The 72,089-nt window shown below is 37.2% G+C and overlaps 2 protein-coding genes and 1 pseudogene across 3 annotated transcripts; all 3 read right to left on the bottom strand.

Annotated features, from left to right (window-relative positions):
- Positions 1 to 37,444: 37,444 nt before the first annotated feature.
- Positions 37,445 to 40,457, bottom strand: LOC114399325 (annotated as a pseudogene).
- Positions 40,458 to 41,767: 1,310 nt separating this feature from the next.
- LOC114398159 (proteasome subunit alpha type-3-like) lies at positions 41,768 to 48,216 on the bottom strand. Of its 2 annotated transcripts, XM_028360318.1 has the most exons (10): positions 48,007 to 48,214; positions 47,825 to 47,864; positions 47,637 to 47,720; positions 46,812 to 46,885; positions 46,071 to 46,157; positions 45,885 to 45,969; positions 45,708 to 45,754; positions 45,036 to 45,101; positions 42,810 to 42,900; positions 41,768 to 42,036 (listed from the first exon to the last, which is right to left on the bottom strand). In XM_028360318.1, the coding sequence occupies exons 1-10, from the start codon at positions 48,108 to 48,110 to the stop codon at positions 41,965 to 41,967; spliced, it is 750 nt and encodes a 249-aa protein (XP_028216119.1). In that variant the 5' UTR covers positions 48,111 to 48,214; the 3' UTR covers positions 41,768 to 41,964. The 2 variants fall into 2 exon arrangements, with proteins under 2 accessions (XP_028216119.1, XP_028216120.1); XM_028360319.1 differs by lacking the exons at positions 41,768 to 42,036; positions 42,810 to 42,900 and adding an exon at positions 43,297 to 43,345 and having other exon boundaries at positions 48,007 to 48,216.
- An 18,246-nt stretch (positions 48,217 to 66,462) lies between these two features.
- Positions 66,463 to 71,080, bottom strand: LOC114400810 (mitochondrial import receptor subunit TOM20-like). The gene is made up of 6 exons (XM_028363447.1): positions 70,796 to 71,080; positions 70,360 to 70,438; positions 69,779 to 69,948; positions 69,635 to 69,682; positions 67,593 to 67,691; positions 66,463 to 66,877 (listed from the first exon to the last, which is right to left on the bottom strand). Exons 1-6 carry the CDS (start codon positions 70,892 to 70,894, stop codon positions 66,743 to 66,745), a joined length of 630 nt encoding a protein of 209 aa, XP_028219248.1. The 5' UTR covers positions 70,895 to 71,080; the 3' UTR covers positions 66,463 to 66,742.
- Between the last annotated feature and the right edge of the window lie 1,009 nt (positions 71,081 to 72,089).

Genomic DNA, 72,089 nt, shown 5'->3' with positions numbered 1-72,089 from the left:
GCTTCTTTGAGAAAACTTCCTTGAGAAGCTAGAGCTTAGCTACACACACCCATCTAAAAACTAAGCTCACCTCCTTGAGAAACTTCCTTGAGAAGCTAGAGCTTAGCTACACACACCCATCTAAAAACTAAGCTCACCTCTTTGACAAAATACAAAAAAAAAAGTCCCTACTACAAAGACTACTCAAAATGCCCTGAAATACAAGGCTAAAACCCTATACTAATAGAATGGCCAAAATACAAGGCCCAAAAGAAGGAAAAACCTATTCTAATATTTACAAAGAAGAGTGGATCCAACCTTGGCCCATGGGCTCAAAAATCTACCCTAAGGTTCATGAGAACCCTAGGGCCTTCTTTAGTAGCTCTAGCCCAAGCCTCTTGGAGTCTTCTATCCAATACCCTTGGGGGTAGGATTGCATCATCCCCTCCACCTTGGAAAGGATTTGACCTCAATTCCCGAGGTTCTTCATACTATGGGCTCCTTCCCTCGACACCTGTAAAAAGAATAAAAACATATGTATTAGTGGTGTTGGGTATGTTAGAGTAGGGTAAGGTCTGAAAACTCCTTTCATGGACATCTTCCCATGAAGGAACATGGTTCCTCACCAACTCAATGAGTGGTGCTACAAGTATAGAAAAATATGGGACAAACCTTTTATAAAAGTTTGTTAAGTCATGGCAGCCCCAGATTTCCCTTATACATGGTGGAGTGGGCCAATCAGGAATGACCTTTATTCTCTTAGGGTCCGTGGGAACCCCTTGATCACTACTTAAAAAATTAAGGAATGTAATGCAATAAAGCGTACCTTTTTTGTATTTTTATGTTGATTATTCCTACAAAAAAATACAACAAACCCAAGGTGTCCCATATGAGCACCTAAGTTTGTATTAAAACCAAAAATAAGAACAAACCTACCTAATGAGTCCCTATGTACATGAATCATGAAGACGTCGGGTGCATGACTGATTTTACAAAAGAGGGTTGCAACACTCAACAAATTCATCATATCACTTATTGTAGGAATTTAGTGCCTAATAATACCTATTTTGGGCACCAACAAAGCACAAGGATTTAAGATCTTACAAACCAAACCCTCATCCAACAACTCCTTTACTTGAGGAATAACCTCAAGCCCAAGAGGTGTGGCAGTGCTAACAAGTGTCTTTTTACAAAGGAGAAGATGTGGAGGTTGCTAAGAGGGGAAGTTTCTTTAATATTTGTCTTTATTTCAAAATGACTTTCCTTCTTAGCTAACCTCTTGGAGGAGACACTTACCTCCTTACACTCCTCCTTAACCATTAAAGGTTGTCCTTCTTCTTAGGGGTAGATTTCTTCACTAGATTATTCCCCTTTTACTTCTTCACTTTCACTAGAGGAAGGTGAAGTAGTAGCCTCATCTTGGCTACTATAAATGTCTTGGCCCCTCATAATCATGGTTTTCTTGGTGGGGCATTGAGAAGTAATGTGCCCTCTTCCAAGACATTTAAAGCACTTTATGGAGCTAGTTTTCTCTTGCATACTAGCCTTAAGAGGTTGATTTTCTATTGTCTTCCCCTTATCATCTTTGGGCTTAGAAGGTGTCACCCCTAAGATGCCTTGACCTTGGTCTTTCTTTAGATAAGAGTAAGAGCCATAAGATTTTGAAGTAGACTTCCTTTTAAGTTGTTGCTCTACCCTTATTTCCCAATCTAAATTAGCCTCTACATTGTCCTTCCCATGGAAGTATGGGAGGTTAATGTTAGCCTCTTGAGGCTTTCTTTCCTTTTCTCTCCTATGGGAGTGAGGTCTAAGATGTGACCTATGCTTTCCTTCATAATAGTCATGAAGTTCTTCACTTAGGCTTTTGCAAGAGTTATGACTACTATAGGAGGCATGTTTTTCTCATTTCATTTCTTTCATTATTTTTCTTCTTTCTTCCTCTCTTATTTTCTTTCTTTCATCTTGACTTATTTCTTCCACTCTTTTTTTCCCTTTTTCTTTTCTCTCTTGTTTTTCTTTCCATAACTTGAAGGAACTCAACTCATCTAAGATTCTAGATAAAGGGTCTTTATGACTAGTACCCTTGCCATTAACACTAGATGAATGATGACTCATGTTGGTTCCTAAGTTGTGGTTCTTTCTTGTTGGAGGTTTGAAAACAAAAGGTAAAAGAAACTATGGTTGAAACTAGCCAAAATAAACACTAAAAGAGGTGTGAAAGATAAGGTAAAAAACTAATTGGTAAAAGGAAAGCTATCTAGGCAGTTTAACAATGGAAGGTAAAGGAAATAAGCTATGAAAGTAAGCAAGAAATGTAAACTAGGCGAATCCTAAGAGTGTTTGGATGAGCACATTCAAGGTTCCCAACAAAACACTCACTATCCTAAGGAAAAATTGCCTAAAATTATTACACACAAATGGAAGTTTGGTAACCTATTGGAGGTTCCTAACACACTTCCAATGAAAGGCCTTTTTGTTACAAAACTTGAAAGCAATGAAGGTAAGTAAATTGCAAATTACAAAATTACAAAACGGTCCTCAATTTTGGTGGTTGTTCGCTCTTTGGTGATTCACTCAATTTGGAGTGCTTCTTAGTCCAATAGCTCTTAAGGTGGTTGGCCCCTTTCTTCTTGACTCAAATTCTTCAAGGGATGGCACCAATCCTCCTTTCCAATTCCCTATATGGAAACTCACAAACAAGGAAACAAAGAGACAAGCAATAACCAAAGACCAAAAAAAAATGAAATGAAAGCTAAACCAATGGAGTTTTAACAAGACAATTTTTCAAGGATTACTCAACAATTAAAGCAATGAAAAGGACATAGAAGCAAGCTAGGACTCAAAGAGAAACTTAGAATGGCTCTAGAGTAGAGTAAAAAAAACTATAAAAAAAAGACTCTACAAACCTCTAGCTTTAGCACTTGTCTTCACACTAATTTTCAATTGAAATTTCCAATTATAGAATAAATTTTGAGCCAAAACAACAAGCACACTTCGCTTTCACCTTTTTTTTTTGGATACTGATTTTCCTTCCAACTTGTGTGATTTTTCGTATTTTTTCCTTTTATCCAAATAACTTGTTTCTTTTTTTCAAACTTTTTTCCAGATGTCTAGAAAATTCAGTAAAACTTTTAGCTCGAAATTCGAAGTAACCAATTCTCAGTAATTTTTACAAGTTTGTATGTCCAAGCTGCCAACACCAGAGATTTTTTTTTTTAACCATGGTATATAGATTGCCTTGGGCTTACTTTCAACCTTCCTATGTATGTTGAACTAACTAGGATTGTTTACAACAGTTTTACGAGTTCAATATTCACTTAGGATCAACATTTCAGCCTGCAATTCAATCACCAAAACTCAAATTCACAATAGACACACTCATAAGAAAACCTAAAAGTTCAAGAAAAGGTTCACAATCAAGGACCCTCTAAGAATTTTCCATGAACATGATAAGGACTAATTAACATGAAAGATTTGACTCAAATCAAATAATAGGCTAAAATAATTTCATACACTCATGAACAAATGAGTTAGACAAAGAAACAAGAAAATAAAATTCAGCACAACATAAGAAATCTTATGTGACAAGTTTCATGACTAGACATGACTTCTATGACAAAACTACAATAGGTGAACAAGTCACTCTATATTTTTGAGGTTTTCTTCTAAACTCAAAGGAACCTAAACTCAAAGGAACCTAAACTCAACACAATTCATGGTTCAAGAACAAGAACAAGAAATTTGAACCATAGAAAATCAAATCTACCTTCTATAGCAAGTTTAATCGGTGGAAACTCTAAAGAATCATGTTAACAACATTTAGCACAAGACATGTGAGGATATACATGGAGAAAAAATGAAGAAACAACAATGGAAGAGAAGGTAAAGCAAAAAAAATAATGGAGGTTTAAGGAACACCTACTTGAAGCTCTTGTGCTCTGATTACCACTTGATGGAAGATTGCTTGTGGAGCTTCTATGGAGGCTGGATCTTTGAGCTTCAATGAGGTCCTTTAATGGTGATTTTCCACCATGGAGATGCAGCGGAAGACAAAGGAGAAGAGGTAAGAGGCGACTCCATCCACTAGGGAATAAGCCATGGAAGAAGGAGCTTCACCACCAAGATGAGCCTTGGATAAGAAGCTTGGAGAGGATGCTTCAATGGAGGAAAAGAAAGAGGGAGAGAAAGAGAGAGGGGGGAGCACAAAATTGAAGGAAGAAAAAGGGAGAGAAGTTGAACTTTGAGTTGTGTCTCACAAGACTCTTATTCATCAAAGTTACAACAAGTGTTACACATGCTTCTATATATAGACTAGGTAGCTTCCTTGAGAAGCTTTCTTAAGAAAACTTCCTTGAGAAGCTTCTTTGAGAAAACTTCCTTGATAAGCTAGAGCTTAGCTACACACACCCCTCTCATAACTAAGCTCACCTCCTTGAGAAGCTTCCTTGAGAAGCTAGAGCTTAGCTACACACACCCATCTAAAAACTAAGCTCACCTCCTTGACAAAATACATGAAATTACAAAAAAAAAAGTCCCTACTACAAAGACTACTCAAAATGCCCTGAAATACAAGGCTAAAACCCTATACTAATAGAATGGCCAAAATACAAGGCCCAAAAGAAGGAAAAACCTATTCTAATATTTACAAAGAAGAGTGGATCCAACCTTGGCCCATGGGCTCAAAAATCTACCCTAAGGTTCATGAGAACCCTAGGGCCTTCTTTAGTAGCTCTAGCACAAGCCTCTTGGAGTCTTCTATCCAATACCCTTGGGAGGTAGGATTGCATCACTAATTGCTACAAGGGGAAAGAGTTGTTGATAGAAGATGATAAGGATGCCCCTCCAATCAAGCTGGTGAAAGCTTGACCAAGAAGATTGTTCAAACATGAGCTTGAGGCTTTTAAACAAAAACAAGAGCTTTCCATCGGGATTGGTATGTGTCATACCCTAATTTTGTCCGAGGACTATCATTCATGGATATTTTGATTCTCGCTAGCCGAATTGAGCTGTTCGACACTAGTTACCATGCAAAATGAAATATCATTCGATGTTTTGGTCAAGGATGCGGAAAAAACCCAAGCGGAGGGGCAAAAAGGTCATTTCAAGCATGTTTTGGGCCCTGGCTCGCCTGGGCCCCCTAATAGCTTAGGGGTGAAGTAACCAGCTCACCTGAGTGAGCAAGGTTACTTCAGAGTGAAGCAACAGCTCGCCTGGGCGAGCTGCAAGACCACCAACTGCCCTTATTTCCTATAAATAGGCATGAGGGAGGCTGAGGAAGGGGTTGGACCTTCAATACTAAGAGTATTTTGAGAGAAATCAGATAGAAGAAGAAGAAGAAGAAAGAAGAGAAAAACAAGGTCGAGGCGCTACCGAATTGCGACCGTAATCGACTTCTACATCGTTCTTCGTTCGGTGTTCTTCGTTCGTCATCCAATTAGTATTTGTTTTAAGGATTTGGATACAATTTGTGCACCCTTAGGGGTCCTCTTTATTGCTTTGTGCATCTTCATCTCATTCTTCTACCATATGTAATCATTTTTCTTCTTGTAAAGTAAGTTTCAACCGATCATTAATGCCGTAAATCATCTTTTTAAAGAGATCGAAAGTTAATGAATAAAACCAAGATGAAATCAACATATAACTGAATTTCTCTTCATTAAATTTACTTAAGATCGTTTCAAGGTCCAACGCCTTAACGATTATCTCCTCTTTTCAAAATTTAAAACATCGTTTCAAGGTCCAACGCCTTAACGATTCTCTCTGCTTTTCAAAGTTTAAAACATCATTTCAAGGTCCAACGCCTTAAACGACTTTTGTTCCAATTAAAATCAATCTTTCAAAAAACATAAAATCAAAGTAACACACAGACTTAAAGAACCACGTAGGTCTGAATTCCTCATCGCACCTGAGGATACGTAGGAGCAAGGGTAACACCCTTTTCGACCCCAAAAATAAAAAATAAAAAAAGGAAAATACACAATTTTAAAGTCATTTTTTGCACACTCGATTAAAGGTTGTCATCCCTTGTGATAGGCGTGTGGTGTGCTAATACCTTCCCCATGCGTAAACAACTCCTGAGCCCTTCTTTTCAAAATTCGTAGACCTCCTTTTGGTTTTTCTAACGTTTTCCTCCAATAAACGTTGGTGGCGACTCCACACGTTTTCTTCATGAGGAGATGTGCTTTTCATTTTCACCTCGCTTTCTCGCCGAAGGGTAGGTTGCGACAGTATGCTATGAAGAATTCTTCAGACTTAGAGCTCACTCCTCAAGTCTGGAACTTGATGAAAAGAAACCAACATATAAAGTACATCATGAAGTTGGATGCTACTATTAGACCTTAAATCACGCTTGTTTCACTAGGGAAACTTCTTTCAACATGGTCTGACCATGGACAAGGGAGTTCAATGTTGTGTCTGATCCCAACTTTTCCTTTGTTGTGTGTCTACCTCATTCTAGATTTATCTTCACTCATCATGTTCAACCCATCATTGAATAGGTGGATTATGATATTGAGGCTCCATCTGATCCAACCATACTTGTTGTTACAGTCTATGATTCTTCACCCTTCAAGGAGTATGTTAGACTCATTAAGGTTGAGCTTCTTAGAACGAGGGAAGCACTTGCACAAGCTCTTGAGGATCATGCCCATGCTGAGAACAAAATTATGGAGTGACACCTCATTGGAGACATCTGTTAAAAAAAAGTTCACATGATGAGAACCTCCAAAAAAATCCACCCCTCTAAGTAGTCTTATCGCTCTCTCTTCTGATTCTAATGAATCTAGTGATGAGTTCTTGAGGAAGCTTAATGAAGAAGTCATCAACCAAAAGGGGGAGAAGAAGTAAAAGATGAAGAAGATTGCATCAGCTGAGCGGGGACCCAAAGTCTGAGAAAAACATCATCTGGGGGGGCTTTTACAGCTTAAATTTCTTATACTTTCCCCTTTATATTCTTTTTATTCATGTACTCAGAACACATCTTCTTGATGTGAAAACTCTTTACGAATAAAATGAGATGTTTTTCTCAAGATTAAACAGACTTTATCTCAAAGTATTATGTTGATACGTGTTTCTTTTATTATATTTTCTTTTGCATTTGATAAGACCATGACTGCTCTTAACTGATATATCTCATAAGTTTGGCTTCAACTTTTAAATCGGTATTTGTTTGTCATCATCAAAAAGGGGGAGAACGATGTTAGTACATGATTCTTTAGATAAAAAAAAAGCTCATGATAAAAGTATATTTGATACATTAAATTTTCAAAAGAGCTTGCATCATTGAATAAGCATTACTTAAGGCCTCACAAGAGAGTAAATGTACATAAGATGTATGGTAGGAGCATTAAAGTTGAAAATGTTATGTTTAGGATATTGTTTCATGAGCCATATGTTACATTGAAAATGATATGTGACAACTTCTTTAGGTTTCTCTTTGACCTAGGAGGATTAGTGAAAAAGTACTTCAATAATAAGAGATTTTCCTTTTTAAGGGATTAAGGAGGTAGGATTTTCTTAATGCAATTTTCAATAAATTCTAATGTGTGTTATTGTTTATGTAGATAATCAAGTGATAAATTCAAGGACAAATTTCTTTCAAGAAGGAAGGAATGATAAAGGTCTAAAAAAGGAGGCTTGAGGCTACGTTGGAGTCAAATAGTAGATTAGGGAATTGTGTAATTTTGGTGTTAGGCCTTTGTTAGACTTTTTTATTTATATTTACGTAACTTTGTGTTTAGCTTGTTAGGCCTATGTGTCAAATGGGCCTTAGTGGAATTTAGGTCTATAGCATAAGGCAATTGCTTTGGGTTGCTTTTTATGCATTTTGGGTTCAATATACCTTCATTTGTTGTGTTGTTCCTGAATCAAAGAATCCTCACCTCTAACAACACCAAAATCCTTGTTCTCCAACAACATCAAAGCCTTGATGGAAATGCTTTGTCACTACTATCACCTCCACAAGTTATTATCTAGTAGTGATGCATGACTAGACTTGGTTATTAATTATTGTGGATTCATGGTTTACTATTTTGCTTTATTATTGTTAAAATATTTAATTGGTATGTTATTTAAATGTATTTTGTTATTATTTTTATATGAATCCATGAGTTGAGTCCATGAAACTCCCACGAGTCTACATAGACTCCAAAGTTTGATAATCTTGCCCCCAACTCATGGGAGAACCTCCAAATTCGAAGAGCCTTCTAGTTGCTTTGGACATAGGACCCACTACTCCACTTGAGCTACTTAAACCAAGATGGGAGTTAGTATTTGTCCCATGCAAATTGTTCTTGTTCCCTACCAAGGGGTTGAGATTTTTATTCTAGAAATACCCTCCCCATGAAATCATGATTTTGTTGGAAATCAATTTTTGCCCCCCTTATTATAACGAATCATGATTCCATTGTATATGTATGCAATGAAATCATGTTTTCGTTGTATATTTTTTCCTATCCCAAACTTAACAATGAAATCATGATTTCGTTGTTATTTTTTTGGCACTCCCTTAACACAAACATAATGAAAATTTTGTTGTGTTACTTTTCAATATCACAACGGAGTCTCGATTTCATTGTGATAAAAAAAATTTATCAACAACGGAATATTGATTCCTATTTGTTTTTTTTAATGAAAAAAAAGAAGAAAAACATCTTGTTATATTGCCTTTGCTTTGAACGGTGCATTCTTCTTTTGAATCTGGTACAACAGGTATCATTCCCCCAAAAACAATGTTCTTTTTCAGACCTTTTGGCCAATCTATGCACCCCTCAAAGAACGAACATTTTCTTTAAATGTGTTTTTTATTGATTGAACACTGCGATTGTAACACCCCATTTTTTCCTAAAATAAATTAAAAAGGATTTTATTTAAAAATAAATAGAGTTTTAGAAAAATAATGAAGTTTTTATAATTAAATAAATAAGAAGAAATAATTTTATTAATTAAAATAATAGTTTTAAGGCAAATAAAAGAAATATATGTCCTTAGAAAAAAAAATGATAAAATAGAGTTTCTTTTAATCAAATGATCAAATAAAGAAAAATAGAGTAAATAATAGGTACTGAGTACCCTAGTTACAAATAGAGACATACTAGGTTAGTTTTTAGATTAACGATACATATTTATGTTTTCGCTTCCTTTCAATTTCGTTTTTCCTTCTTCCTCTCCCAAAACCCTCTCTTTTTCCCGCATACACCCAAATCTATCTCATCAAAATGATGATCTCGAACTTGTTAACCATTGGATCGTCATGAAATTTGAACAATAAGTTTGGAACTTATAGTTTCACATATCCACCGTTGGGATTTTCGAAAAAAATTTTGTGGTGAGAATAATGTCCATTGCATGTATCCTAGTAAAATTACGATCTCAGACTCGTTAACCGTTGAATCATTGTGAAATTTGGACACCAGGTTCGAATGCATTTCTCACATCCCCACCATTGGAATTTGAAAAATAATGTTTGTGGTGAGAGCAATTCCCCTCGCACAGGGATATTGAAATGGAGTTTTAATCCCTTCTCCTTCTCTCTAACGCTTGGAAACCCTAGCAGAGCAACTAGAGGAAAAGCTTGGGGAATCTTGGGAAACCGCTAGAGATGCCCCTATCACTGTCGGACTACACACGTGAGCCTGCTTAGAGGTAAGGGATGAGTTTATCGCAATTCGGGTTAGAATGAACATGTGTAGGAATCCTTAGAGGATCAAATTGGGGTTTGTTTTGGGATATTTATTGTATTGTAATTCTTCCTGTATGACTATGTGAAATTGTTTGAGGGTTTTTACTTCTCATGTTGTGAGAAACATTTTTGTATAATTTGTTTGTGTTTTGGATAAGATTTACTAGATTAATGTGATAAATTATTATATTGGGATCATGAAATTGTGATCAAAATTGTGTATAAGTGATAAATTGAATATGTGATGAATTGTGAGATAACATGTTGCTTTGAGATTATAACATTGTTATTGAGATTGAGTATAAGTGCAAAGTTGAACATGTGTTAATTTGCGAAATACACGTAAACATGTGATGGTGGATTGTGACATTGTGAGATGTTAAATTGTGGAATATGGTTGTGAATAAATGTATGGTTAATACTTGATGTGACAATTACTTGTGTTGTGAGTTGTGAATTATAAAATAACCTGATTGGTGTTTACCTTAAGAAAAGTGTAGGGTTCCAAGTTAGGAACCTGGAGTGTTAAATTGTAGCGCAATGTGTTAAATGTGTTTGAAAACAAGTGTGAGGTTGTGAATATTGTATAATTCATGAACAGTGTCTGTATGCAAAAGTTGTTTTAGGGGTTGGACGTGAATCAAGAAGGTGAGGCCCTAACGGATTCTTCAAAAACTAGGCCTTGGGAGTAAATACACTCGGTTTGAGTGCTCCTTTCATCCTATGTTGATCCCATATGGTTGGAGCATTCTCACAAAAAAGAGTGACCCTAACTAGTCACCTTATGATTTTACTTAGTGAGAATAACCTGACATACCAATTGTGTGGTATGTCTTGTTATGTACTCCTAAGCGCCCTGGTGCTGTTTTTCACTAACATGATACCACATTGCATATAGGCTTGAGTCTTAGTATAATTGTTGAATAACGCATGTGAATTGTTTATTATGGAATTGATGAGTTTTGTTACGTGTTGACTCGAGTGTATGATTCATGTGTAACGTGATTAGTGATTGAAAAATGAATTTTAAATGATAAATGTTGGATCAAGTGGCCTCATAATAATTAAGAAGGGGGGGTTGAATTAATTATTCCTAAACCTTTACTAATTAAAAATTTACTCTTCTAAAGCTTTTACTATGTTGTTAAGTAAATGAAGGACAGAAAAGAAACTTAACCAAAAGTAAAAGCGGGAATTAAAGTGCATAGCGGAAATTAAAAGAGTAGGGAAGAAGGAGACAAACACACAAGAGTTTTTATACTGGTTTGGCAACAACCCGTGCCTACATCCAGTCCCCAAGCGACCTGCGGTCCTTGAGATTTCTTTTCAACCTTGTAAAAATCCTTTTACAAGCAAAGATCCACAAGGGATGTACCCTCCCTTGTTCTCTTTGAACAACCTAGTAGATGTACCCTCCCTTGTTCTCTTTGAACAACCTAGTGGATGTACCCTCCACTAGAACTGATCCACAAGAGATGCACCCTCTCTTGTTCTCAGTCAACAACCCAAGTAGATGTACCCTCTACTTGTACCACAAAGGATGTACCCTTCAAATGGTTAAGACAAAGTTCTCAGGCGGTTAAACCTTTGAAACTTTGTGAATGGGGATACAAAAGAATTCTTAGGCAGTTAGTCCTTTGAAATCTTTTGTATATGGGAAAGGGAAGAATCAAAAGAATTCTCAGACTGTGTCGTTTTGAATTCTTTGACAAGGGAGACACAAAAGAATTTAGGCGGTTAGTCCTTCATTCTTTTGGAGAAGGGAGAAGAGAGACACAAAAAGAATTCAGGCGGTTAGTCCTTGGCGAATTCTTTTTGGCAAAGGGAGAAGGGAATGAAAAAGATGAATAGCACAAGTTTTGTTTTCAAGGTTTGGAAAACCATAAAACTTTAGAAAGCTTTTGGCAAAGGAAGAAGAAGAAGGAGTTCAAAGAGATTCAGAAATCAATTGGCAAAAGTTTTTTGTCTAAAGAATGAAATGTCTAAAATGAAAATCAAAGTCTTGCTTTTATAGACTCTTCAAGTCTAGTCAAGAGACCATTAGAAGAGTTATAACCTTTAGAAAAACTTAAAAACCATTTGGAAAAGTTATAACTTTTAGAAAAACTTGAAAACTATTGGAAGAGTTACATCTTTTGATTTTGTTCCGAAACTATCACTGGTAATCGATTACCAAATCAGTATAATCGATTACACAAAGCTTTTTTGTGAAAGGATGTGACCCTTCACAATTAAATTTGAATTTCAACGTTCAAACACACTGGTAATCGATTACCAAATACTTGTAATCGATTACATCATTTTGAAATTAATTGGAACGTTGTAAATTCAGTTTGAAAGTTTTTTGAAAACCATTTTTCTACTGGTAATCGATTACAATAATCTGGTAATCGATTACCAGAGAGTAAAAACTCTTTGGTAAAAGGTTTTTGAGAAAAATTCATGTGCTACTCAGTTTTTGAAAAAAACTTTTTAATACTTATCTTGATTGAGTCTTCTCTTGATTCTTGAATCTTGAGTCTTGAATCTTAAAACTTGATTCTTGATTCTTGAATTCAACTTTCCTCTTGATCCTTGAAGTGTACTTGATTCAATCTTGAACTCATTCTTTGATTCTTGAGATCATCATCTTTGTTATCATGAAGTGTTCTTGACTTTTGAGCTTTTTGTCATCATCTTTGTTATCATCAAAACTCTTTGAATCAATCTTGATTCATCATGAAGCTTGCTTCTACAATAAAGTGGTGAAGTAACATGGATTGTATTAAGTTGAGCTATGTTATAAATACTTCTATAATTTATATTGATTATGTCTTTGTTTATCTGTATTTTATTTAGAAATGTGATAACTCACTCCCTGTGTGTTGTTTTTGTTTGGATCCTAAGATGATCTCAAACCCTGTGTTTGTGGGAGCAGATGATTAGGTGGATGACTTTAAAGAACCTCGTGCTAGAAGACACTGGGACACAATGCTTTGATAATATGTGACATTGGGGCATGAGTTTTTATTTCAATTGCATGATGTTATTTTACTTTATTTTATTCCACGGGTTAACAAGATTTCTTTTGTAAACTTTGATGGCTTTGTTCTAAGCTGGATATGTTTTTAATAAGTTTTATTTGGTAATAGTAAAGTGAATGTGACCCTTTTACCCACATGATTTCTTTTATGCTTAAAATAAAATCATTTTAGTTAATTCCACATTTGTATATGTTTTTCTTATTTATATGTATGTCAGGGTAGAGGGTGTCATAACAATGTTGCATTTGTTGACTAAGACAACTTTTTCTGAGACATATTGACTGAACACAACTTTTTTTGAGACATATTTATCGAACACTCCTTTTCCTTATACGCATACCAACCATATTAAATATAGACACAATCTAAACCGTTTATATTTTTGGTGTGATTTCAATTGCTGGTATGGTATGGGTCATGAGAGAACAATAAATAATCTAATATAAATAGTAGTAAGGGCTTAATGAAACTCAACATCTGCTTGGTATTCAAGTTGGAAACATGGAGAGTGTATATGTTGTTGTGTATTGTGAAGGTGACATGATTTCATCATCTGAAGGAATATTGTTTGAATGTCCTAGTGGTCCTAATGTCATCACAATAAGTGAGGATATGTCGCTAGATTCTTTAAGGAAAACAATTATGGATGCCATCGGAGGTTATAGAATTTTACTTGATCTTTTCTACCGTCAACTAGTTTATGTAGGTGATGGTTGTGTTGAATACAAGTATATAGAGCTTAAACATGACAATGGTGAGGGAAAAATGTTCATTTATCTTTTCGAAAGTTAGTAGCAAAGGTCTGACTGAGTTGAAAGCAAATTTTGGCCGATTTCTAGATGAAACCCTTGCCCAATCACGCAAACCAAGGAAATCAAGATCTGCTAATGAGATCATTGCTCTAATGTGTGTTAAATCTATGTAGTCATGTTTTTACTTTATCAAAATAGTATTGTGTTTATTTATTTTATTTTTAGGAAAAGTATGTATTATAAGTGTTTCTTTAGTTGTTGTTTACCTAAATGTTTGTTTTATGAATCAATTGAAGAAAACATTGTTGTTACTACTAAGTACTAAGCATGTGTTGTTTAAATAGTTGACGAACACAAAAAATAAGTAAATCAAACATACCATCAACTAAAAAAATATGTCAAAACAACAAAAAATTTTCCATACTACATGTAAAAATAATAATGAAATCATCCGCCTCTGCCACCCATCTTGTCACCCTTGTCACCATCCTTGTCCTTGGCCTAGGCAGCCCTTTTCCTTTGCCTTTCTGAGTTACACCAAGCTTCGAAGCCCTCCTGCAACAATTGCAAAGCTTGTTTTATAGTCTGATGATGACTCATGCTCTCTGGCACAACTCTAAGGTCCAACAAGCTTTGCATAGTGCTTGATGCCATCCAGAATCAATCCTGCAAGAACAATTTCAATTAGTATCTATTTTTGAAGTGACAATTTACGGGAAAAAATTAACAAAATCCAATTTGATTTACCTGTCAAGAGTAGTCTTGACCAGATACATAGTCTACTAGTGGTTGCCCGGGCAGTAGCTCTATTAGGATGGGTGGTAAACATACAGGAGGACGTGGTGGCTATCCATCCTTGGAGGATTGACATAGGGGTGGGAAACCTTGTAAAACCAAGGTAAATAGTCAGATGTGCAAGCCCAAGGACCCCTAAGAGACACAACATCACCTAGAGGAATGACAAGTTGTTGGTTGCGACTCCACCCACGCCTTATCACAAAGTTGATACCTAGGACAAGGAGGTGGAAGGCATGAAATCATTTATACATGGCAGAACTACCTCAATACCCTCTCCAGGCGATAAGGCCACATGTCAATCTCGCATCTAATGAAGCTAGAGAAAATGGCCTACTGTGGGAAAGGCCTAACACCCCTTATGGCACTCATAAGGACACCAGATGACAACATCCATCTACAACTCAAGCTCATCTTGCTTCTCCCTGATCAGAAGGGCAAAACTTGGAACCTCTTGTTGGCTACTAGATCATCTAGAGCACCGGTCCCACCCTCGGAATAGCCAACACTGGGAAGATGCGCAAACATCCATGACTGTAAAAAATATTGACAAAAAAATTAATTACAACAATAAAGAAAATAATAATAATAATACAAATAATAACAATACAACAACAACAACAACGCCTTATCCCACTAGGTGGGGTCGGCTACATGGATCAACTTCCGCCATAATGTTCTATCAAGTACCATACTTCTATCCAAACCATTAATTTCGAGATCCTTTTTGATAACCTCTCTTATAGTCTTTTTGGGTCTTCCTCTGCCTCGAATTGTTTGTCTTCTCTCCATCTGGTCTACTCTCCTCACTACAGAGTCTACCGGTCTTCTCTCTACATGCCCAAACCACCTAAGTCTATTTTCCACCATCTTCTCTACAATAGGCGCTACTCCAACCCTCTCTCTAATAGCTTCGTTTCTAATTTTATCCTGTCGAGTCTTACCACACATCCACCGCAACATCCTCATCTCCGCTACACCTACTTTATTCTCATGTTGGCTCTTGACCACCCAACATTCTGTTCCGTACAAAATCGCCAGTCTTACCGCAGTCCGATAAAACTTTCCCTTTAGCTTGATCGGTACCTTTGCATCACATAACACCCCCGATGCTTTTCTCCATTTCATCCATCCTGCTTGAATGCGATGATTCACATCCCCTTCAATTTCCCCATCATCCTGTATTACAGACCCAAGATATTTAAACCGTGTGACTTGAGGGATAATATGGTCTCCTATTTTCACCTCTGAGTTAGAAACCCTCCTTCTTTTGTTGAACTTACATTCCATATACTCCGATTTGCTTCTGCTTAGGCGAAAGCCATGTGTTTCTAGAGCTCGTCTCCAAGTTTCCAACCTCTCATTCAACTCCTCCCTCGACTCTCCAAGGAGGACTATGTCATCTGCAAAAAGCATGCATCTCGACGCTATCTCTTGGATTTGTTCCGTGAGGACATCCAGAATTAAGGTAAAAAGGTAGGGGCTAAGGGTTGACCCTTGATGTAAACCAATTGTGATGGGAAAATCGTCTGACTCTCCACCCTGTGTCCTAACACTAGTCGATACCCTATCATACATATCTTGGATAGCTCGAATATATGCAACCCTAACCCCTTTCTTCTCTAGAGCTTTCCACAAAATCTCTCTAGGCACTCTATCATACGCTTTCTCCAAGTCAATAAAAATCAAGTGCAAGTCTTGTTGGGCCATGCGATATTGCTCCATCACCCGCCGTAATAAATAAATCGCTTCCATGGTCGACCTTCCCGGCATGAAACCAAATTGATTCTCAGTAACTTGAGTCTCCTTTCTTAATCTCCGTTCGATCACTCTTTCCCATAATTTCATGGTATGACTCATGAGCTTGATTCCCCTATAATTTGCACAATTTTGTATATCCCCCTTGTTCTTATAGATTGGCACTAACGTGCTTCTCCTCCATTCCTCCGGCATGCGTTTTGACCTCATAATTTCGTTAAAGAGTTCGGTGAGCCACTCAAGACCTCTATCTCCAAGAGTTTTCCACACTTCAATAGGTATGTTGTCTGGCCCCACCGCCTTACCATTACTCATTCTTTTCAACGCTTCCTTTACTTCCTGTTTCTGAATCCGACGATAGTACTTATAGTTCCGGTCCTCTTCTCTTGTGTCTAGACTGCTAGAGTCATATCCATATCCATCATTAAATAAGTTGTGGAAATACGCCTTCCACCTTTCCTTGATATCCTTTTCATGCACTAAGACTTTGCCTTCTTCATCCTTAACACACTTTACTTGATCCAAATCTCTAGTCTTCCTCTCTCTACCCTTAGCAAGCCTATATATAGATCTTTCTCCGTCCCTGGTTCCTAGAGCTTGGTATAGTCCGTCAAAAGCTTGGGCTCTTGCCTCACTCACCGCCTTTTTGGTTTCATTTCTAGCTATCTTATACTTATCCCAAGTTTCAGAATTTCTACACCTAGACCACTCCTTGAAACACTCCTTTTTTACTCTAACTTTGCTCTGAACATTTTCATTCCACCACCACGATTCTTTACCCCTAGGTCCAAAACCTCTAGATTCACCCAACGTCTCTTTAGCCACTTTAGTAATCTCTTGGGACATCTTGTTCCACATATCATTTGCACTTCCTTGTGATTGTCCACACCAACCCTCCCATATCTTTTGTTGGAAGATTCCTTGTTTCTCACCCTTCAAGTGCCACCATTTGATCCTTGGTGCTACCAGAGGACTTCTTCTCTTTGCCCTATCTCTAATTCTTACATCCATAACCAAAACTCTATGTTGGGTAGTCAAGCTCTCTCCCGGGATAACTTTACAGTTCAAGCAATACTTCCTATCAGACTTCCTGATAAGGAAGAAATCTATCTGAGAACATGTCCCTCCACTTTTGTAAGTGATAAGATGTTCCTCTCTTTTCTTAAACCATGTATTGGCTATAGAAAGATCCAAAGCCTCCAAAAACTCCAAGATGGATTTACCCTCCCCATTCATCTCCCCTAGGCCAAAACCCCCATGCACCCCCTCAAAACCTCTAGCCACGCTACCTACATGTCCATTGAGATCCCCTCCTAGGAAAACTTTCTCTCCTTGGGGTATATCCTGAAGTACCCCTTCTAGATCCTCCCAAAATTTTACCTTAAAGTGTTCTGCTAACCCAACCTGAGGTGCGTACCCACTAATAACATTAAAGGTGTCCTGTCCCACTACCAATTTTAAGACTATGATACGATCTCCTACTCTTCTTACATCCACGACATCCTTCTTCCACTCCTTGTCCACAATAATCCCTACCCCATTTCTTGATCTGATTTTTCCGGTATACCACAGCTTAAATCCCGAGTTGTCTAATTCTTTCGCTTTTTCACCTGTCCACTTAGTTTCTTGTAGGCACATAAAATTGATCTTCCTCCTCACAATACTAAAATAATTTACATACCATGAGTAATGTCACAACCTATAACTTGCTTGCTGGTGTACTGGCTGACATAGAAGAGATGGTCGTATAGTACACCAATGCAGCGATTCCCCACGCATACTCATGGCAATCATCCAAGTTACTGAGGTAAAGGAGGTACGCGACATGGACGTGAGTTGATGACTTGTCGACAAATATCTACTGTTAACCAAGTGCAAAAGATAACTTTTCGTAGCCTACACGAATGACCTTGACTCGACGTACCAATGATACAACTCTACCAACCACGTCAACTTCACCGTAGCACCTACGGCTACCGCCACTATAGCCTTTTCCTTTGTCAAAATGCCAAGGCAAGTCATTAGCAGAATCTTCATGGTCTCTTTATCGAAGGTGGAAGGGACATGATCAATGGACTTGTCTATCATAGGTAGATAAGCAGATGTAGGAGACAAGACACATCATCTAAAGTGATGGTCATCTCTTCGACGAGCAAGTGGAAGGATGACGTCTCCTAATGCCATCTTTCCACAAAGGCATTCACGAAGCTCTTGTTTGTAGGAGGGTATCGCGTCATAACTAGACTTACTAACCTAGATCGCTCCACGTAAGCCGTCATCATTGGCTTAGTAGGGAGTGTTAAGACCTGGGCACTATGACTAATTAGCTTCAGCTCTGGCCACGCCTGTCGGATCCGTACATGACCAACACAATGGTCCCTATAATATTAATTCAATGACAAATTAACTCCTCTAAATGGAGGTCAACCAATCCTACTAGCTGGACATGCCTCTGCCTGTGGCTTTGCTAGCTGCTATTGTCGATCGCATGCTAACGCAGTCAGCCTTCGATGCCTCTCTTCAACATGATCCCCGTCATGTGAGGGGCCCAGGCCCTAATGAGAGGGATCGCATGCAACAATATACAAAGTATATTTGGTCCGAGCCATCTGAAATTAAAGAAGAAACAATTAAACTATTAATTAAAAAAAGAAAAAAATTACTCTTAATAAAAATAATAAAATAAAAACATTAAGACCTCCATTGCGATCTTCAAAACAAAATAAAACTAATGGAATCGCGATTCCATTACTCTTTTTAAAAATAAATAAATAAAAAATCGCTATTTCGTTGGATGAAACAAGCTAGAAAAAAAATGGAAAAATTGCCATAGGGTTGGGGAAGGGAAGGGTTGCGCGAAGAAAGGAGAAGGGAAGGTTGGGGAGGAGGTGGGAGTGTTTGTCGTGGTTAGGGATAGGGTTGGAGCACGAGGAAGGGGAAGGGGGTGCTAGTAGGGGTTTTTGCAGTGTAGTTTGGTTTGATTTTTAGATAAAAAAAAAAAAAAAAAAGTCATCCAAAACAAGCGCAAAATAAAGATGCAATTCAATTTGATTTTTTTTAAATATAAGACTAAATCCAAACTAAACCAGTCTTTTTGCGGTTTGATTCAATTCGGTTTGACAATTTTTATTTTTTTAATCTATTATCATTATTTAAAATCTATCAACTAAACTTGCATAATTATTATGCTATATTATTTTTTAAAAATTATTTTATTATATTTTGTTTAACATATTTTAGTTAAAATTATTATTTTCACTTCTATTTAGCATCAATATAAAAAGATATTACCAACTCTTTTTGTAACATCATAGTGATTTGTGTTTACTTGATATTTAACACAATTTTTTAAATTAGTACATCTTTTTTATCATAAAAAATTAAATATACATCTTAATTATAAAGCAAAGGAAAATTAATAAATTATTTTATACTTATTATTAATTATTACAATAAAAATTAATATAATTATAATATGCGATTTTTTCAGTTTAGTTCAGTTTATTATAATAAGATTCAAAAACCAAACCAAACTTTAAAAAGTATGCAATTTTTTAGGTTTTTTTCTATTTAAGCTGTTTTTCGAATTTTTGGGGTCAGTTTGACAGTATACAAACGGTTTGGTTCGGTAATAAACACCCCTAGGTGTCAGGAAGACGACGCGAGATAGGGTTGAGGAAGAAGGAGGGGTTAAAAATTTTAAATGGGGATAAAAGGGACTTTTCCCCTCTAGGTAGGGGCCAATAATATTTACCAACCAAGATTAGAGTGTTGTTAGGTGCACCCAGCATTATTGCTGGTGCACCCAGCAAAGCTATTAAATGCTGTCATACCCTAATTTCGTCCGGGGACCTTTGCTTGATGACATGCGACCTTTGTTTGGTCCTTGTGAGGTGCTTGGCACCCATCATTAGGCGATTTGTGAAATTCCGGGACATGCCGAAAAACAAAAGAAAATATTGATGCACAATCCGTAAGTTTCCGTGACACCCCGGAAATCAAATGGAAGCATCGTTGCATAATTAGTGAGGTTCCGTAACATTCCGTAGGTCAAAAAGGGGATGATTATGTAATCCGCAAAGTTCCGTAACATTATGGAAAGAAAACAAGTATCGTTACGAAATTCGTAAGTTTCTGTAACTTTACGAAAAAAGAATCACCAAAAAAAAGGCAGGGGGTGTACTTAGTAAAAATGGGGGTGCAAATAGCAACCAGGCCCACTTGGGCCCTCCAGAAGATTCCTCCAGAAGGCTGTTGCTTCTGGAGGAAGCAACCTGGCTCGCCTGGGCGAGCTGAGCTCGCCTGGGCAAGCTGGGCGGCAACCATCTCCCCTATTTTGCTATAAATAGGGGAGGAAGTGAAGAAGAAAAGGGTTCAGCCCCTTAGGCACTTCTCTCTCTTTCGAATTTGCTTGGAAAAATTGTTTCCGTGAAGAAAATCTAAGCCGAGGCGCTTCCAAAACGTTTCCGTAACGTTTTCCGTGAAGAATTTCGCAAAGGTTTCGACCGTTCTTCGACATTCTTCATTCGTTCTTCATCGTTCTTCGATCTTCAATGGGTAAGTACCTCGAACCAAGCTTTTCGATTCATTCTATGTACCCATGGTGGTCCACATTGTGTTTTGTGTATTTCTATTCTTGTTTCATTTACTTTTTATACCCCCTCTTGACGTGCTTAAGCCATTTTACTTAAGTCATTTCTCGCTTAACTTAAAAATAAAATAAATTTCCACCGAACGTTTGAATTGTATTATCCGTTAACTTCGGTTAAAATGAATTCCGACCGTTCGGTCGTGCCGTAACCATGTTGGAAATCAAAAAGAGATAAAATAATAATATAATAACAAAAAATATACCTTTTAGTAAAATAAAGCGGAAAATCAATCAGACATTTTCTCTTTGGGATTTCTCATTCTTAATTGAATTGACTAATAACTAAGGTGAAACTAAGGCTAAAATCAACTCGCCTAGTCAAGCTCGTCCACAAAAATAGGTTTTTTGAAGTTTGTCATTTCAATTTCTCACTAAGTAAAATGGATCATTTTCAAGGTCCAACGCCTTAAAATGATCACCTCTTAAAGTAAAAAAGAATCATTTGATAAGAAAGAACTACGTAGGTCTGATTTCCTCATCGCAAATTGAGGAATACGTAGGAACAAAGGGAAACACCCTTGTCGACCACAAAAAAGGAAAAATATAAAAAGGGTATAAAGGATATAAGGACATAAAAGGGAACGTAAAAATCAAAGTCATGTTTGCACATTCGATTAAAGGCTGTCGTCCCTTGGGACGGACGTGTGGGGTGCTAATACCTTCCCCGTGCGTAAATACAACTCCCGAACCTTTCACTTAAAAGTTCGTAGATCGCGTCTTTTCCGGTTTTTCCGACGTTTTCCTCAAATAAACGTTGGTGGCGACTCCGCGCGTATTCCTTTCGTGGAACACGCATCCCGCGAGTCACGCGTCGCCCTCCCGCCGAAGGGTAGGTTGCGACAGTTGGCGACTCCACTGGGGACTGTTTTTAGAGAGTTAGGCCATTTAATCTTGTGCAATGTTTTACCGCGACTTGTCCCTTTGTTGGTTTCCCTTCATTATGTTCTTGTGTATATAAACTCTTTGTTGCTTTTAGTGCGTTTTAAAATGTATGCATGAAGTAAATATTTATTCATTTGATGCACACAAACACCAACACTACTTGCACACACTGTGAGTGAAAAAGGGCCCTATACCCGGGTTCATGGGAACATAAGGAGTGGAGGTGAATCTGTGATCATGCTAGGTCTCCGACTTGCTTGATTACAGTGAACCCTCATCTAGAGCTTTTCTCTTTGAAAACTTATTGTTGCTATTAGTCCCTACTGCTGCAATATGTTCTTCAAAGGGGATGATACCTCTAGAAACCATCAAGAGAGATATGACTACCTTGGGGATTATTGCTAAAAGCCTAGTTAGTTCTCTCCCTTATAGGTCCCTTAAATAGGGGCACGGAGCAAACACATTGCGTGCCATTTTTCACACTGCCATGCATAAGTATCATATACCCTTTTGCTTATGTTCAGTGAACATTGTCATACTATGTACATTCCCGCATTGCGTCTTTTGCATATGCATCATGCGTGGGTTTCGTCTTTGATCCCCTCACTTTAGCAAACCGACGGAGGGTCCGTGTTGCCTTCTTAAAAACATACGTTGGGTGCCATGCTGCCCAAACGTTGTATCCAAGAAGGAAACAATTTCTCGGGCTCCCGTATTCGTAAATTGCATCTGTGTCATATGCATTTCTTCATGCATTCATCCATTCCACCCATGATAGATGTCGGAGTTTTGATTCGCACTAGATTTTATTTCACTTTAGTAAAACATGGGATCAAGTCAAAAGCCTTCGCTTAAAAAGAGGTTCTATCAAGTCAAAATCAAGAGCTTAGAGGTCACCAGTTTATGAAAGTTGGGGCAATTAATGGGTCAACTTCAACGGCAAGCCTTCCGCAAAGCCTATGGTAAGATTTGGGACCTAGCTAGGGTAGAAGTCTCCATGGAACCGATTTCATCCCTTTCCCAGTATTATGACCAGCCCCTAAGGTGCTTCACATTTGAGGACTTCCAGCTAGTGCCGACTGTGAAAGAGTTTGAAGAAATCCTGGGATGCCCACTGGGAGGAAGGAAGCCATATCTTTTCTCTGGGTTCTATCCCTCCACGACAAGAGTTGCCAAGGTAGTGAAAATATCAGCACAAGAGTTGGACCGTGTAAAGCAAAACAGAAATGGAGTAGTCGGAGTACCAAGGAAGTGTTTGGAGGAAAGGGCAAAGGCCTTGGCAAAATCAAGGCGAATGGGCTTCTTTTATTGACATCTTGGCGCTTTTGATCTTTGAAGGTGTCCTCTTTCCAAATATGGAAGGGTTAGTGGACCTAGCAGCGATTGACGCTTTCCTCGCCTTTCATCATGGCAAGGAAAGCCCGGTCGTCGCCATTTTGGCCATGTATGAACGTCCGACTGGGGATGTGAAAAGAGCGGCGCAAGAATTGTTTGTTGTGCACTGGCTCTCTATGTGTGGCTGGTTTCACACCTTTTTCTCCAAGAAGGTAGGCCCGTCTATCCGCTACAAGGTCACCGCTCGTGCGTCGAAAAAGGAAAGGCGAATTGGGACCAACTCTTGGCTAGCATGGAGGGGCGTCTATTAATTGGTTCCCTCGCTAGAAGGAAGGAAGAATCAGGATTCTATCTTCATGCGAAGGATGTCCAAATGTTCCCTTGATGGGAACAAGGGGTTGTATTAATTATAATCTCGTCCTCGCCATAAGACAGCTTGGCTACCCCATGAGAGGAGTGCCATCAGACGAAAGCATCACGCCTTTCATCGCACGGGGTTTCAGTGACCACAACGCGAGGGTACTCCAAGGAGTTCGCAAGGCATGGGATGCGGCATGAAGAAAGGACAGAGAGCTTAGGGGAAGCAGTAATGGGAGCATCGACGGCTATCATAAGTGACTGAGAGTCCGGACACAAGGATTGGATTGGCTCCCAAATCTAAAGACTATGAGAGATGATGAGGTTAAAGCTTCGGAAGAAAGTGATGAGGTACAAGCCCTAAAGGCAGAGCTTGAAAGAGCCCGGGTAGTCAAAGAGAAGTTCAAGTCCATAGCCATCAAAGTCTGAAAAGAGTATGATGAACTAAGGGACGTCAATATGGCCACCGCTGAAGCCTTGGAACGAGAAACCAAGAAGGCCTGAAAGGAAGAACACGACCAAAGCAAAGTTTTGAGGGGCTTTATAGGGCAGCAATAGTGAGCTCAAGCTCCGAAGAGGTGAAAGGAATCATCACGGGTCAAAGGCATGATCTTGAAGGACAAGCTAAAGGCTTGCCTTAGGTCGAAAAGAAATTTGTCCCAACAGTTAAAGTGAGACTGAAGGGAATATGTGGGCCATCATCGATGAGTGCAAAGAGAGGCTAAATCTAGCAGCGACTCACGAGCAAAGGCTAGAAGATGAGTACGCCAAGATATCAGCAGAAAGGGAAGCAAGGGAGAGGGTAATTGATTCATTGCACCAAGAGGCAACCATGTGGATAGACCGATTTGCTCTTACTTTGAACAGGAGTCAAGAACTTCCCCGATTGCTAGCCAAGGCCAAAGCAGTGGCGGACACCTACTCCGCCCCCGAGGAGATCCACGGACTTCTCAGCTATTGTCAGCATATGATAGACTTAAGGAACCATATGGTTAGAAACCGCTAGGAAGTTTGTATTGTCGCTCAGATCTTGACTAGTTATAACTTTTTGAATAAGATGAGTTTATCCCACGTTTTTACTCCAAAAATCAGTGCGAATCAAATCACTCCCGCATTTTATCTCTAGCACGCATGCATATCATGCATGACATAAGCATTTCTTCATGGCATCATAATGAACATATCGTTCCTACATTCCAGCATCACATTTTGCATGAGTCATTGCATCATCATGCATATGCGTTCAACATACTTTTTGTTCTACAAACTGCATACCTTTTGTTTTCATGTTTGCTCATGCGTCATCCATGCATTTTCCTCTACAAAACAAAAACAAAAAAGGAAGCATGAAAATTCATGATGCATTCTTGGTTGCATATATTCGGTACCATGAGCCAACCATGTTGGGATCATAAACCCATTTCCAAAAAAAAAAAAAAAAACACACAACAACAAAACAAAATAATTGAACATGGTACCTAATGCATGGTTAACTAAGAAGGATGTTTCTTCGGGCATCTCAATTTCATAATTACATTTTTCATGCATAGCTTAAAGTATGCCCGAGTCATTCATCCCTATGAGATGTTGTTGAAGTATTGGCGATCAGAATTGCCATTCCTTGGATTATAGGGTTGAACCAAGCTCATGCTTTTACAAAAAGGTTCATCAAGTCAAGTTGAAATATGGAAGTAACCGTCTTGCAAAATTGGGGCAAAAGATGAATCGAGTCACATCACTGCTTCGTCTACTACCAAACATATTTAGGATTGTTGATGTCCTTGTTACTTCCAGTTTCACCTTGACAAAGATGTCATGGACCATGTTGAAAATCTAAATTGATTCAACCTCATATCCTGCGTAAAAATTCGCAATACTTCAACTATACATCATTCGCATACATCCATGCTTTTCATTTGTTGCATTGCTCATTGCATTCTTTCCTTGAAAAATAAAATAAAATAAAATAAAATGAACTTAATCATTGTTATCAAAAAGAAAAGGACACGCTTTACGGCGCCCTTACCGAACTCGTGCTAGAGCTAGAGTAATGGGTGAAGCAGAGGAGGTGCAAGAGAAGATGAAGGCCGACATGGAGGCCATGAAAGAGCAAATGGCCACAATGATGGAGGCCATGATGAGCATGAAGAAGATAATGGAAGCCAATACGGTTATAGTTGCCGCTACTAGCGCTGTCGCTAAGGTGAACCCGATGCTCCCATCTGGCCTCAAGCAAATGAATCATCCAACCTCAAATATGGTAGGCAAAGATTTGGGAAGTACGGACGACCCCATGATGTGCAAATTCAAAATGAGCACGTCTTCCCATCATATGGCTTGCCTCCCAACTATACACCACCCAATGTAGCATACACTCTCAATGAAAATCTCAATAACTCCACTCCGATACTCATTGAGAACCAATAACCTCAATCTGATCAGGCACATATCTCTCAAACCATGGGGGAGACACATGAAATTCCCCACCACGATCTAGTTGACTTCGAGCCTTGGCCCGGATATGCCACTGAAGGGCAAGCAATTGGTGGTATATCCTTTGAAAACACTTTGGAGGACCCTCAGTGTCACCCACAACCACAACCCTCACATTCCACAGCGGTTAAAAAACCCTCATGCTATGGCAGAAATGGGAAAGAGGAAAGGCTCAGGGCCATTGAAGGAGGTAAAGATTATGCCTTTGCTAACCTAGAAGAGTTGTTCCTAGTACCCAATATCATCACCCCTCCCAAGTTCAAGGTGCTGGACTTTGACAAGTACAAGGGGACTACTTGCCCCAAGAACCATCCAAAGATGTATTGTCGGAAGATAAGGGCATACGCAAAGATGAGGAACTGCTAATACATTTCTTCCAAGAAAGTCTTACTGGGGTAGCTGTTACCTGGTACACTAACTTGGAACCTTCCCGAGTCCATACTTGGAAGGACCTAATGGTTGCCTTCGTTAGGCAGTATCAGTACTATTCTGATATGGTTCCAGATAGGATGCAACTACAGAACATGTGCAAAAGGGAGATGATAATCGTGATGGTAGACACATTATCGGTACTCTACTATGAAAAGATGGTGGGCTACGCACCCTCAAAGCTTTGCAGATTTGGTCTTCGCCAGTGAAAGGATCAATGTGGGTCCGAAAAGAGGCAAATTTGATCATCCTACTAGGACGACTGAGAAAACTGGGGCAAATGAAGAGGGTGAGAAAGAGGGAGAAACCCATGCTGTGACTGCCATTCCTATACGGCCAAGTTTCCCACCAACCCAACAATGTCATTACTCAGCCAATAACAAACCTCCTCCTTACCCACCACCCAATTATCCACAAAGACCATCCCTAAATCAACCATAAAGCATGTCTACCGCACTTCCAATGACAAAGGCCACCTTTAGCACAAACCAAAAAACACCAACAAAAAGGAATTTTGCAGCAAAAAGCCTGTAGGGTTCACCCCAAATTCCGTTGTCATATGCTAAACTTGATCCCATATCCACTCGATAATTCAATGGTAGCCATAACCCCAACCAAGGTTCCTCAACCTCCATTTTTCTAAGGATACGACTCGAACGCAACGTGTGCTTATCATGGAGGAGCCCCGGGGCATTCCATTGAGCATTGTAGGGCTCTGAAGCATAAGGTGCAAGGTCTAATTGATGCGGGCTGGCTGAAATTTAAGGAGAATTGCGTGTAAATCCTGACATTGACAAGAGATGCCACACATGGGGCAATTTTGAAGGTTGTTGTTAGGTGTCTCTAATGACTCATCAGGATTTCCAAGTTTATGCAATTATTGTAAACCACAGTTACAATGTTAAATGAAATGGATAAAGTTGATATCTTTGTCCCTCATCCTCTCACAAACGCATGTTTGCTTATTCAACTTTCACTGGAATGTGGGTGCAAGCCATTGGTCTGTTTGCTCAAGCGACCTGCGCTCCTGAGTGTTGACTTCTAAGACTGTTCAATCAGAGATTACTCGTCTTGCACGTTGGTGGGGGTGCCGTAAAACAACGAGTAAAGTTCAAAACAAATAAGTTTCAAAATAAAAAAAAAAGTTTCAAAATAAAAAATAAAAAGGCATTTGATTGACTGTGTTTTCAAGTAAAAATATAGACGTTCATGTGACCTCATTTTGTCTTTTTAGAGAGAAGTAGGGTGTTGGACAAATGGCCTCAGTTACCTTAAGAAAAGCGGGTTGAATTAAGATGCAAAGACTATTCCCCAATTGAACTATCACTCTTTCTTTTTGGATTAACAATGCACCCTTAACATGAATTACTCAAAAGACAATTCAAAATAAACTTCTTTAAAGCAAAAGATAAATAGCAATAAATAAAAGAAGTTTAAAGGAAGAGAGGAATGCAAACTTGATTGATACTGGTTCGGCCACTTCCCGCGCCTACGTCCAGTCCTCAAGCAACCCACTTGAGATTTTCCACTCTCTTTGTAAAACTCCTTTTACAAAGTCTGAACCACACAGGGACAACCTTTCCCTTGTGTTCAGGAATCCTCTACAACAAGAGACCCACGATCTCTTAATCCCTTTTCAGAAATAAGAAGAAGAAATCTCTCTTAAAAGGGATAGATGGTACAATGAAGACCAATCAAAATTGCTTATTGAATATGCAAGTGGTTGACCAAGGAATCTTTTTGAGAGGATAAGACAGTTCAGTTCAGAAAAACTCTTAATCTTTTGAGAGGATAAACTTTGTGGGCAATGAAAACTCTCTTTAAATTCGTGCTTCCAAGCCATCTTTGATGCCCATTCATAAACCATTTGAATAGATGTGACTCTTGGAAATTATTTTCCGAAAATCCCCTCTGGTAATCGATTACAAGACTTGTGTAAACGATTACAGGTTTTAAAAATTTGAACTAAAACATTTTCAACTGCTGGTAATCGATTACCAGAGAGCAAATCTCAATTTGAAATTATAGAATTCTTTGGTCAAACCTTTTGTTTTTCAATTTGGAAACTTTTTCCTAAGATTCTAGAGATCAACTTGATCATATATCTTGATTTCTTGTCTCGAATAAAACTTAGAAGAACTTGATCCTTCGGCATCATCAAAACATCAAAACATCTTGCTTCTACATAGGAGTCATTTGACTTAATCCATCAAAAAATCCTTCAAATATTTCTCGTCCTTGGAAAATTCATTTTGCAAGAATCAACTGCTTCTTTCATTCTTCCTCACTACAAGGTCATGACGAAAGACAACGATTGGTACCTCAAAGCCTTACACTGGGGCAATGAGGGGCACCGTGCATGAGCCTCAAGTGAACATAGGGGCCGATCAAAAGTTCTCACCCATCGATGTTTTTAACAAAAAAGGGGGACAAACCCTAGGATTTCAATGGATTGATCAAACATCAAATGGCTCCATTGCCGTCACTCCAAAATGGTCAAATCAAAAAGAACATACACTCTGAGGGAGTTCCCGGAGAGGTTTGCAAAAAGATAGGATGAGGTTGCATGAATTATCACCTCTTTCAAAAGGACAGTCAATTTGTGTTTTCCAAGAAAAATCAAATCAAAATCAAAATCACAAAATAGGGAAAGAATGTCATGAACATTGTACAACTTTCCATTACATTTCATTGTTTCATATGAGGTCCGCATTTACCAAATTTCACGACAAAGGTTGCATGCATCTGCATCCCTAAAAATCATGTTAACTGCATAGATTTCCTACATCTAATGTCCAAATCTTATGGATTTGGGATGACCGGCCCTCTCGATGAGTCAATCTCTTGCTTTCTCATAAGGGTGGACCCTTGGGTACTTGTACCTATCACCTTGAGAGGACTACACGTCCTCGCCTTGAGAGGACTACACGTCCTCACCATCAGAGGGCTACCCGCCCTCGCCTTGGGTACTAGTTACCCTCACCTTCAGAGGACTACACGTCCTCACCATCAGAGGGCTGCACACCCTCACCATCAGAGGACTGCACGTCCTCGCCTTCGTAGGGCTACATGCCCTCACCTTTAGAGGACTACAGGCCCTCGCCATCAAAGGACTACAGGTCCTCGCCATCATAGGGCTACATGCCCTCACCTTCAGAGGACTACACGTCCTCACCATCAGAGGGCTACATGCCCTCGCCATCAGAGGACTACGCGTCCTCACTTTCAGTGGGCTCCATATCCACACCTTAAGATAATTTAAGGTCCTCTGCCCTTATATGCTTAACCGAGATTTGCACTCCCGGTTAAGGGGCCAGTAGTTTCCTTTTAACGGTTCCTGGGCCACCCCTGATATTGGAGGAGGGCCAACTGTGCGAGCACAACAAGAGAGGGAGGCTATCACACAACTACTATGCATACCGGGGCAAGATTTCACCCGTGCCGCTGCAAAGAGACGAGTGCGGATCATGCGCACCAACATGACCACTCTTACACAGATATAGATGACATTGCTACTTAGCAACATTCTGCCCAGCAACCGCAATGCCAATCTCCCCCTGCAAAAGTATCAGTTGGTCTGTGTCGTCCCGACATGGGTAAGTATGCATATGGTTCAACTGATTTCTGATACCATCTATTGTTTACAGGGATCGCACCCACAAAGACACCCAGTGGACCTGAAGAAGTCCAACAGGGCCCTGGGGTTTCCAGCTCTGGTTACGGGCCTCTGTCGGCCCTACAGAGCGCCCGTTCCCCCCCCAACAAGTTCATGTCGTCGTGGCATAGGTAAGTATGCACCTCCCCCAACTGATTTCTGATGTCATCTATTGTTTGCAGGGATCGTGCCCGCAAGACACCTAGTGGACCCGAAGAAGGCCAACAGGGTCTTGGAGTTGCCAGCTCTAAATATGGGTCTCTGTCAGTTCTAGGGAGTGTCTGTCGCCCCCAGCAAAGTCATCAGACCCCCTCACCAATCAAGCTTTCATCAAGAAGTACTGCGCCCCCAGGCAGGCGCAGGGCGAAACACCACAGCAGCATTGGGATGGCCGGTAGCAGGCAATAGACACACCGCCACCACCTCTAGAGTTCACCTCTGCTCATCCATAAAAAGGTTAGAGCGTTGCCTATGACACATGGCCGACCAATAGGCGACCAAGTCCAAAGCCAAAGGTAAGCAAAGTACTAGGTCATGACCGACAAATCATTAGGCGTCCAGCTTAAGACGTTAAAGAAGCGCTACTAGGAGGCAGCCTAGTACCTTTTAAATTTCTGCTTGCTATTTGATCACCTTTTGTTTCTCAAGTCATATTGGGACACACCTAGTTGCTCATGATCCTAAGAATTTAAATAAAATGAGCACAAGCTCGGAAGGTAGTCATACCTCACAAAATATATATATGTATGTTTAGGTAGAAAGATACCTTAGATATGCATGTATGTAACAAAAAATACTTCACAAAATATATATATGTATGTTTAGGTAGAAAGATACCTTAGATATGCATGTATGTAAACAAAAAATACTTCACAAAATATATATATATGTATGTTTAGGTAGAAAGATACCTTAGATATGCATGTATGTAAACAAAAATAGTTCACAAAATATATATATGTATGTTTAGGTAGAAAGATACCTTGGATATGCATGTATATAGCAAAAATACCGCACAAAAATATACACATGTTTAGGTAGCAAAATACCCCATGAAAAAAAAAAGAAAAAAAAAACAAAAACAAACGAGAAAAAGAAATGAACAAATGAAAAAAAAGAGAGAAAAAAGAAAAATAAGTTGTCCAGCTGAAAAACCAACATGCTTTTGAAAAGAGATGACTTCCAACTTTTCTTTGAAAAAATTCACTGATCATAACTAGTTTTTGAAAAAATGTGTATACACCTGAAGGGTGAATGCCGTGAAAATTTTCCCGGACGCCCAAAATGGACTCGGATGAATGCACAAATTGATAAAAGAACATATTTTGGAAACATTGGGTTGACTAAAAATAGAGGAAATGAATCATGAGCCCTAGCATCACATGACCATAAAAATTTGACACTTGAGTGTCCGCATAGGTGCATGCATGACCAGTTTTGCATAAAATTTCCAAATCATCATTTTTGCATTTGTGTCATGGAAATAATGTGGGGCATCCCTTTTATCCTTGAACCAAACCAAACCCTGACATGTATCATGTCTAGCCATTCTACAAGCCTTGAGCCAAAATCCTGACTCACCATAAACCTTGACCCAAGGTGAGAATGTCAATCCTTACCCTCGGAAGCAAAAAAGAAAAGAAGGAAAATTTCCAATCAAAGAGAAAGCAAAAAGAAGAGAAAGGAAATTCCCAATCAAAGAGTGGGAGAAAGCAAAAAGAAAAGAAAGAAAATTCCCAATCAAAGAATGGGAGAAAGAAAAAAAAAAGGAGAAAAGAAGAAAAGGAAGAAGAAGAAGGAACGAAAGTTCCTGATCAAAGAAATAGAAGAAATGTGCAGAAAGGTCTTTTGACCGGACAATATCTGAACAATACAGAATTGTCACCAAATGAACGAAAAGAAGGAAAGGAAACCATGACCTAAAGTGGTCTTCTCCCTTTAATTGCCAACCAAAATCTTGTGTGCTAGCGACTTTTTCGCCCCACACTAAACCAAAATAGAAAAGGAAAAAGCCAAAAAAACTCAAAAACCGGAAAACCCACCAAAAGAACCCATTTCCAAGGGAAGTCCTATTGATCCATGATCACACGTGTAATCTTTGATTTGATAGGAAATAATTCGCAAAGTCAAGTCGTGACATATCTATGGTTCGGAATTAGGATAAAAAACTTACCTGTGCGAGATTGATACACTTTGAGTGGATTTCTTCTATTTTTGTCGAACCCAGTGTTTCCTCTAAATGGTCATTTAGAAACGAAATGCTAACATCCAAAATCTCATTTATGGTTATGGGGGGTTTCATCAGCAGACTCTCCTTCCCCGGTAGACGCATTGTTTTTCACTCAAAAAAGCATATGCTGCTCTAATCAGTTGGAATATTTGTCTCTTTACTAAAGCATGTTTGCATTTTAGTGGAGAAAACACCAAGACTTTTTTAAGTCTCACAAGTTATCCAGAACTACGTAGGTCTGAGTTCCTCGTTGGAGGATACGTAGGAGCAAGAGCCTCGCTTTTGTCGACCACACCACCTTTTGTTGTCATGACCCAAGAGCTGGTAGCCCGCGGAGACACCTTACGGTTATCCGCACCTCGTCATTCAGTGACCCCAAGTGTGATTGATGAGCAGAGGCCAGTATGGTCATCTGCGCCCTTTCCGGAGATGTCAGCATCTTCCGGTGGAGACTTTTTCAAGTCTCACAAGTTATCTAGAACTACGTAGGTCTGAGTTCCTCATTGGAGGATACGTAGGAGCAAGAGCCTTGCTTTTGTCGGCCGCCCCACAAGATCTGTCATACTGACCCTGAGGTCATGTGACATGCGGAGACAAAATTTGGTCATTCCGCACCCCTTTGCCATTCAGACACAGTCGTGTCCGATGGCGCGCAGAGACAAAATTTGGTCATTCTGCACCCTTTGTCATCCAGAGGCGGCGGGCCCGATGACATGCGGAGACAAAATTTGGTCATTCCTCACCCCTTTGCCATTCAGACACAGTCGTGTCCGATGGCGCGCAGAGACAAAATTTGGTCATTCTGCACCCTTTGTCATACAGAGGCGGCGGGCCCGATGACATGCGGAGACAAAATTTGGTCATTCCGCACCCCTTTGCCATTCAGACACAGTCGTGTCCGATGGCGCGCAGAGACAAAATTTGGTCATTCTGCACCCTTTGTCATCCAGAGGTGGTGGGCCCGATGACATGCGGAGACAAAATTTGGTCATTCCGCACCCCTTTGCCATTCAGACACAGTCGTGTCCGATGGCGCGCATAGACAAAATTTGGTCATTCTGCACCCTTTGTCATCCAGAGGCGGCGGGCCCGATGACATGCGGAGACAAAATTTGGTCATTCCGCACCCCTTTGCCATTTAGACACAATCGTGTCTGATGGCGCGCAGAGACAAAATTTGGTCATTCTGCACCCTTTGTCATCCAGAGGCGGCGGGCCCGATGACATGCGGAGACAAAATTTGGTCATTCCGCACCCCTTTGCCATTCAGACACAATCGTATCCGATGGCGCGCAGAGACAAAATTTGGTCATTCTGCACCCTTTGTCATCCAGAGGCGGCGGGCCCGATGACATGCGGAGACAAAATTTGGTCATTCTGCACCCCTTTGCCATTCAGACACAGTCGTGTCCGATGGCGCGCAGAGACAAAATTTGGTCATTCTGCACCCTTTGTCATCCAGAGGCGGCGGGCCCGATGACATGCGGAGACAAAATTTGGTCATTCCGCACCCCTTTGCCAGTCAGACACAGTCGTGTCCGATGGCGCGCAGAGACAAAATTTGGTCATTCTGCACCCTTTGTCATCCAGAGGCGGCAGGCCCGATGACATGCGGAGACAAAATTTGGTCATTCCGCACCCCTTTGCCATTCAGACACAATCGTGTCCGATGGCGTGCAGAGACAAATTTTGGTCATTCTGCACCCTTTGTCATCCAGAGGCGGCGGGCCCGATGACATGCGGAGACAAAATTTGGTCATTCCGCACCCCTTTGCCATTCAGACACAGTCGTGTCCGATGGCGCGCAGAGACAAAATTTGGTCATTCTGCACCCTTTGTCATCCAGAGGCGGCGGGCCCGATGACACGCGGAGATTTACATTATCTTCCGCACTCACAAGATCTGTCATACTGACTTTTGAGTCACGCTGACGGGCGGAAATACCCGAGTGGTTATCCGTATAAACATTCTTTTGCTATCTGTAAGACAGAACGCTTGATAGCATGCAGAGACTGACATCGTCTTCTGCACCTTTTGTTCCCTCGGGAACAACAAGTCATTTGCATGCGGAGATTTTATGGTCACCCGCGACTCTCGTCAATCGAGAGGAACGAAATTAGTGTCTTATCTTTACTTTCCTTTTATCTCTAATAAAAGACAAGTAAAGAGGGGCAACTGTCATACCCTAATTTCGTCCAGGGACCTTTGCTTGATGACATGCGACCTTTGTTTGGTCCTTGTGAGGTGCTTGGCACCCATCATTAGGCGATTTTTGAAATTCCGAGACATGCCGAAAAACAAAAGAAAATATTGATGCACAATCCGTAAGTTTCCGTGACACCCCGGAAATCAAATGGAAGCATCGTTGCATAATTAGTGAGGTTCCGTAACATTCCGTAGGTCAAAAAGGGGATGATTATGTAATCCGCAAGGTTCCGTAACATTATGGAAAGAAAACAAGTATCGTTACGAAATTCGTAAGTTTCTGTAACTTTATGAAAAAAGAATCACCAAAAAAAAGGCAGGGGGTGTACTTAGTAAAAATGGGGGTGCAAATAGCAACCAGGCCCACTTGGGCCCTCCAGAAGATTCCTCCAGAAGGCTGTTGCTTCTGGAGGAAGCAACCTGGCTCGCCTGGGCGAGCTGAGCTCGCCTGGGCAAGCTGGGTGGCAACCATCTCCCCTATTTTGCTATAAATAGGGGAGGAAGTGAAGAAGAAAAGGGTTCAGCCCCTTAGGCACTTCTAAGCCGAGGCGCTTCCGAAACGTTTCCGTAACGTTTTCCGTGAAGAATTTCGCAAAGGTTTCGACCGTTCTTCGACGTTCTTCATTCGTTCTTCATCGTTCTTCGATCTTCAACGGGTAAGTACCTCGAACCAAGCTTTTCGATTCATTCTATGTACCCATGGTGGTCCACATTGTGTTTTGTGTATTTCTATTCTTGTTTCATTTACTTTTTATACCCCCTCTTGACGTGCTTAAGCCATTTTACTTAAGTCATTTCTCGCTTAACTTAAAAATAAAATAAATTTCCACCGAACGTTTGAATTGTATTATCCGTTAACTTCGGTTAAAATGAATTCCGACCGTTCGGTCGTGCCGTAACCACGTTGGAAATCAAAAAGAGATAAAATAATAATATAATAACAAAAAATATACCTTTTAGTAAAATAAAGCGGAAAATCAATCGGACATTTTCCCTTTGGGATTTCTCATTCTTAATTGAATTGACTAATAACTAAGGTGAAACTAAGGCTAAAATCAACTCGCCTAGTCAAGCTCGTCCACAAAAATAGGTTTTTTGAAGTTTGTCATTTCAATTTCTCAATAAGTAAAATGGATCATTTTCAAGGTCCAACGCCTTAAAATGATCACCTCTTAAAGTAAAAAAGAATCACTTGATAAGAAAGAACTACGTAGGTCTGATTTCCTCATCGCAAATTGAGGAATACGTAGGAGCAAAGGGAAACACCCTTGTCGACCACAAAAAAGGAAAAATATAAAAAGGGTATAAAGGATATAAGGACATAAAAGGGAACGTAAAAATCAAAGTCATGTTTGCACATTCGATTAAAGGCTGCCGTCCCTTGGGACGGACGTGTGGGGTGCTAATACCTTCCCCGTGCGTAAATACAACTCCCGAACCTTTCACTTAAAAGTTCGTAGATCGCGTCTTTTCCGGTTTTTCCGACGTTTTCCTCAAATAAACGTTGGTGGCGACTCCGCGCGTATTCCTTTCGTGGAACACGCATCCCGCGAGTCACGCGTCGCCCTCCCGCCAAAGGGTAGGTTGCGACAAATGCCAAAATTGTCTCTGCTTGTTTTTCTTCTTACGGATCAAGGTGATCCGTACGTTGATCCGTAAGACACTTACGAATCAACTTGATCCGTAAGTGTTTTACGGATCAACGTACGGATCACCTTGATCCGTAAGAGACTTTCGGATCAAGGTGATCCGTACTTGATTCGTAAGACACTTACGGATCAACTTGATCCATAAGTGTCTTACGAATCAACGTACGGATCACCTTGATCCGTAAGAAGAAAAACAATTTATTAATTAGTTTGTTATATATAGAAATCTATTTTTTTAGTTGAGATTCTTGTAATTGAAAACGATTATGCAATCCATGAATTCAAACAGTACATTAACTTCAACATAGTCGAACTAAATTAAATTTCCATCAAATACTACAACTAACTAACTCATGCAAATTTTGCGACAAGGGCAACTCGTCTTCCATTTGCGGTAAAGGTTTACTGAAAACAGCTAAAATTTCTATTGGCCCAATCTTTTTCCAGTAGTTAGACTCAATGAGCACCTTCATCACGTCCTCGTTGGTTTTGAGTTCAATTATTTCAAATTTTATAACTTTTTCTGAATACTCATGGTGACTTGGTTTCCGAAAAAACAATCGCGTTACCATTTGTGTTTCATCAACACCATAAGGCGGAATCCCACGAGGCGCAACTTGTTTGATCAAATCCTTCAGTTCATCCATGGTACATCCGGTGGGAATGTCAAAGTTTTTGGGATTTTTTCCTGTGAACGAGTAACCAACAAACTCATTTTGGCGTGACATGTTCCACCTCCCATTGTAATATAGCAGGGCATCATGAGCAGGGGTCATAGTAGTTTCAAGTAAGTTTAAAATACCATCTGGGGTTCTAGCAATGCTACATAATAACTCAATCGGACCAACAAAAGAAAATTCATGATTACACATTAACATTGTGTTAACATCAGCATCATCTTTCAATTGCATACATTGAAACCGAAATTGATTACCTGCATACGTGAAAGGCTGCCGGTAGTAAATTTCATCCAAAAATTGCTTGTCGGTTAGCTTAAGGGTATTGTGTGCTCTGGTTTTTAACGTTTGAAAATCACACCCGTTAGGTACTCGAATGGGAACTGGAGTGGAAGCTTGGAAGGAAACACCACTGTCGTTGTGAACAATGGATCCATTTGGAAAAATAAAACCTAATGTGGAGTTCACAACTGTCTGACTGCTTGTCTCTCCCAAGAATGCCATAGTTTTTTGTAAGATTTGGGTTGATACTGAAACTTGTGCTTTCTTACAAGGTTAGGTTGTGCCATATATATAGATGAGTTTTAATATTAGTGTTGCATTTTTTAAAGATTGAAAATACGCATGCACATGCTTTCTGTATGTGTTGTCAACTACACGAATGACATGACATGCTTTAGCTTGCATCAGATCTGCATGTGTGTAGTCATGTTGTACAAGGTCCTTTCACACGCTTTATGTTAATGCAGACAACAATTTATCATACACGGTTTTCAATAATGTGTAGTCAAGTCAGACAACGATATATCATACATGTTTTTTTAGAATTAAGTAATAATTTTGTTGTGGACGTAACAAATAAATTACATGTTCAAAATGATCAGGCATTTATAAATTACATGTTCAATCATCATTTATGTCAACATAGTCTCTCTTGAACATCACGAAGCTCTTGTAATGCTGCATTCTGCTAATATATGGATTTGGCCATGACTTCGCCTGCGGATGACAATTGCTAGACCATAACAATGATACAGGCGGTAAGGGACAACGTTCTTTTAAATAAACCTGTTGTGTATGCAAAAAAAATGTTAACTCAATCCTACAAAACTCATTTCATAATCATAAAAAAAAACACTTCATATCTACAATGTACCTCAACAAAATGATTATCATACACATGACCAATACAAATTATACGATGCAATGAAGAATTTGTCAGCGGTTGACTTCTAAGGGGAAAGAATGTCATGTTTTGTTGTTTAGACAAGGATACAATGATTACGTTATACCTTGATGCAATGACATGTCCCATGTTCATTATATCCATCCACTTATCCGTTGTCACCTGAATAAAACAAATATACACGTCAAACTTAATTTCAAACTAAAGTCTTAAAAATCAAATTCATAAATTACATACCTTGGTTAACCCATCAACAAGTAGTGACATCCTTAATTCCTCAAATCTCTCCGTGCCACCAAAGAGCTTGATATAGTCTTCTGAGAAATTGGCAAGTTCTTTAAGCAGATGGTTGCGGACCACCGACCAAGAGTCTTGACCCATACCTAATAAACCGGCAACCGACCGATATCCACAGTTACCATCACCTTTGACATCAACAATCTTATCAATGAAGTCGTGCATAAATGGCTGAAACTGGTCCAACATGGGCATCATCGTTCTTCGATTCGGTTGCTCAGAGGATGATGCAGTACGTCTCACCGATGAATTGTTATTTTGTTGTGATTCAAAGGCATCTACATACTCCCAGTAAGATGGATCGCGCTTTGTTGACCTTGGGTTCCTACTCGTAGTTTTCTTCGGTGCCCCCTTTGTGTTAACCTTTGTTGGAGGAGGACACATCGAATTCTTATCAGGGTGTGCAATTTCCCAAAGTTTACTTCTTAGAGTAAACTTGCCACAAACATCAAGTTCTTCGAATTTTTGGTATATTGTTTCCATTACGTCCTTGATGCCCACCTCAGGCTCGGATAACCCTTGGTCTGAAAAACTGAGTCTCCTCCAGAACATATGAATTGAATCAAGTGGGATGCAACCACCAACATATTTGGATAGCTCACAAGCACAAGGAAGACCAAGCGTTGTTCTCACCACGCAACCACAACTTGAGGGATTCTTGCCAGCATAGTGAACACGCTCTAATTCGGCAACAATCTGATTTAAAGCATACCTTGAAACCATTCCAAGTAGCCTCATGTATAAGGTTTTTTGGAACACATGTCCAACGACATGTGTACTTGTTTCAAATGATGCTTTAATCTGTGTGTGCTACAACGTAATCATGTTGTTCACGACATCCCACACACTGCATAAGTCTCCAATGCTATTTTGTAACAGTCTTTTTAAAGACGAGTGAGCAGATTCAACCCTACATTTCAAATACACAAATAAAAATAAACATATACAATAATACAATTCCATAAATTTTTCAACGTTAATAGAAATAGTTGAACAGTTTCATACCTGCTTGTTGTTGTGTTTCCTAAGTGCATCACCTTATTAGTCCAGGCGGAAACAAATTTTTCCTTGTGTGGTATTATCCATGTTTCCTTGACATAGTCATCAAATATTGGCCAAAGTGCGCAAGCAACTTCGAACTTCTTCAGGCATTCATCAAACTGTTGTTCTGAAGGACAATCAGTCAAAGATCCCCAGCAATCCATGACATAATCCCAAGCATTTTTTTGCGCAATTAGTGATTTACATTTAGCCTTCACATTCTTGTTTATGTGAAAGATGCACAACAAATTTGTGCATTCAGGGAATACATCTTTCACTGCATTCATCAATGTTTGGTCTCTGTCAGTGACAATAACTCCAGGGAGGGCATCACGCTTTAAAAGAAGGCCTCAAAAGCGTTGTAAAGCCCATACCAAATTATTAACGCGTTCACCCTCCACATATGCAAAACCGGCAGAGAATGTCATCCCAGTCGGTGTCATCCCAACAAAATCGAGCAATGGGAGTCTATACCGGTTTGTTTTGTTGGTGTTGTCTATCAAAAACACTAAATTGCATGCGTTGACTAACTTCACTGAATCAGGGTGACACCAAAAGATATCACGAACCACGTCTTCATCCTTTATTCTGTGCCAATAAATATATTGATCACGTTCAAAAAGCTTCATCAGATGTTGCATTTCAAGATCGCTTCCTCTTATGGAAGAACGGAATGCACTTCTTGCATTGTATATCTGTTTAATAGTCGTACAGCTATTGGCATTGTGTTCCTTCAGAGTTAGAAGAATGTTTCTTGGCTTCACCATGGACTTCGTCATATCAGCAATAAGTGTTTTTTCAGCTTTAGTCAATCACCCCACATATGGATGTCCAACTAATGACTTGGTCAATTCATGATTATCCACTCCACAAATCAACTTCACCATCCAGCCTTCTCCTCCAGCCACTGGCTTGCAACGAAGCTTGAAGGGACACCCACATTTTCTAGTCCCAGTGTCTCTTCTAATAAATTCTTTTTTCCTACACTTATACTCGCCACTCCTTTCACAGCCAATTAACACAAACGTACTCCTTCCTCTACTACCTGTGTTTGTGTCTGACCTTAAAATCACCGCCACAAATCCGTTTTCATGAGCCACGGATCGAGCCCACCGCAAAACATCCTCTCGGCACTCAAACACCTACAAAATCCACATAATTTAAGTTTTCTACTAGTATTCATTTTATTAAATATGTGACAAACACTAACATTATAACCTGAGAAGTCTTGAACGCATCCGAACAATCAACATGTGGTTCATTCGCACCACATGATTCTGCATTTTCATAATCCATATCCGCTCGTTCAGACATTATTTCATACATCCACTCATCTTCATCCATCTAACCAAATCAAACAAAAAATGGTCATACAAAAAAATTAGTAATTTAAAAGAAAAAAGGAAAATAAATGAAAAAACAGATGCAAAAATGCAAAAACAGATGCAAAAACAGCAAATACCAAAAATAATACACTTACGGATCAAGTTGATCCGGAACTTACGGATCAACTTGATCCGGAAAGATGTTACGGATCAAATCCGTATCTTACGGATCAACTTGATCTGTAACATCCTTCCGGATCAAGTTGATCCGTAAGCTTTTTACAGATCAACTTGATCCGGAAGTCATCCGTACGTCCGCGACGAACAAACACCATCTGCGTACCTCGTTTGCTGCCACCGACCACCGCAAAGCTTGACGCCGGAAACTTCACCTTCACCGCTGCACTCAACGTTGCTACCCCCATGAACCAGAGGCAATGCCGCAGGAAAAAGTGAAAACGAGAAGCAAAGCTTTTTGAAAATGGAGGTAAGAAGCTTTTCCGGAAAAAAAATGGCATTTTTAAGGAAGAAATGTGATAGGGGCAATTTTGACATTTCAAAAGTTTGCTGGGTGCACCTAGCAACACTCCCAAGATTGTGTATCATGTTCATACTAATATGATGGATGGACAATCTCTGGCCCATTATAGTCATCTCTAAACCAATTTTAAATATTAATTTAGCCTCTGAAATGTTAGGGGCGGCTGCAAAACACAATCCCCTCTTTCATTCGAGCGATTCGTCAAAGGCATAATGTTGGCCTTTTGTTCTGGTGGAAACCAAAATTGGAGGAAATAAAGCTGAGAAGATTTCCTAAACTTATATCTCTTCATCAACGAAGATTTATTAGAAGCCAAAATATTCAGGACTGCATTTGTGTCACCTTGGAGGCCACTAATTTGCTTAATAAAATGGTGTTTAGTGGCAACATTGTTTTGAAGTGAATATCCGCAAATCAAATGATACTTTGAACTGAGATTTTTTGCTGAAAAACTCTCATTTATAGTTAATGTGCACCAGGGAGATCCCCTCCCTCTACACCGAGGAAGCTCTTAGCCACCACTGCCCCAAGACACTTGTTAAAATATGCCAAAAAAACGTAAGATTTAATTCATAACTCATTAAATTCCTCAGGCGTATTAAACTTTTCAGACCTCAACAAAAAATGCCAAGGAAATTTTTAACCGACTATTATCAAAGTAAATTTCACATGAACCCTCCTTTTGATTTATTAATGAGACCCATATAAATTTATGTAATAATGTTGAAAGTGTTCCCGACATTGCTAAAAACAATTCGCTTAACAAATGACGTGTTGAATAAAGGAAATTCAATGCTGTGCACATAAGCACAAGGATTTGACAGAGAATTCAACACAAATCAATAAAGGTCAGCTTCTATAGAACTTCAAAACAATTGTCCAAGAAACAGGAAATCAATAAGGGCATTAAATCATCAAGAAGAATACAATATCCAACTATCGAAGCCTTGTGTTTCCTATAGATGTTTCAAATGCTCAATTACAAAGTTATGAAATACAACTTTGAAATAAACATTTCTAGTCCATTAATCTGCATCCATTTCTTCAAGAGCTGCTTTGGCCGCTGCCTTTGCTAATTCAAGAAGCTCATCTGGTACCTGTAAAAGAATTAATTCAGCAGCATATAGATTAACAACAAGCTTCAAAAGCTAACAAAAAACTATATTTCCAGACAAACCATTGCTAGAAGAAGAAACATTCTAACTCAAAACATCCTCTTTTGGGAGGATGGCTGAGACTAGACTTTAATGCATAATTTCCTATTAAAAGAAGCCAGAGGAACTTGTTAAACTGAATTTAGGTCATCTCATGAGATGAATGCCATGCCAAGAGAGACAGGAAACAATTAGACACAATATCTGGACACCACAGCCATACTAAACTAAAGAGGCTTCATACTACACATCTAATCTTTTTACCCAAAAATAATGAAACACCTAATATAACAAAATTGGCCCTATTTGTAAAATGGAATATCATGGAATTACTGAGAGCACAAAGTAGCACAGGAAGTCTTTTCACTACACACTGAATTTGTATTAGGTTCATCAAATGGTCTTTTAGATCAGACCCAAATTAAATTCCAGCACAAGCCAACAACTTCTTCCAGTGTTCTCCTCCATCCCCAATCCAACTCAACACACCAATATTTCCACTACCAGTAACTTACCCTCCAAAAACAATTTTCTTCACTTTTTTATACTCCCAGCCAGGAAATAGAATTTGGAAAAGAAAATGCTAGATAAGAAAGCAAAAGAAATAAATGATAAAATTACAACTAATCACAAATGAAGCACATTGATCATTGTCATAAGGTAACTGAAACAAATTGTCTACATGTAGAAGTAACCGAAAGTACACCCAGCCTTACCTTCTCATGTTGGCGGTTTGATTCATCACACACCCAGCTCATTTCTAATTCGAAATCTTTGTCCTTGGCCTCGTCATGAACTCCATATATACTGCTTGGCACAAACAAATGCAAAAAATTATTGTGAGAAATGTATTATTTTTATCAAGCAATTGACTTATTTAAGGAGAAGCATGTCTATAAAAGATTCACCCATTTAGAAATTAAAAGCCCCAATATAACGCTACCCATCTAATAAAATATAGCTTGGAAGTTGCAAAACAAATTGAAACTCAATCTCACTACCCACAGCCAATGGGAATTCAATTAATTATAAAAGATAATGAAAATGAGGGATCAACTTACTTCAAGAGTAACTCTTTTCCTTATCCTCATCATTCATTTTCTTCAAATCTAATGCTTGTAAGAAGTAGTTTATCTTAACCATTAGATTTCAAGAAAATCAATTTTAGGATGAAGAGTAACTCTTTTAAAGTTACTATTGGAGTAAGTTGATCCCTCCTCAATGAAAATATATGCCTAAAACTCCATATATACTGCTTGGCACAAACAAATGCAAATTTTTTTTGTAAGAAATGTCTTATTTATATCAAGCAATTGACTTATTTAAGGAGAAGCATGTCTTACAAAAGATTCACCATTTTTGAAATAAAAGCCCCAATATAACGCTACCCATCCAATAAAATATAGCTTGGAAGTTGCAAGACAAATTGAAACTCAATCTCAATACCCACAGCCCAACGGCATTCAAGTAATTATAAAAGATATAATGAAAATATATTCCTAAATGACTGTAATTTGAATTTTGAATTTAGTTTTAGGAATTTTGGTTCTGTTTTAAGATACTGTTTAAATAAAGACAAGTATATGATCTTACCATTTAGATTTAGGAAATTATCAGTCTGATTATAAGATTAGCATAATGTTAGTATTTGAATTTTGTATTGCACTTTTGCTCTATATATAGAGCCCAAGAATAAAATATTAATGAAGCTTCTACACATAACGCATCTCTTGTTCATTTACAAATATATTTACAGCACAAAAAACCAACAAGATAAATTACCCGTAACAGCTTTAGGGAAAAATAATATCATTTTTCTCTTGGTTGGATAACCAATACATTTCTTGTTACTTCATAATTTTAAAGTCTTGATATGGATATGGACAAACAGGCACACTACAATACAAACTCTAAAACATCCTATTCTTTCTCATGCTCAATTCTATAATTTTACCTTGATCCTGTATTGCTATCAGAAGTTCCAAATAAAAATTGTATGAGGCATTTTTACCCCTATAGCCTCAATTTTCTAATGCTTAAAAATTAGACCCCAACACAATTGGTATATAAAGAGGAGTTAAAAAATTAAAAAAGGGTGATGGGTGGTATTGTTAGCTACTGTGTGATCACTTTGGTAGCATAGGAACAGTATTTTATTTAAGGATTAGCATAAGATTGCAGAACAGGTGTTTGGGATCAAAATCAGATCATGGTCCTGGCAAAAGTCTAAAATGGGAGGCTTCTCAGCTTCATTTTATGGTCTGTGGAACCAATTCTATGTATGAAAGCTTTGTAGGAGAAAAGAATAAAATGGTTTATTGTGACAGAGGGGGCATGTGGCAGCATGGATATGAGGCTGTTATGAATGTGAAGAAAAATCATACTGCATGCAGGAGAAGTATAATTATTAGTTCGGAGTTATACATGGCAGTATAGGGAATTCTTTGGGTGGGATTCTGAACATGCTGAAACTCTGGTACTGGATTTGGTCAACACGCAGGATGGTAGGCTGCGCATGCAGCTTCTGTGATTGGTATATTTCAGCTGATACAATGTGGTTGTAGTTAGTGCTGGTTTACTTTTGTATTGTTGTAAAACTTTATTAGTTTTAGTTTAGTTAGTTGGACAGCTTTGATTTGTTGTTTTGCTGGCTGCGGGTTTCAATTGCAGTTGCTGAGATATGTTTTGGTTTAAATGGGATGTAAATTTTTCTCTGCATTAGGGAGGCTGCATTGTTTTGGGTTGAAGGGCATCATACACACAATTGTATACGAGACATGGTACTCCTTGTACCATCAGTAATATATTTTCTTTAGCTGATTAAAAAAACAATTGGTATATAAAGAGACATAACAATACATTCAAAATACAGCATAGGAAAATCTCGATTTAAGAATATTATAAAAACTACAAAAACTATAGCCAATAATCAGGCTACTTACATTTTAGCCACTTCAATAAGCCCTTGTCGACATGTCATATCAGCAAGCTTTAACTTTTCAATCTCTCTGCGAATAAATAACAACATTGCTTAAATATCATATTGAGACGAATCTGATATCTCAAGATTACATTTGAATAAAATTACCCTCCCCAAACCCACAATGAATATGGCCTAAGGAATACATCAACAAAGAGTGCAAGTAAGGTATTTTGCGTTAGAGTCAACAGCTAAATGATTCAGGAGTGAATTCTAATTTACATTAGAGCTTCCTTGCTTTAGTTTTATTCATTCAAACAATTAGAAGCAGATATTAAAATAATGAAAACAAGTGAAAAAATTGAAGTAACACATTATCAGTAGGTTTTCTAATAATTATCCCACAAATAGGATAAACTAAGAGATGTTACTAAGAAGGTCTACTGCTATCTTGCTTAAGCTTCAGCAGCTTGTTGCCATAATTCACAAGCCTAGATCCCACATAACAGCAACTCAAAGTAGTTAGTATTAGATAGCATGGGATATATTTTTTTATAGAAAATAAAATACTATTTAAGAGTAAGTTAAGGATACAATACAAGAGGATAAGATATCACCCCCAACAGACAGTAAAAAAGAATATAGTTATTTGATTTAGTGCACAATTACATTTCTATAAGTGATGTATACTTACGTTTTAGCAGCCTGCCTGCCCTTGCCAATTGCAGCACCGAAATATCTCTAGAACAATTACCAAACGAACATATCATTACAAAAATAGCACATGGAACTTCAAAAAAGGAATAGCAATTGCATGTGTAATTATAAGGAAGTCAGGAAGTTGCTATCAAATAACAAAAAGTATACTCACATAAGAAACACCAGAAGGTTCGACCATGTACAACTGTGGTTCATCCCTGTCATAACCTCCTAGTATGACACCACATCCAAAAGGTCTGCAGCACCATTATAGATCTGTTGTTAATACGAAATATGACAATACAACTTTAAAATGACTACAAGACAAGACATTAGCAGGAATTGGTTCACATATAACCTGAGCCACCAATATAGCGTACAGAGGTGCACATAACTAGCCACACGGTCAGCAAGTTCCTTAACAGGAATTGGTTCGCCATATACACTGAAAAGAAACATAAGCCAGCATAAACATTTTTCTTCTTAAAAGAAGAAAGCAAACATTTAATTAAACCTCAGAGTTAAGAAATCCTTATACTTTGGTCATACTGAATTGAAGGTCACAGGTGATTGGTTTCTGTAGATTCTCATGCTATTATGCTAATCTTAACCCTCTTAGAGATTTACAGTAACTTAAAATGATTTGTCAGGCTACTTTGTTATAAAATCTATTGTTTATCAAATAAAAAAATTGCACATCCTATTTCAATCAGGGCAGGGCAGCAATAGTAAGTAATGCATGAAAGTTGCTAGCTATCACATATTTTTCTTGTGGAAGAGAGCAAAATAGGAACTTATTATAAGTTCGACTTCAAAAGTTAAAACAAGGTCAAGTCAATTATACAGTGTTTCAATTGGTCCATCTAAACTGGCTACTACTTTTTCTCCATGAAGAAATTAAAGCTAAATGAGAAGAACTTAAAATTACATTGACTTCAAAATATAATGACAAGGCTAAATTACTTTACTAGTTGTCAATTAGTCCAAGGAAGTAGCCCATAAAAAAAGATAAGAGTATTCAGTCACACGATTATATAAATAAAAGGGTTGGGAGAGGAGGCATCTTAAGGTGCATATGTTGCAAGAGAATGAAGTAAACCTGTCATAGTTAGTTGCTTCAGACTTGGCCCTAGCAACAATTTGCCTGCCATCAGCTGCTAATCCTGCTACAGCCTAAAATTGGAAGATTAATGCATAAATCAAAATAAGTCCAAAACATCAAATCAACCAGAATGTGATAGTATGGCCAATGTAAAGCTTTAATTTATAAAGTTATAATACACTTGCTGCTTTAGTACATGGCACCTGACGCACAACAATTTCTACTTAACTGAATTTTATCAATAACATCATGAGTTTCATGACTTTTCTAATATTCACCTCCAATTAACAAATAAGAAAAACATCCTGGAATCACTGTTTAACATTTGGTCAATCATGCACAGTCATGGGTGTTAATCTAAGATTCATTATGACTACCAAATAGAATCTAACAGGGCATGAAATAAACACATCAGAATGCCAATAAACAAAGGAAAAAAACTACTTCCAATTAGTGCTACTGATCTATACACACACAGGGTGCTCGTACTTCACTTTCTTTCACTCTTAACCTACATCTCACTCAAACCAAAGTTTTAAATTGCGGTCATAATCACAATTGCGGTTTTGTTGCAATAATTGATATGTGTAAAATTGTAGACATGCAGCTGATACAGCCGTGGAAGACCACAAAAATCCCTGACGTCGCAGCCGCAATTGCATCCCGGACAATTTTTATAAACCTCAACTCACAATCACTTCATCACTAGCATTTCATGGTGAAGCTTGTTAACAAATGCCAGTAAAACCACGTCTCTTTTATGCAAATCTCTTTCGGATATTTACAAAATCAAAACAAGATAAGGGGTTAATGGCAACGTACCATCCCAGAGTGACGATGAACGGAGTGTATTCTTCTATTGGAACCCGGAAGCATCATTTTCGACGGAATAAGCTTCTCAACGCCCTAAAGCCCAAAAACCCAACTCATAAAATTATTCAATTTTTTAAATAAAAAAATAAACACTAAAAGAAACCCTAATGCACCAGAAAATTTCAGAAAAAACCTACCAACACAACCCCATCTTTGCACTTGATCCCAATAACAGTCCTACAACAAAGTTTCAAATCTAGGATCACTACCAAATACAAAAAAAAATACAAAATCACAAAAAAAAATCATAATTATTCAATAAACTATTTCCGTTTCAATTTCAAAACCACGAATTAAAAAAAAAAAAAAAAGTACCAACCCGCTGTTATCGACGGCTTTGGCAGCATACTCGATCTGGAAAACACGGCCATCGGGGGAGAAAGTGGTGACGGAGAGATCGTAACCTGTTCCGATGCTGCTCATCTTTTTCGGATGCTGGTTTTACTTTCGCTGGATTTTCTTCTTTCTTCTTTGAGTTTGGCTGTGCTCAACCACAGAGGAATGTGAAGAGTATTAAGGGGGTCTTGGTTGCTCAAGAGTTTAACTGCGTGCGTGACTTGAAAAGTTGGTAAATTGCACAGATAGCTAGTTATTTTTGCAATATTACAAGTTAGTCCCCCCTGGCCCTGGCCCTGGCCCTGGCCCAAAGTAGGGCTTCTCAGTTCTCACTTGCTGTTCTGACGTTCTCATTTTTTATTTTTGCTACGAGAAGATCCTAATTCACTAGATTTATAATCAAGCCAACTTCGTTAATAAAGTCAATCGGAAATTGGAAATACCTATATATATAATATTGAATAATAAACTAATAGCCCTATAAAAAAAACAATAATAGACTAATAGTATATTGATAAAAACAATTATAGTTAATTTTAATAAAGGTTAATATTATAAATATATTTTATATTATTTAAATGTATTTTTTGGTATACAATATTTATTGAAAAAAAATGTTTTTAGTTTCTGTATTTTGTAAGGTTTTAGTTCCTGTATTTTATCATCAAATATTATGGTTCCTAAATTTTTAAAATTAGTGTTTCTAGTTTTTCAAGGGATGAGTCATGTAAGAAACAATGTTTACAATAAAATACATATTATAAACACTTATTTTTTAAAGTTCAAAGACCAAAATGTTCGATGCGATGACTAAAATTAAAATTTTTACAAAATATAGATACTAAAATTAATAAAAATATATATTATAAGCTGCCCATATATCATAAGCAATATATAACTAGATTAAATATGTTTTTTAAGTCCCTACAAACATGATTTTGTCTAGTTTTAGTCTATGTAAAAAATTTAGCTGTTTTTAGATTTCTAATATTTTCTCACCAATTTTTTTAGTTCTTACCATTAACTCTAGTTAGTTTAGTGTTAAAATGACTAACAAAACTATCAATAAGTCATTTAGCTAAGAGAAAATAGATCGATCTCCTTAAATAAGGTTTTGTGGGTCGAGTGTAACACCCCAAATTTTGAGTACTAGGAATACACTATAAAGAGAAATATTATTAGGACCCTTTTGTTATATTTTTTTTTTGTAAATACATGTTATTATTATTTGTATAGTATTGATTTTGTCCTAAGCATGCACTTGTGTTGCGATAGTTTGTGTGTTCCTATACAAGTGTGTATTTTGTGTGTATTATTATTATTATTATTATTAGTATTATTGTTGTTATTGTTGTGATGTAGCTCCATGTAGAGTTGTGTTGCGATAGTCTGCGTGTTCCTATGCAAGTGTGTATTTTGTGTGTATTATTATTATTATTATTGTTGTTGTGATGTAGCTACATGTAGAGTTTGTAGGCCTTGGATCTTCTTCATCAATGAAGTCCTTTGTTTCTTCAAGATCAATGGCAGCAGAATGGAGAAAGAGGAAAGGTGATTGGAGATGTCACTTTAAGGAGAAGATGAGTCAAGAACAAACTCACCACCATAGGAGGCCATGGATAAGAGCTTGAAGGTAGGAGAAGATGAGTGGAGGGAGAGGGAGCGAGGGGGGCATGAATTTTATGCCTCAAATGAGGTCCGAACTTTGAAGTCTCACCTTCCCCTTAGGCTAGTCCAAAATATAATTGGATTGGGCTTCTCGCAATTCAATTAAATTTCTCTCCCAACACACACATTAAATAGTGCACTTAATGCACGTGAAATTACAAAACTACCCCTAATACAAAAACTAGTCTATGTGCCCTAAAATACAAGGGCTGAAAAATCCTACATTACTAGGGCACCCTCCCTACATGTTAGACAAGTGGCCTCAGATATCTTAAGAAGGGGGGGTTGAATTAAGATATTCCAAACTACTTCCCCAATTAAAAATCTATTTCACTTTTTTTTTCAAGTTATGAATTCCCTTAATGACAATCTTCTTAAATATTGATTCAAATAAAACAATTTGAATATGAAAATAAAGCAATAATAAATAAAGGAGATTAAGGGAAGAGAAAGTGCAAACTCAGATTTATATTGGTTCGGCCACACCCTTGTGCCTACGTCCAGTCCCCAAGCAACCCGCTTGAGAGTTCCACTATCTTGTAAATTCCTTTTACAAGTTCTAAACACACAAGGACAATCCTTCCTTTGTGTTTAGAATTCCTTTACAACAAGAGACTCACGGTCTCTTAATCCCTTAGAGAATGAGGAGAAGAAGAAGAATAAATCTCTCTAGAAAGAGATGGATTTTACAGATTGAGCACTCAAATAATTCCTTAATGAATTACAATTGAATTGGCCAAGGAATTTTTAAGAGGATAGAATGATTTTTGCTCTTTGAGAGGATAAACACTTGTTGTTCTGAAAATCTCTGAGCAAATTCGTGTTTAAGTCACATATTTATAGACCATTGGTGGTCATGAATAAAGCCTTTGAAAAGTTGTGACTCATAGAATTATTTTTCTGAAAATCCTGTCTGATAATCGATTACAGGAATTGTGTAATCGATTACAGCTTTTAAAATTTGAATTAAAACGTTTATTAACTGCTGGTAATCGATTACCAAAATTGTGTAATCGATTACACAGTCTAAAATTTCGAATTCAAATTTCAGTAGCTGTTATAAAATATATTTGGCTACTGATAATCGATTACATCCTCTGGTAATCGATTACCAGAGAGTACAACCTTTGAAAAACACTTTTTAATTTAAATTACTTGGCCAAACCTTTTGTTAATTCAATTAGGAATTCCCTTCCTAATTTACTAGTGATCATCTTGATGTTGTGACTTGTAATCTTGAAGTATTGTCTTGAATTTAATCTTGAAAAGCCCATTTGCATCAATTTCATCATATCATCATAATCATCATCAAAACACCAAAGGCAATTGCATCTACACTACTATGGAGCCCTAAATACAAGGCCCAAAAATAATAAAATCCTAATCTAATATATACAAATATAAGTGGGTTCATACTTAGCCCATAGGCCCAAAATCTACCCTAAGGCTCATGAGAACCCTAGGGCCTTCTCCTGCATCTATAGCCCAATCTTCTTGGAGTCTCCTAGCCATGGCTCTAGTGATGGATCCCCTCCTTGGGAGGATTGCATCATGTTGTTTTTGTTGTGTTGTTATCATTATATTTCCCTTAAGTTGCCTCTTCATGTTCTTTATGTTTCCTATGCCATTGAGTTGTTAGTAGAATATCATACACTTGTGAGATAAGTGATTATCTAGCTTGAGAATGGAAGTAAGGATACAATTCTTTTTTGATAAGGGGATGATGACCTTAGTCTAAGCTGGGCTAAACCAAGTGATGGGTGTTACCTTAGACAATTATATGTAATAGGCACCCTATGGCAAACCCTCACACATGTCCTTAAGATGAGGTTGATAAAAATAAGTAGACATACCAACCTTGTTGCAACCGAGATAGTGTAAAGGTAGTGTTTCTTAGAAGAGAAAAAATTGATAAGAGTAGATTTCCTAGCATTACCTACATCCTAAGTTTATATCTAAGTTAAGTTGATCACCTTAACCAACAATTATGTTTATGATCTAAGCCTAGTGTAAAGAAGGAAAGATGTGATGTGTAGGTGCAGTAGGAAAGATCATTGCAAGTGCCTAGAGTTATGTCCACCATAAGCATGATAAAGTTGCATAGATCGTTAGACGCCTAATAAGTAAGGATGAACTAGTCATAATAGTCATAAGCTTAGTTTGAGCCTAACTCTGAAGAATCCTTTATGACCATAAGATTTCGATATTTAAGGAAAATTTTAAAAGAAGATAGATGTGTAGGAAGATCATGTGGTTGGATCTTCATTTTTGAGGACAAAAATCTTTTTAAGGGAGGTAGAATTCGAACACCCCAAGTTTTGAGTACTAGGAATATACCATAAGAATTCTTATTAAGATCCTTCTGTTATATTTTCTGTAAATATTTATTACTATTATTTGTATTTTATTGGTTTTGTCCTAAGCACTACTTGTGTTGTAATAGTGTATGTGTTCCTATACAATGTACATTTTGTGTATATTATTATTATTACTAGTTGAAAAAGAGGCATTTCGTGTCTCTATTTTTATTTTATTGTTTAAAAAAAGTAGTTAAAGAAAGTAGTGACAATAGTTTTTTTTGGGGAAAATGGCAACACTTACATCTTGAAGGTTCATGAAGGAAACAAAAATAGTTATATATAGTAAAGGATAATTTAGGATAAGAAATGTGTATACCAAGGGGGGTAATTGCCTTTATTTGTAGTTATAGATTATTGTTGTTGTTGTTGTTGTGGTTATTATATTATATTTGGTGTTAGAAGAGTATTAGATTAACTTCTTATATTTAAAATGCTTGAAAAGTTGTCTAAGTCTAGTGTTAGTTTTATGATGACAACCCTAGAAAGACAAAATCAGCTTCTATTTTAGAGAAAATGAGTTCCAAAGTAGGTCACTTGATCATGAAAAATAGTCTAAGTCCCACATTAGGCAAAATAATCTCATGAACCTCTTTCTTCCCCTATATATACAAGAGACCAACAAGCCTTATATGCGCCAAAGAATTAAGAGGGCTTAGCGTTAGGCACAGAGCCTCTCATAGTCAATATTTTTGTATTTCTCTTTGCATTTACAAACTCAAGAAATTTAGACGACTTGAGATTGTGTTTTAAATCACAACCAAGTTTTTTCCATAGTAAAAGTTGTCGTGGAGATCGTGGTGGACAAAGCAATTGGGTTAATGCATTCTTGGGAGTAGTTGCGAGATCGTCTTCCTTTTCCTTGTTGAGGAATTTCTTTATTTAAGATTAGGGGGAATGAGTTCTCTCTTTTTACTTTGTTGTATGATTGGTAATAAGCCACAAGTAGATTGATTGATCATAGCAAGTTTATTTTCTTGGATGGGTTCTGAATACCTTTAAGCACTTTGTTTTGTTATGATTTGGGTGAATTTGATTATTAGACATTTTGATGTTTTGCCATTTTGATATTCTTAAAATTGAATTTGTAAGAAAATGTTAACTTAGAACATCAAAATGTGTACTTAAATGATAGTATTAGACTTTGTGTTCTTAATAAGAGTTGTATCCCTAGATGTTGTCTAGCTAAGGGATTTGATTTAACTCAAAAAAGATTTATACAACTCCAGATATTGCAATTATAGTGAGTAAAGGTTAAGATCTCAGAATAATGCAATCAATTTGTATATTTTCTAATTTTAGGTTGCTAAATGATTGAAAGAGATTTTGATGTCAACATAGAAGTTGTAGATAATTGTCTTATCTTTGAAGTGAATTATGCATCATGTTGTGCATGTGTTTTGAAGTAAAGGACATTTATGAAACTAATTGGGGAAGTCATGAATGAGTTGACGTATGACTCTGATCTTGAGGGTGCAATGGTTTGGAATCTCTTTTAAGTTCATGTTGAGAACATGTATTGGATTATCCTTACAAGGCTGGAATGCGCTAACACATCATCGACGATGTCATCTCGGTGAGAGTGATAGTGTTGGGTTGCCCATTGTGTGGCAATTTGACGACTACATGGACTCCTAGGCTACATTCACAATGTTTTCCAAAATGATACCACATGCATACGAGTCTAATGTACATCGGATTTTGTGTGTGACTTTGTGTATGAAATGTTTGATTTGGATGAAGCATGCTTGTGTCCTGAAACGTAATTGCTTATAAATGTTTCTTATATCTTTATGACTTCCTTAATGTTTTAAATTTATTCTGAGATGTATCTCACTCCCTGTCTATTTGTCTTGTTTATTTTTGAGTTGAATGTCACCCTTGCGGATAAGTCTCTGTAAGGTTATGATGATGATGTCACCCTTACATGATAAACCTTTACATTGAATTAAAATAAACATGGATATAGAATAACTTAGTCTTCATACATAATTAAATATCATCAGTAGTGTCATAGAAGAAATAATACGGATACAACCCATGATAGTATGAAAGTAAGCCAGATAAATCTTTACATCCTTACTTTAACAAAATACATATCCTTGGAGAAACCTCTCTCAAAATACATCAAAATTAGTAAAGAAAACTAGGATCAGAGCAAACCACTTATGAGCCATTTTGGAAAACATTGTGAATGTGATACCATTTTAGAAAATATTGTGAATGTAGCTTGTTAGGAGCATTGTCACTTATCACAAAAAGCATATTCTCAGAGTCCATTAGGAGTAGCAAAGTGAGGCCTATGAGTTACCTGTGCCAAATGAGTGCACCAAATGTCAGATAGTCACCACTCATTAATTCCCCCAGGTTCTTCGGACATCTCCGCCCATTATACCCCAATGTATCTCTGTCCATCATCCATTTTCTCAACGTAATCTCACTTTATCATAGAAGAAAATACAACCATTCATTCCCTACTCTCTATCCAATCCTCTTAACTTCTACCACTGCATCGCATGTGTAGCTGTTGTGTCATCTGCATCAATAAACGTGTACAAACAAACAAACAAGAAAGATAGATAAGGCTTGGGCCTACGTACTACTCTCAAGGAACCAATCGTGGCTTTTTAAGCGGTATAAACCACTTGTCACACAAAACAATCGGACAACATAATGACTATGATCACAACCACCTAATAATCATAACAAACAACTTGTCGAGAGTTGGACACTCCCGAACCCAAACCACAATGCATACAGATAAAATAACACTATACCGATATATATAGCAGAATATAAATTTACACACCACATATATAATTTGTTGGAGTTCACACTCTATCGATCTTACAATTCACCAATAATAATAATAATAATTATACAAGCATGCATCTTAGTAATTTTATCAATAGAGAATCAACACAGTTTCCAGAACAAACATCAGTCATCAAATCTTGTTGTTAAGTTTGGCTTGGCTATGTCCAAGTCACATTGGACTGTACCAAACAATTAAATCCCTAACCTTTTTATGTTAACAAAGTATAAATTTTATGTATTAACCTTTTCTGCTTAAGCTATAGGTTCATGTATATCTCTATGAGACACAAGCAAAAAAACATGAACTAAAAGGCTTTGAACGAAAAACAAGGTATCAGTCATTGGATGATACTGCTTCAACGTCTGGCCTTGAGAAGACAAGTGCTTTAGCCCTTGACTCAGTACAAAAGCAATGGAACAGTTACTGGATCCTTAAGTACTAAAAACATTCTCAAGAAAGTAACGTTCATAGGCTCAGTAAGAAGCTTGCACCATAACGCACAAAAGGGAAGATTTAAATTGTCTTGTCTTGACATTCTTAATTTCTTTTGTCTTATGTTGTTAACGTTTCCTTTGATTCATATGATGAAAGTCAGCTCTGAGCACTAGGTGACAATAGCAAACTGTACTTCACTCTCTCTTTGCACAATAGCAGCCTCATGTCAAGCGCCAAAGTTATTAGACAACGGCTAACTGGGATCTCTCAACGGATTAAAGCTTTGAAGTCTATATAAAAAGCTAGAAGATGTTCATGTTAAGGTTTTCAAATTACAAGAAAACATTCGGAGACAAAACGAACAAGTACTGTAACATTGTTAGTCCGTTGGATGAAAGAAACTTGAGTGAATTGAGTGAATCTTAGCTTTGTTGAGTTAGAGAGTTTCACTGTATCCGAGCTTACTGTGTAAACACTTCGTAGGTTTTGATGGTTGTTTGTTGAATCCATAAACCAAGTTAAAAGGAAGGGCAAAATAGTCATTTTCCAAAGATTTCAAACATCCATTCGCCTAGGCTAGCAACCAGCTCGCTTGGGCTAATCAAGTTTTTGCAAACATAAATTATCAACTCGCCTGAGCGAGTGAGTGCCTTCAAAGTTAAGCAACAAATTCGTCTGGGCAAATTTAGCTCGCTTGGGTGAATTTGTCTACACCTCTTGGCTCTTTTCTATAAATAGTCATGTCAAGGAAGAAGAAAGGGAGAAAAGAAAACAAAGAAAAAAATGTGAGAAACACAAAAAGGAAGAAGGAAGCACAAAGTGGAGCCTGGGCGCTGCAGAGTTGTGACCATCGATCACATCCTTCGTCATTTCTCTTGTTATTTTTGTGCTCTATGCAATGATCGGTTAGTTTCTCTAAAGGATTGGATGTAATCTTTGTACCCTTATGTATCTCCTTTGATATTATATATATATGTATGAATCTTTTCTACTAATTTCTGGTGATTTCATTTTGTTTGTAATGTTTGATTCTATTTGATGACTAGTTTCATGAAATTGGATTTTAACTTTGATTGGGAAGTACTCTTAGAATTTGAATTGAATGAAGTTACTCTTTACGTTATGTTGCTAGGAATAGAGCATAACATTTTGATTGCAAATAGTAAAAGATTATGACTGTAATGTTTGGATATTTACTTCGCGAAGGATCGATATTCGGTAAATATTCTTAGGATTCTCAAGTGTGAGGAATCGGTTTAGGGTAACTCAATGTGTGCATCAGTAATGTTAGAAAATGATTCATATATGTTAATCTTATTAGGAAATTGACGGTATGAACGATGAAATCAAATCCTACGTTTTTCTTGAATTAATTAAATTCGTTATTATTGTTTTCAAAATCTTACGTATTTCTGACACACTAAATTCCGTTATTTCTGTTATTTCCGTTATTTCGTTACTTTAGTTATTTTTCGTTAGTTAGACAAACCCATGACATCTCGATTAAATGTGTACATAACTATTGAACTAATAACCTTTATATGAAGGAATTGAGTAACTCAAGTCCTTGTGGAGAGAATCTCTTTTTATAAATCTATAACCTATGAAGACATTGGTACGCTTGCCAATAGTCCAACAATAAACTGTTAGACACCTAATGAGTGGGGACAAACTAGTCATGATAGTCATCAACTTAGTTTGAGCCTAACATTGAAGAATCCTTTATGACCATAAGATTTCGATATTTAAGGAAAATTTTAAAAGAAGATCAAGTGGTTTGGTCTTGATTTTTTAGTTCGAAAATATTTTAAGGGAGGTAGAATTCTAACACCCCAAGTTTTAAGTATTAGGAATGTACCATAAGGAAAACTCTTATTAGGATCCTTCTGTTACATTTTTTGTAAATATTTGTTATTATTATTTGTATTTTATTGGTTTTGTCCTAAGCATGTACTTGTGTTGTGATACTATGTGTTTTCCTATACACATGTGTATTTTGTGTATATTATTATTGTTGTTGTTGTTGTCTTTACTATATTATATTATATTTGGTGTTAGAAGAGTATTAGATTAACTTCTTATAGTTAAAATGCTTGAAAAGTTGTCTAAGTCTAGTGTTATTTTTAAGATGACAACCCTGGAAAGACTACATCATATCTTGAGTTATAGTTGCCTATTTGAGGTGTTGTTTGCATCGTTGGAAAACTTGTTGAAAAAGCTACAATTCATTCACAACACCATAGAAACCAAAATCAGCTTCTATCTTAGAGAAAATAAGCTCCAAAGTAGATACTTGATCATGAAAAATGTTCTAAGTCCCACATTGGGTAAAATAACCTCATGAACCCCTTTCTTCCCCTATATATAAAGGAGACCAAAAAGCCTTATATGCACCAAAGAATTCTGTAGACTTATCTTTAGGCATGGAGTCCCTCGTAGTCAATATTTTTATATTTCTCTTTGCGCTTTCAAACTCGAGGAATTTAGATGTCTTGAGATTGTGTTTTAAATCACAACCAAGCTTTTTCCATAGTGAGAGTTGTCATGGAGATCGTGGCAGACGAAGTCATTGGGTCAATGTGTTCTTGGGAGTGGTTGCATGGTCGTCTTTCTTTTCCTTGTTGAGGAATTTCTTTATTTGAGATTAGGGGGAGTGGGTTCTCTCTTTTTCTTTTATTGTATGAGTGGTAATGAGCCATGAGTAGATTGTATGATCTTAGGTTTATGATTATAACAAGTTTATTTTCTTGGATGCGTTGTAAATACCCTAAACCACTTTGTTTTGTTTTGATTTTGGTGAATTTGATTGTTGGATGTTTTGATGTTTTTCCATTTTGAAAATCTTGAAATTGAATTTGATAATTGATGTTGGATGCATATGCTGATTTTCTGATTGAAAATGTTAACTTAGAACACCAAAATGTGTACTTAAATGATAGTATTAGACTTTGTGTTCTTCACAAGAGTTGTAGCCCTGGATGTTATCTAGCCAATGGATTTGGTTTCACTCAAAAGATTTTTATAACTCCAAATATTGCGAATTTAGTGAGTAAAGCATAAGTTGTTGGAATTATGTGCTCAGTTTTTATATTTCCTGATTTTAGGTTTCTAAATGATTGAAAGAGATTTTGAGGTCAACATAAAATTTGCAAATAATTGTCTTATGTTTCTAACGAGATAAGAAAAACTTAATAAGATTAGTACAACTTTAGACATGGTATGTGTACGTGTGTTGAAAAATGTTAGGAGAACCTAATCCCGACAGGATAAGAATCTCTAAGGGAATTCAAAAATAAACCATGTGCATATTGTCTATGAACCATGCATCGTGTTTTGCATATGTGTTTTGAAGTAAATGGCATTTATGAACTTAACTGGGGAGGTCATGAATGAATTGACACATGACTCTAACCTTGGAGGTGCAACGGTTTGGAATCTCTTTTAAGCACATGCCATGCTGGTCACATGTGTTGGAATATCCTTGCAAGGCTAGAACACCCAAACGTGTTGTCGGCGTTGTCATCTTAGTAGAGTGATAGTGTTGGATTGCCCATTGTGTGGCAATATATTGACTACATGGACTCTCGAGCCACATTCACAGTATTTTCCAAAATGGTACCTTTGACATACAAGTCTACGAATATAATGTGCATTGCATTTCATGTGTGACTACGTATGGAATGTTTGATTTGGCTGAGGCATACTTGTGTTTTGGAATGTAATTGTTTATAAAGGTATCTTATATCTTTATGACTTCTTTAATGTTTTAAATTTATTTTAAGATATATCTCACTCCCTGTCTGTTTGTCTTGTTTGTGTTTGAGTTGAATGTCACCATTGCAGGTGAGTCTCTGTAAGATTATGATGATGATGCTACGGCTTAGGTCTCCACTTTATATTACTATTAATTTTAGGGTTATGAATGTTCTTAAACAATGCAACATTGGGACATAGGTTTTATTCATTTAGCTAAGGATTAAATTAATGAGTATAATTTCACCATATTTTATTTAATATGGTTTGTATGGACTTTGAAATGCCAAAATTTGTTTAACATGGACTTATATTTTTTTATTGATATTTTTTCTTTAAGTTTACATATATTTGGCATGTAATATTCTTACCACGAAATAAGTTTTTTTTAAAGTCGATACATCCTTTTAATTAAATTCTGCTAAAAGCATATTTAGAAAACATTATAAGTGTATGTGTCTTGGGGTAGAATGATGTTACACGAGTCTTATGGATAGAAAAATTGTAACATTGTGATTTTCATAATTTATGATTAAGCAATTTTAATTAAATTGCAAAAGTAATTAAATTTATATTTGAATGCCTATAATTAATTATTGATGTACATGATTGTGTATGGCTTATGTTTGTATGCATTTAGTGAGTTTTTGTGAGTTTGGGCTTGACCAAATGGGTCTTCGGTTACAAAAAAGGCACATAACGTGTCTTAATGACAACACTCCCACCAACATAATGACCGTACTTACAATTATTTCATGATATGTTCAAATGAGGTGCAATAACAAGCATAGTATTAGGAAGGACAAATTAAGGATGACAATTATAAAAACATTACATGGAGCAGGTAATGAGCATAGTCAGTATAAAAATAATATGGGTTAGTCTTGGCACATAAGACAAACATTAATTTAATTTAGAAAGCAAACAGAAAAGTGTAAATGGAAGGAATATATTTGACAATTTTTGGTTCCAAAAAATAGAAGAAGCATATATAACACATACATCTTGAAGAATATTATTTTTGGCAGTTATTCGGTACCTCTTTCAATTGAGTAGATCTCATTTTTATGTTGAATGTTGAAGAAAGTATGATGACCAATAGAAAAAGAGGAAAAGAGTCTAACAAAATCTAAAGGTTTATATGAGATTGTTTGATAGATGTTTTATACTAAAAAGTTCATATGAAATCCATCTTAAAAACCAATCCATTGAAATTTGTAAAGACTTTATATAAGTTCTAAAAAATACTAATTGAATACCATTAAATTTTGTTGTCCTCCCACATAAAAATCTTGATTAAATATCACAAGATTTTTTAATATATATATATAAACTTTTAAAATCCTAACACAATACACCTCTAAGTTTGGGTATTTTTCTTTATGTTGTTGTTCAATTATAACTGAAATTGTACCTTAGCAACCTAGATAATAAAATGTGGATGAGATATAATAAAGGTAAAACTCAAGAATTCTAGTATATTATAAAGACAACTTAAGAACCCACTAATAAAAGGTGGAGAGAGAGATAGATTGTTGAGATTAAACTCTAATTTTGATAAAGGAATATTATAAGGATAAATAACATGTTTAGTTCCTAAACTGTATTTACCGATAACTTAATCCTTAAATTTTCAAAATGATCAATTTAGTTCACAAAAATGTAAATATTACAACAAAATAGCTCAATTGTTAAGCATACTAACAATTTCATCCTTAAAGTGACACTTAATGTTTAATAGATCTTAAAAGTATATTACTTACTAACAAATTAGTTCACAGCATACATGACTTATATTAAATGATTGGACTAATTTATCGCAATAATTGAACATTTGTGAACTAAATTAGTCATTTAAAAATGTAGGATCTAAAATTTTCGACAAATACATAATTCAAACACTAAATAAGCTATTTACCCAATATTATAAAGAACACTTAACATATTGTATTAAGTTACATTATAGAGGGGAAAGTTACATTAGCTTTATTGTTCTAAATTATAATCCCAAACATAAACATCATGCTAACTGCCATAATTTTTACCCATCCAACAGCCTGAAGTGAAAAATGACCAAGGACATGAATTTTCTTCTTCAACTACATATAACAAAAGATTGTTCTTCATGTTTTTATTCCCTTGTAAAACATGAGCTACGCCAAGACCGTAATTTGTATGCCTTTTTTTTGTTTTTTTGTTGGGTCTGCCATGTAAATGATACTTTTGCATGGTTTCTTATTTTTGTTCTTTAGATGCATAACTTGTCAAGTAATTAACTTGTCCATATGATAGGGACACATGCCTAACTAATAATGGCCCGAGTACTTCAACTACCAACAATGCACCAAAAGGCTCACCAAGCACCCCTTAGGATGGAACGACTATGTGCATTAGGAAATGAGTGATCAATCTTTCCATTACAATGCAATCTATCAAAGACTCAATTTGTTGAGTCGTAGCCCAATCAATGGGTTCATTATTTGAATTCCTTTACAATTTCTGTCAGTACTCCTCCATATAAGGGAATGTAAGCATGATAAAGGAATATAAGAAGCATTACTCATAAATATCTCTTTCTTTCCTTATATTCTAGAGGTACAATCTTGACCTTGAATACATGATTATCCTTTTTCTCTTGATTGTAGATCCAACACCTATCATTTGGTGCTTTTATCGATTATCCTTCATGATTGATGCGAAACTTACTCACCCTTAGGCTCTTGCTTGTCTCGAGGAAGCGGTAACCCAACTTACCTATGCCCAAACCTCTCTCACCACTACCTAGAGCTCCTTCCACTCCAAACTTGATGAGGTTCTTAATAGCTTCTCTTTCCTCGAATCTAAAGGATCCAATACTAAAATTGATCCCCTTTCTCCCTTGGGCTCTAAATATCATATGAAGCTCGATGTCCCCCGCTTCGATGGTATAGATTCAATGAGTTGTATCTTCAACATTTCTCAATTTTTTTATTACCATGCTACAATTGAGGAGGAGCGACTACAAGTTGCTTTATTCTACTTGGATGATCTTATTTTAAGATGGTATCAATGGACAACAACCAGATGCAGTCTTGGCAGTCATTCTAGCAAGCACTTGACCTGCGTTTTGCTCCCTCTTTCTTGTGATGATCCAAAAGGTACCCTTTTAAGCTCACACAATGTGGCTCTATCAACAATTACCTTGCTGATTTTGAGAGCTTGGCCAATTGCATTGTGGGTCTCCCCACTTCTTTTTGTTGAGTTGTTTCATTTTTGGCTTGTCCCCCGACATCCACCGTGAAGTTCAAGCTCTCAAGCCTCTCACCCTTATCTAGGCCACAACCCTTGCAAGGTTACAAGAGGACAAATTAAGCAACTCTTGTTATCCTTTCCGACCTCCCCATAACCCAACCGCATTTTCCTTAAAATCCCCACCATTTGTTTCGTGTACCAACTCTACCCCTCTCCTTCCCACTCTGTCCAAACTTGCATTCATTCATCATACCCCAACTTAGTTGGCCAAGCACCATGAAGCTATAACTACAATAATTGATGGAGCTCTACCCATGTGTAAATCTCATTTCTTCCTCATCATAGCCGAATCAATCCAACTCAACCCACCCTTCACTTCACCCCCGCTAGAGACTAAGTCTTCCACCCTAGACATCTGCGATCCTCTAGACCCCCATTTGGCCCAAATCAGTTTTAAATGCCTTCTCTGACCAACTCACCCTTAAAACCTCATGTGAGTGGAATTGTCAACGGCCATGGGGTCATGGTACTTATTGATGGATGCAATACACACAATTTTATTCAAGATCACATTATGCGTTTCTTGAATCTTTGTGTCACTCTGACTACCCCTTTGTCTGTTATGGTAGGCGATGACAACGAGCTCTCCTGTTCTAGCTTATGTCGTGTAGTTCTGATTCTCATTCAAACCCACAACTTTGAGGTGGACCTTTACTTCATGTCCATTGTCATAGCAGACTTGGTTTTTGGGTGTTAAATGGCTTAAGGCCTTGGGTCCAATAGTCATAGACTACTCCAAACTTACCATGCAGTTTATGAAGGATGCACAACTAGTAGAGTTAAAGGGTCGTTCCGATATGAGCCCATCACCAGGTTAAACACATCTTCTCCACAAACCACACAATAACTTATTTTGATCTTCAGGTCTCACCGACATCGACCCTCAGTTTGGAGCCTCTTGACCTTTCTACCCTACCATCTACCTTATCCAACCACATCCATCACCACACCCACCTACACCTCATGTCCTTCCCCCTCCTCAACATACAGATCATGCCATTTATGTTCTTCCTGGGGCAGCCCTTGTGAAAATAAAACTATATTGATATCCTCACTTTCAAAAGAAAGAAATCGAGTGTTAGGTAAATGAGATGCTTCGGCACTGCATGATCCAACCCAATCAGAACCCATTCTCTTCACCTGTCCTCTTTGTTCGTAAAAAGGATGGCACATGGTGGTTTTGTGCTTGCATCACCACTCCTTTGACTTCCCTTCTCAATAAGGATAACTTTGTTTGGGGCCCCAACTCTCTTGTTGCATTTGAACATCTCAAACGAGCTATGACTCAAGCTCTGGTGCTAGCTAGTGCTTCCTAATCTAGAATCCCCTTTCTTCCTTGAAACAGATGCCTCAGGCACCGAAATAGAGTTGTTTTATGCAGAATAACCACCCCATCACTTTCTTTAGCTAACAGTTCTTCCCCAAGCTTCTCTGTTCATCCACCTATATTTGTGAGCTTTGTGCCATAACCATTGCGATCAAAAGATGGTGACAATACCTCCTTGTAAACTCCTTTACCATCATCACTAACCACCAAAGCTTGAAAAAACTCATCAGTCAATTTGTGCAAACTCTAAAACAAGATGCGTTCTTAGCCAAACTCCTTGGATATAAGTACATTATTCAGTATTGTTCTGGCAAGCAAAATATGGTAGTTAATGCTCTCTCTCGCCTCCATGAATCCTCCCTTGCTCAGGCCTATTGGATTCTCACTATACCTAAATTTCATTTCTTGGATGACCTCCATCGCACCCTCCCCACTCATCTCGATTTTATTACTTTGTCACAAGCAATCTAAGATAACCCCCTATCTCATCCACACTACAAAGTCTCTAATGGGTTGTTATTTTGCAAAGGCCAAATCTGGATTCTGAAGACTAGTTCTTTTGTTCAATTATCGTTAACATAATTTCATTCATCACCCTTGGGAGGTCACATAGGTATTGCTAAAACACTTAGCAGACTTCAAGCCAATTTCTTTTGGGAAGGCACGAAACATGATGTTCAACACTTTGTTTTTGAGTGCTCTGATTGCCAACAAACGAAGTACGTCACCAAAAAGACTCCCAACCTACTTCAACCTATTCCTCCACCCTATGTTCCTTGGTAAGACTTGTCCATTGATTTCATTATGGCATCCCTTCATCTCTCGAATCCATGGTGGTATCGATGGTTGTAGATCATTTTTTTAAAGGAGCCTATTTGGGCCCGTTACCTACCCACTTTACTGCTCACAAAGTTGCTCAACTTTTCATCAACATTGTTTGCAAGCTTCATGGCTTCCCAAAGAGCCTCATATTTGATTGAGATCCTATTTTTATGAGCCATTTTTGGCACTAGCTTTTCAAGCTCAATGGAATCAAATTGTGTATGAGTAACGCCTATCATCCCTAAACCAACAGTCAAGCAGAGGTTTTGAATTGTGTGCTAGAGTAATATCTTTGTGCCTATGTTCATACTTCACCATCTCAATAGGCAAAATAGCTTAGTCTAACAGAATGGTACTATAATACTACATCCCATTCTGCCATAGGTTTGACTCCTTTTCAGGTCACTTTTGGCAAACCTCCTCATTCCATTCCGCATTATATCTTGGGAAACTCTTCATAGGAAGTTGTTGACACCCTCATCTCTAGCCCAAAGATATGCTTGCTTCTCTCCAATGCAAGTTACTCGAGACTTAACAATTAATGAAGAAGTTTGTTGACCCTCATCACCGCCATGTCACTTATAAGGTCGATGAATGAGTTTATTTTAAGTTACGCCCACATTGCCAATTATCCCTTTCTGAATCCAAATACCAAAAGTTGCGTAAGCGTTATTATGACCTTTATGAGATCACTAAGGTTATTGGTCAAGTGGCTTATCGTTCTAGCTTCACCAAACTCTGCCAAAATTCATCCGATCTTTCATTATTCCTTGCTCAAACCACACCATGGTCCTTTGCCCACGCCACAAGAGCTTCCTGCTGAGTTTTCTAATGGTAAAATCATTGTCCAACCTCATTTTTGGCTCCAAGTGGGATCCTAGCTTTGACCCACCACGACAACTAATTCTTGTCCAATGGACCAACCTCCCTCCTAAAGATGCTACTTGGGAGGATTGGAGTTCCCTTCGTGATGGTTACCACCTTAAGAACAAGGTGTTTTCCCAAGGGATGGGGAAGATAGGATCCCAAGCCCAACTAATAACAACCCAAGTACTTCAACTACCTACAAGGCACCAGAGGAAGATGGACTTGTCAACCTTAATGAGAGGCCCAAAAGGCTCACCAAGCACCCCCTTAGGATGGAACGACTATGTGCATTAGGAAATGAGTGGTAAATCTTTCCATTGCAATGCAATCTTTCAAAGATTCAATTTGCTCATCTGTATCCCAATCATTGGGTTTGTTATTTGAATTCCTTTACAATTTTTGTTAGTATCTTCCTGTATAAGGGAATGTAATCCATGTTAAAGGAATATAAGAAGCATTACTCATAAATATCTTTCTTTCCTTATATTCTGGAGGTATATAATCTTGACCTCAATACAGGATTATCTCTTGATTGCAGATCCAACGCCTATCACCATACCTTCCCATGCCGTAGAACTAGAGAAGGAAATTTCATAATCTGTCAAACGCACTACTAGATGGTTAAACCACTTTCTTCACCACGGATAAGAAATTAGCACCCTTCTAAATTTTGACCAGCAAAAACCTTTTCCTTGGTATTGTAGTCCAAATCATGATTTTTAGACTTCTAACTAAAATCCAAACATACTATGACGATCACGAGTAATGGGAAGACAATGCAAAATCAAACCAGGACTCCAATTCTTAAGACAATTAATCGTCTCAAAAAGGGGCATGTTAAAATATTTAAACTGAATTACTCTAATAAAAGAATCTTATGGTCTCCATTAAAACTTAAGAGCCTTTTTTAAAAGTTGAATAATACTACTGCTAGAATTTTGATATAATAATAATAATAATTTCTTAATAAATTTTTTTACATTAAAGCTTGTCACAATTGGAGGCACAAATTTTGAATATTCACCAAACATTCACTAATTCATCCTAGCAACGGTGTCTAATATGTGACTTAAAAAGAGCTCAATTAAGTTGAGCCATATATGAAAAACGGAAACCTTGCAGCAAAATTCTTATTATTTTCAATACTTAACTGATGGCAAATTGGCAATGCTTTTGATTTTGCAAATACTAGCAACCATCTAAGCCGGACATTTTTAACTGCTCAGCCCACAGTAAGAAAATTTTGTATGATGGATAAGATAAGCCAACGGCTACACCATGACAAACATTACTACTGTCAAACTAAATAAACGACACTAACCGAAATCAAATATCATTCTCAATAATCAATAATGTGTGAGATCAAATCAAATGGCTTCACTTATCGAGGAGGGGAAGGGGGAGGCGGTGGCAGGTTTGATTTTGCAAATCCCACCCATGCAACAATGCCGACTGCCAGAATTATCCATCCAAATATGTCATACTTCAGATCACTGCTCTTCTTTTTCTTCTGAGTCTGAAAAATAATCAAACAAAATAGGTAATGAATGAGCACACAAGTACGAAGATCAGAGTCTATCTATCTCCAATGTGATTTTTGTAGCACAAGGAGTGCTTACCCAAAATGCAGATATCATAAATAACTAGCAGTCCAAGAGCCATGTCCAACCAAAAATAGACAAATAGCACTTATCTTGAGACCAGACAAGTTGAAAGATTAGTTCTCTCTATTATTTTATCAAAAAGATAAAATACACATAGTATTCTCTTCTCTTTAAAGAAAAAATTCACCAAGACATTAATCCAATCTATCTCAAAGCCTGTACACATTAGTTAGGTAATTAAGACCTATACAAAGTCAATTTGGTGCAGTCATGGTAGAAACTATGACCCCATCCTATAAAATTTGTGTTCCCCGTACCTTAGTCACCCAGTTCTCTCACTTCAAAAAAACAAAAAATATCATAGAAAAATTAGCATTTAAAACAATTAATTTTCAATCTAATGACACAATACATTCCAGTCAACAAACTCCTTTGTTTCACTGCATCAACACTCCATGTATCTGTACTCAGTCAGAGAACATTGCATATGTGGAAGAAGATTTGAACTTAAAATTACTAAATCTCAGAAAAATCATGAAAAAAATATACAATCAGAGATTAACTACAAAAACTTGATACAAAATAATCACAGGGTCAAGAGAGACAACAAAAACTTTGAAGTATTACCTTTGTACCCGAAGCAGAAGTAGAAGATCCAGCTGTTGCTGCCGCCTGCTGCTGCTGACCAAATCCCTGCTTATGGATTTCTACATGCAGCTCAGGAGCCTGAAAAAATGGCATTAGTAATTGAATTGACCCAGTAGCCAATCTGAGAACAAGTTGCTGAACCTTATCTTTTTTGATGAAGAAAGAAAGATTATTCTAGCAATTAAGAGAACAACAGGAAAGGGAAGGGGGGGGGGGGATAAGGGTACCATCAAAAAACACCAAAGGACAGACAATATAAAGCAATATTAAAAAAAGGAACAGATCAGCTTTAAAGAACATCCTAATTCCTTTGTGAAACATAAGCAAACCCAAATTCTTGACCCATAGCAAAACCACAAACAGAAACCAGTAGACTAGCAGCATGATAATGGCTTTCAATCCTTTGTGAATGGAAAACCCTTTTGTGAAGAGGAAACCTTTGGAGGAGAGATCTCCCTTCTATTTGTCATTGGTTTTTTCTTCTGTTTCAAACAGAAACCATTCTTTACACTAAATACTAATTCAATAAAATCTTGCTTTTCTTTCCCATTTCTACTCTTAGTTCCTAACAATTCTCCTCACAAGTAGATCTTTAGATGTGTTCTTCCTCCTTCAATTTCTACATCATCTTCCTATTCATCTAGTACAACTCCCTTTATAACTAGCAGTGACTTTCTTCAATCTTGGTTGCTGCCAAGTGTAGGCTGCAGGCTCACCAGCAACAACTCCACATGTCAAATCATTATCAGCAGAAGTGAAGAAAAGAGAAAAACAAAGGAAGAAAGAAGTATACGAGGGAGTGGCTGGTCTGAGTTCTTCAAACCCTATTTGGTCTTAGAGGAGACAAAACTGACCCAAAAAAAAAAACTAAAAATGGGAGGCAAGGATAAAATATTGGGGTATTTTGGGGCTTCTCAGATAGAGTGAAATAGCGATTGCCATAACCATGAAATGGCCTACTATTGGCTGCAATAGCATCTATGATTCACCATGACAGAGAAACACTTGGTTTGCACTCCTCTGTAACTTATTCAAGCACTGTGATAGTGATTTTCTGATTGATAACTATGAACACTATTAAAATTTCAGTAAGAAAATCTCAATCACCCATTCTGACTAAATCTATGGTTGTAGATTTCTACATCTAGACATTTTATAGTCAAACATCACAATATATAGTTAACAAACAGAAAGATAAACATCAAAATCACTGCTAATTCATTCATTATATAGAATAGTAATCAACACATATTATACATTGTATTACACACAGTCTATACATGCATAGCACATTAGTAAACTCAAAACACAGCAGCACTCCCACAAATCACAGAAGCAGAGAAGAAGGCAGGGTGTGGGGGCACAAGAATAAGGTTATGCTTCTTAACATAGGCAGATCAAAAGGTTTGACACATTCTCTTCACCTTCACAATAAAATTTGGAAAAGAAAAAATAAAGTCAGCTTTTGAAATTGGGTTGCCAAGGACACAACCTGGATAAAAGATGCAACCTGTAGGTGCAAGATTTGTGCACATCACAGACAAAATGCAAATCTGGTACAAATTTGGTATGACTCAAAACAATTGTGTGATCTATAATGGCAGCTTTCAGAATTGGATTAAATCACATGAATGCATCAAGATTCATGAAGTTGTGGTCAACATGGATTTATTCACAATCTACAAGTTCAAGGCAGTCTCACAATTTCAAGCATAAATACAGATATCAGAACCATTTTACAAATCACCACACCATATTTGAAGGGCTCCATACTCAGTGTTGTAAAGCATTTGAAAAAAAAGACAAGGCACAAGAAAAAATTTAAAATCCATATCTCTCTTAGTTTTGTCAACCACTTCATGAAACAGATGAAAAAACCAATGACAACAAAACTGAACAAATTGCAGCACCCATTTCTATATTCCATTGCAGCTTCCAAACACAAAACAGATGACAAAGGAGTAATTTAAGCAATATGATAATATGGTACAAAACTAATATAACAACAATACAGAACATACCTTAGCAGCCACTTCCAATGATTTGCGGTAAAGTTCATTTGAAGGATCCTACATAAAACAAAACTATTTCGTTACACATTATTTCTACAAGTAAAATAATTCCCAAATCACTCACAGTTATTGACACCAAACCAAAAAAAGTACCTCATCAACAGCTTGCTGAAAGTACACAGCTGCCTTATCAAAATAAACCTTTGCCTCCTCCTGGTCCGGAATTAAAAACGCTTGCGAAGTGTGAGCGTTTCCCAGGCACCAAAGAGTGTCATGCTTCTTGGGATTCACTGCAAGCGCCTCCTCTAGCTTCGAAACAGCCTCTGTAAATCCACAAAACAAAAACAAAAACGAAAATTAAAATCACAAGCTCAGGAATACTAAAAAAAGTGCTTCTGATGTACAATGACCTAGTGACTCTTTTTTAGAGATTTATAAATAAAGAGCAGGAATTATGTTTGTTTACAATTATAAAATCCATTTTTTTAAAAACAAGTGATTTTATGAGAAACTATTCAAATAACTTTTTATTTTAACCAGGTTTTATATTTTTTCCAGCTTCAGATTATTTTGAAAAGCTGAAGCGCATGGAAAACTATTAAAAATGTTTTTTTTTTTTTTTTTATAAAAGTGATGTTTTATGGAGAGAAAAAAACCTGTGACAAACAGGCCCTTAATTAACCGAAAAAACAATTGAGTAAAAAAATACCTAGGGCATAGTGAATTAGCAGTACCTTGGGTCATTTTCTTCGATTCAGGAAAACTCTGAAACTGAGACAACTCTAATAGAGCTCCACCCCATCTTGTTAAGTTCTGCAGAAATTAGGGGGAAAAACGCATAATTTTTCCAAAAAATGGCAAAAAAAAATTCTATTTCCCAATCTAACAAGCATCAACCAATTCATATGAAAATAAAACATACGTGATAAGGAATAACACGAACATTTTTTACAAAAGTTGCAAAAAAGAAATCCATTTCCCAATCTAGCAAGCAACTATCAACTCACATGAAAGTAAAACAACAGAACAACAAAAACAACATATTAATTGCGACGAAAATCTATAATAGCAATCATGAACTGATCCTTGGAGAAAAAAAATTCGGAGTTCTATCGAAACGACGAATCCAAAAAAAAAAAAAGAATTAAAAAGCGAAGAAAATAAACGAACATCGGCATCGAGAGGGTTCTTCTCGTATTCAGCTTCTGCGGCCTTGCGAGCGTGCTCGAAGAACAAGAGGCGATCGAACTCGCTCTGCTGCAAATCCATGCCGGTTTCAGAGCGAGAGATATTTTGGGGGTTTTGTTTTCTCTGGCTTTTTAGGGTTTTGGGTTTTTGAAGGTGAATTAACTGCAATTCCTCTTATGAAAGAGGATAGTGTGGCTAGTACTGACCTACGTGGAGAGACGTGGTCGGAAAAGAAAAAGGGAAATTGCCCTCTCTTTTCTCAAATTATCCTCAAATCATCTCTAGTAAAAGAAACTTCATGGAGATCAAACAAATTTAAAGTTGTATCATTTATTTATTTGAATTAGAACCATTCAAACTAAAAAATGAATTTAGAATGAAAATAAGAAAAAAAAACAGGATGAGATGAAAAAAAAAAAAGAGTTAGGCATGTTTTTGGAGGATGATGCTGAAGATGACCACCCTCAATTTGATATTTTGAATTGATGGAAATTGAAAATATTGTTTCTTGTATGATTAGAGATATATTGGTCATCTTTGAATCTACTGTATCATCTCGTAAGGGTTAGTCTGCAGCATGTTAATGACTTGCAAAATGAGTTAGTCTGCATTTAGTATGGGTTAGAATTTTAGATTCATTTTGTAGTTCCTTAACGTCAGATTGGCTTAGATATGATAAGCAAAATGTTAATGACTTGCAAGTTGAAATAAATAAGCGGAAAAAATTGAATCAGATATGTAATTTCTTATTTTAATTTTTTTATATTTGTATAAAATATGAATTAATTTTTATGTTAATGGGTTTATGTTTAAATTTTTAGAATTGTTTGATTTGAATTGAAATATTGCTAATATTAAGACTCCAAGTGTTGGAAAGTGTTGTGACTACTTGTGTTGAAACTTCTTAAGGATTACTTTCAGGTACATTATTATTTGTTTCACATTTTTTCATATTTATTTTTTCTATCATGTATATAATATCAATGGATCATATTTTGTTCATTTGTTTCAGCAAATTTTGTTGCAACAAATCTGATTGTAGCAAAGCTTATTGTAAGAAATTAATTTACAAGAAATAGTTGTGATTTGAATTATTATAATAAATCTCATAGAAAAATATTTTGTTTTAATTTGTACTAGTATAATATAGAAGATTATGTTGATGGTATTAAATGAATCAATTTTACTACTTTCAGACATTTGATAACATTTTGTTAATTGTATTTAATATTTGGATGAATCATGATATAAAATATTAGTTCTAAGAAAAAACAGT

The sequence above is a fragment of the Glycine soja genome, chromosome 19 (assembly GCF_004193775.1).
Source record: "Glycine soja cultivar W05 chromosome 19, ASM419377v2, whole genome shotgun sequence".
In the NCBI taxonomy this organism is placed as follows: domain Eukaryota; kingdom Viridiplantae; phylum Streptophyta; class Magnoliopsida; order Fabales; family Fabaceae; genus Glycine; species Glycine soja.
The sequence above is the reverse complement of the archived record's forward strand: the minus strand, read 5'-3'. Positions and strand labels throughout refer to the sequence as shown.

Coding starts and splice junctions, on each gene's coding strand:
- LOC114398159 (XM_028360318.1), bottom strand. CDS start 48,110: ATGAGCAGCATCGGAACAGGTTACGATCTCTCCGTCACCACTTTCTCC. Junction 47,865..48,006: donor AAAGCCGTCGATAACAGCGG/GTTGGTACTTTT, acceptor ACTTTGTTGTAG/GACTGTTATTGGGATCAAGT. Junction 45,102..45,707: donor GGCAGGCAGGCTGCTAAAAC/GTAAGTATACAT, acceptor ATTTATTCGCAG/AGAGATTGAAAAGTTAAAGC.
- LOC114400810 (XM_028363447.1), bottom strand. CDS start 70,894: ATGGATTTGCAGCAGAGCGAGTTCGATCGCCTCTTGTTCTTCGAGCAC. Junction 70,439..70,795: donor AGAACCCTCTCGATGCCGAT/GTTCGTTTATTT, acceptor TAATTTCTGCAG/AACTTAACAAGATGGGGTGG. Junction 67,692..69,634: donor CATTGGAAGTGGCTGCTAAG/GTATGTTCTGTA, acceptor CCATTTTTTCAG/GCTCCTGAGCTGCATGTAGA.